This window comes from Crassostrea angulata, chromosome 6 (assembly GCF_025612915.1).
Source record: "Crassostrea angulata isolate pt1a10 chromosome 6, ASM2561291v2, whole genome shotgun sequence".
Taxonomy (NCBI): Eukaryota; Metazoa; Mollusca; class Bivalvia; order Ostreida; family Ostreidae; genus Magallana; species Magallana angulata.
The window spans coordinates 47,828,731-47,889,678 of NC_069116.1; the positions used below are offsets into that span (position 1 = coordinate 47,828,731).

Genomic DNA, 60,948 nt, shown 5'->3' on the forward strand with positions numbered 1-60,948 from the left:
TTTATACCCTTTAACTCTATCTAGTTTTCTAGCACGATGAAACGCTACCTATGCATTAGATGGGTGGAATTAACAAAAACATAAGGTTTCTAAGTTAAACACATCTAAGAAAATTATTGTTTCTATCAAAAAGGAGGTTCATTAAAATGACAGTTAATATTTGTTTGTGACTTCAAATCCAATATAAAACTCAATTGTCTTAAAAATATTAATTCTGTAATCATTTTGATATAGATTAATAATTTTTAATGTTACTTTTGAATAGGTAGAGAATCATTGTGATGCCTGGTATTAATTTTGTAAGAAAGGGATATTTTATAAATAAAAAAATATAATACTAACTGCATGTGAATGCTTCAGGTTGTTTTAAAATTTTCTAGGGATGATATCTCTTTTAAAAGTTATTTATCAACAACTAGATTATATATGCTAAAAAACTTGGTTTATAGCTTTTTCATATATTTTTTTATTATGTTCTCTGACACTTTTTCCCCTCTCACGAATTCGAACGTGAGTTTAAAATTTTTCCATTCATTGTAGATTTCTGCTCACAATTTTTTATCTATTACACAGTGACAACATACACATCATCTTTTCGTACAACGACGATGTGATGTGTTCCAATGAATTCCATAAAAGACAATGTCATCACAAAATGTATATCTGATTATAATTTTTGCGTTTTCCTTAATAGGTAAGTGCGTATCAAATAACCCTGAATGGTTAATGTTTATTTTGAAACAATTGGATATTTAAAGTCGATACTATGGAAATGTGTGCAACATTTGTTATTTTGTTTTTTTCCCTCAGCATATTTCATATTTTTTTTAATATTAAAAAATCCAAAATGTCCACCGAAATTTAAAATCAGCTGAGTTTCCCCCAGTAGGAAAAAGCGCCCTGGTATATATTACCCCTCCTGTTTTTAGCTTGTATCGAAATTTTAAATAGTTAAATTGTCAGTGATAATTTGAAAATAATTTTAAAAATCTGGGCTACAAAAAATTGCACCTGGCATCTATTTGCAGTGATTACGTGTCAAAGCATACATAAAATTATACGGCGTAGCATCTCTCAAAGAAGTAAGACCACATTGCAAACATAAAATGGTATAAAAGAACAATTTAAAGAATAAAACTTGAGAAAATCAAAGCAACTTACCATTAACGCCATGAATAACTCAATGATAAGTTAAAATGGTTGCATTTTTTAATGAGGTAAATGAAATTGACCAACGTTCATTGATTGTGATATTCAAAGAATAGAGGATTTTATCTCGGAGAAGTTGTGTTTATATGCCAGATTATTTCACTACATATTACTGATTGATACGAGTACCATTATAAGTCATTAATGGACGTTACTTGAATCATTATCACAGAGAAAATTCTTAACAAGACGTCTTACGAGAAATGAACAAAGTCTACACCATATATTTGAAAAATATTTAAACGCATCATTAATTTTTTTAGACGCTATCATTTAAAAAAGAATCGGAATATTGGATAATAATTCCGAGATCTAAGACACTTTTTTTTCAAATGGTTTTATAAATTCATTTGGCAAATAAAAAAAACACCTTTGTCTGATGTAATCTAACAATAATTATAAAAGTCAAATAACTATCCTTTCTTAAATTCAGAATACGATAATTTTGTTTATTTTAGCAATTTTGTTCAATCAAATTTTGATATTCGAGATCCTGCACATTTTAAAAAAAGAAAATTAAATCAAGGGCGAATATAAAAGAATTCTTATGCTAGAACCGGCCACGCATATTCTTATACATATAGTTAAAATGAGAACAGGTTAAAATATAATGTCATTCAGGAGGAAATTATATGCTAGTATATATTTTCTTAATGGGTCAAGGGTAATTCTCCAGGGGGAGAGTCTCAGCATAGTCATCTAATATGGGCTTGTAGAAAAATCACACATGATTTTTGTTTATTTTATTTTCAGAATGTTTGTGCTAATAGTTTCTCTTTCATTTCTCTTTTATCTATATGTATTGAGACTTTACAACATGGTCATGATTATTTTATTTTGTAACCGACATGATTCCACTCAGGAAAAGTTGTGGGGTGCAAGATTGGTTTTTATGGAGTAAATTGTACAGCAGTCTGTAAGTAAGATTTATTATACATTCACGTAACATTTCTAAACAAAAACAGTTTTAAATGTGCTTTTTTTTTTGACTGAATGAAATATAAAAATCCCTTAAAATATGCAGTAATAATTTATGTTTCTACTATAAAAAGCACCAATATAATTGTGTACTTTCGACGAATTTTTATGCATTTTTGTAAAATATGTATACTCTGTTCTGTATTCATGATAAATCTAAAAGTTTTGCAAAACCATTTCACTCATATACGTATTTTTATTAATATGAACACAAGTTTGAATTTAGATGTAGATTGTGACGTTGGATACTATGGTAAGACGTGCAATTTATCATGTCGATATCCTAACTATGGCAGTCTTTGTCAAAAGAGGTGCGACTGTAGCGAAATGAAATGTGACCACGTTTACGGGTGTGGAAACGGTATTAATTTTAAATAATATTTGTAAAACAAATCAAAGAAAAATAATAGATGCTTTTAAAACAGAAATTTAAAAAGAGACCGTTCCATGTCCTTGGTTCAAACAAAATATAGATAAAAATATAGATAAAAGTCAATGAACGAAACACTAGCAATTTGGTCAATCGTTATACTTGTATGAGTAGATTACGTGTATTTAGATTAATACATGTAGGAATTCTGTATGGGATTTGAAACAAAATAGGCTTATGTTAGTCAAATGACTAAATTTGTCTTTGCTTCTTAGTTCAGTTTAACCGCAATACAAGAGGTTCCTCTTAACACTTTTATCCTATCAGATGTGTGTGTAACATTTTTTGTGATGAAGTTGAGAATGCATACAAAAAGATATCGAAATATCAACGACCAGATGTTGAACACTCGTCTTCAACACTTTTCTTAAAGTAGATCCTGTGTTTTACGATGTCATACTTTATTGTAAAACTTTGAATTTTTTAAAATTTGTGCTATATTCGAGAAAAATACATAAAACCTTACTACTATAAGAAACCTTCCTTTTTCAAATTTATACAGTTGTTTAGTTATGATAACTTCAAATCCATTCAGAAACTTTGCCAATATTAATTGAAAGCTTCGAAGCTGAGAGAAAAATTAATATGTTAATTCCTTATGATGTTATCTGTCTTACGTATATTTACATATCTATTACATGTATATATTAACAAATTTGTACACCATTTGATATATATACCATGTAGAATCCCCCGCCATTCTCCCGTTAATTGTATGCATTATATGCCTATGAGCCACATGGCTCCTTTAGTCAATAAAGAATTTATTTAGTGATATATTTTATGTGAATAAAATCACATGGAAGTAACTAGAATTACTATTAAGTTCAAGATATTCTCGCGGCTTGATTTTATCCTTAATTTCCATTTTTTAAATACATTTTATCTATGCTAAGGGGAAATAACTCTTTTTCTGACTTAAATTTCACTTGTATGTCTAAATGCTATAATTTTTCTTATCCCAAAAATTAATTTCAAAATGTGTTTGTAGTTTCACTTTTCTGACACAATTGACGATAAAATAAAAAAAAAAATAATAAACAAGTTCCTGCCTACAAATATTTTACTTTTAACAAAAAAGTACGGTTTTCTGATGCTAAATTTAATTCTTTAGTTCATGTTTATCTGACAACTCAAAAAGTGTGATTGCATGTATATTTTTTCTTATAAAAGTCTATTAAATTAAAATAAGTTCTGTTTTTCAACTTTCATCAGAGAGTTTTACGGGAAAGGAGTTACCTTAAAATTTTTCAAAATTTTCCTGTTCAAAGCTCAACATAGCTTAACCGAAAACGAAAGCAATGAAATAGTTGAACATGTTTTTTTTTGCTGTTTTGTCCGATTTTATGTGCACTTTTTTTAAACGATGGTTATACGTAGTATTTGTTTAATAAAAGGCATTGCAGTAGTTTTCCCGGTCAATTACGCCATATTTCGATAAAAAAAAAAATCATGTACAAAATCTGTTAACAAAACAAACGACATACATAGGGTATCGCGTTATTTCGCCTCATGTTAATATTCACCCCTGAAGTCAAGAAGGATATGGTTGTATTACGACTTTGACATCGCTATAAATAAAGTTCGTAATGTTCAGACAAATTACTAATAAACCTGTGTATGTTTTGTTCGCTAATATTTCTGAAGTTTGCTTTGTTTACAATCGATGCGTAGCATGCGGGTTGAATAGCCCTAACCATTCGGGGGACGAAACTAAACAGTACCCTTTTCTAAACATCCCATGATGCATTTTGGTTTGTTTTTTTCGTTTGCCTCAAGAGGAATTATTTTTATTAACTTTAAATATTTCTAACTTTGAAAGAAGACCGATTCTGTTAGTGTAAATAGGAGAAAGTCCATAACTTTCTAAGATAAATGGTTTCTATGGAAAATTATTTGATACTATAATAACAAAAAAATCGAACTAAGCAGCTTTAATAATGTATGACAAGCATTTAAAAAGTACACATATATTATAATATAATAATCAATTGATAAATATAGAAGGAAATGGTGATAAATTGTGTATATATATATATATATATATATATATATATATATATATATATATATATTAAGTATGTTTATTAAATATAATATAAACAAACTATATATATATATATATATATATATATATATATATATATATATATATATATATATATATATATATATATATATATATATATATATAGTTTGTTTATATTATATTTAATAAACATGCTTAATGTGATGTAAAACAGTATAACTTTAAATGAACTAGCATGTATCACAGATACATACTACATTTTTTTATGCAAACAGTGTAAACAATTTACAACATTTCATCACCGCCCATACACATTTGTGTTTTAAGAGAGATAATATGAGATTGTTAATTCGCACAGTCTTAAATTCTTCCGCTGACAAAAGACATATATACCGTTCGGAATAATGACTTAAAACCCTAAGTTTACATTTTAACCTATAACTTAACATTTTGTTCAATTACAGGGAACGAGAAGCCTCTCAGCGCTGTTATCATAGGAAGTTGCACTTCATCTATGATTCTTACGATGATTGTTTGCCTATTAGTTAAGGCATATAGATATAAACACAAATCAAAGAGAAAGCGTACAGAAAAAGATAATCAACAATCTTCATATATAACAAGCCAAAGTGACCGTAATACTTTGAGAACTAGCTATACAGGTCTTGAAACGTATGAAAGCATTGATGCTGAGGAATACCAGAATGCGCCAAATACTTCAATGAGAGAGTGTACAGAAAAAGATAATCAACAATCTTCATATATAACAGGCCACAGTGACCGTAAAACTTTTAGAACTATTTATACAGGTCTTGAAACGTATGAAAACATTGATGCTGAGGAATACCAGAATGTGCCAAATATTTTAATGAGACAGCGTACAGAAAAAGATAATCAACAATCTTCATATAAAACAAGCCAAAGTGACCGTAATACTTCGAGAACTAGTTATACAGGTCTTGAAAGGTATGAAAACATTGGTGCTGAGGAATACCAGAATGCGCCAAATACTTCTTTATAAGATAATTTTTTTCATTGATACATGGATACTTTAGAAAACAGTGAAAACAATTCTTCTAAAGTATGAAAAGTTAAGTTCTATCTTTCACATGTACAAAATATTGTAATAGATGTATTCGTTTGTTTACTTTTTGTTTTTACTTTTTATAATGTTTGTCATGTATTATCTGATTAATAAAAACTCCTTTCTAATCATTTAAAAAAATTAGTGCAGTTTCTAAAGATATGTCCCATAATAAAGTGCCTCAGAAAAGTACGATAAAAAGTTGAAAAAAAATCGGATTATCTCTTTTGGTGTCTTAAGGATGGATTATTTCTATACTCCAAAAAAATGGTGACGCTACTGGCACTGTACCAGTTATCGGCTAAAATTTAACGTTTTCTTTTCGTAATTCCTTATTTCTTGATATTTGTGGATAAAACTTGACATACTTTAAAAAGTGAAATCCTTATTTATCAATCTGTTACTTTATATCATTATTTAGAACCGAAAAGATCTTGTTTTGTGCTTTTTAGCACGCCCCAAATTTGCCGAGTTAATTGTTACCATTTACTATACCAGTTATCGGCTTCGTGAAATTAAAATAGTAAAATCCGTGTTCATGTTGATTTTATATTCTGCTAAATATAGTTTGAATAATGCCCCTTGTGGGGTCAGACTAAAGTTGTCGGGGTCATGATACATTATAAACAAAACTCATAAAATTATTCGTTTATTATCATATTATGGTAATACACCAAATCGTTGACTATTCAATACATAATTGTGCAATCAGGCGTTTAATTGCGCTACGAATCTCTCGGAAATTTGTGAATTCCTTTTGTTTATACATGTTAAATGATTTGATATCATATGTCAAATAAGAGAAGGGATATAATAACGTATCACAAAGGGGTAATATTCTATTTTTAACTTATTACGTCACTTCCCCCACTGCTGAAAGTGCAAAGATGTAAAATCAACGGTAAACAATGATCATTTAAGCTCATGTATAAAACATATTCAAGAAAGTTATCAAGCAAACTTTTCTTTATTCGAAAAAGACGACTGAATTAAAAAAGCTTGGATTGTCGCGTGCTATAAACCCGGACTCTCAGTTTAGCCGATAACTGGTCTTAGCCGATAGCTGGTACAGTACCAGTATAATTTTCTAATTTAATTTATTTTACTTACTCGTACCAGATATATAACTTGGCACATGAGGTACAATACAACAAATATACACTATAAATAACACGTATTTACATTTATGAAACGTAACTAAAGACAAGAGCCTGTCTTATTATGTATAACTCTTGCAAACCGTCTTTGTGAGAGCAAGTAACAAAGAGAGCATTCTGCCATTTGAGATGACTTTTACTTAATTTGCTTTTTATGATTAGACAACAATACATCCAATTATATAAAACTGAAATTAAGTCAAGCCTTTCATGCAAAAAGGTGCAATATAGGCGACGTGCCTCTTTGTTAATGCAATAATTATTGTGTAACATTAACATGAATTTTGGGATGCATACTGTATTGCGAATTCTCGTGATTATGTAAAATATTCAACCAGCTCATTCATTAATGTAATGATATTATCATAATATTTTTTTTTATATCAGGCTTTAACAAAATCATATTTTGAAGTACTTAAGTATTGTATTTATATTGATATTACATTATGTTTTATGCAGTTGTTACCCATTGGCAATACAGTTGCTTTGGTTATGTTGAGATACATTATGCTATGGACGAGTGCATAATTCATGTGGGGGCACAGCCCCGAGTGTTTTATGCTCTCGTCAACAGTATATCTCAACATAACCAATGCCATTGTATTGGGTAAATCAATTGCACTATAATTAGCTTTCTGCTATTTTCTTATGGTATTTTCCCAAATGGTACTGTTTATAATTTTATTTTTAATTTGATGTACCTTAACCCTTTAATATTGGATTTGTCCATATGCTATGGTGTATTTCGGGATATACCACATAATTTTACAAAATCCGTTCAGCTATGGTACAAATAATTATCTTCTAATGAATGATTCAAAATTGATTTATGGTGGATGGCTACCAAATTCTGTAATAGTTATTGAATTTATTTAAAAAAAAAAACTGCAAGTACAATGTAGTGAGAGGAATTTTAAGTACATTTGAAGTAATATTCTCTTAATACCATAATCATATGGAATCCCTACACAATGATGCCTAGATTAAGCCTGCATGCCACTGATCGCAGAATTTTATAAACTACCTTTTCTACTAGCTCAGTATATAATATAACCTGTTGTTGTTTGCACAGCGTCCACCTTATTCGATCAAATGAATCATCGCATGAATCAACAAAGACGACATTTTATTCATAATATCTGTATTAACTCAGTACTTCTACTACTTTATTTTATTTTGTTGTCTGTCTCATATCTATGTAACACATTAAGAAATTTAAGGCATCTTCGCTAGCCAAGGGTTTCTAGAAGCGGTGCGGATCGGAAACCTTTGGCTAGCGACGATGTAAGAAATGAGTCTTCTCATACTTCTAAGATGAAATGAGATGAGATAGACTGATAGATAGAAACATGTAGATAGATATACATGTATAGTATATATGGAAAAGTTTTGTTTTAAAGGTTTGTGTGGTAGAGTTTTAGTGACTAACAATAATTAGATCTAACTATTTGAATCATTACGTTATTAGTCCCCTACCGGTTTTCACCGGAGGGGACTAAAGCTTTCTTCTGCGTCCGTCAGTCCGTCTGTCTGTCCGTCCGTCTGTCTGTCCCACTTCAGTTTTCCACTGTTTTTTTTTCTTTATGCGTTTGACGAATGATATGAAACTTGCTGAGCAGCTTCAAAATATCAAACTACAGATCAAGTTTACACTTTTGTAGCGTCTGGTTGACATATTTTTGAGAAAATTAATTTTTCATATTCCAATTTTATAATGTTCGGGTTCATTATCGGGCTCGGTGTGTATCAAATGAACGAGGAAAGTATGTTGTCAGTAATAATATCGTGCATTACTTGGACCATTCCTTTTATTGTTTCTAACAATCAAATAAGTTCTGTAAAATAGTGTCAAGCATTGTGTTGTAAATTTAATCGACAGGGTTTTTGTATTATTACAATCGGGTTCGATATGGGGTTGGTCTGTTGAGACGGTCAGAAATGATATTATGCATAACAGTGCATTGTTATCACAAATCTACAACCAAATACATTTGATTTGAATAACCACGCCTTAAGGAGATCGAATTTAGTTTTCATTGCGCATGTTTTTGTGCATCCTAGTACAATACAGTAGATTTATACTTCTTATGAATTTTTTTCGACATCATTTTTAAAATTGAACACAATAAATAAAAAGACAGCTAAAATTTTTGGATTTTTAAGGATTTAAAAAAAATTGTATACGATTTTTTCATCGTGCGGTAGGGGAGCGTTGTCTTTGCACTTTTATGACATTATGAAGCTTTGTAGGAGTACTTTATAAGAAATACCATAAAAAAATAAAAATTGTACGCCGTTAAAATGTTATACACAGAATGATGCTATCCTCGAGAACATTTCCCTTCTTTTTAAATAAATAATCCTTAATACCAGTCTTCATTAGTAATGCTCCAAATATATAGCAAAATTTGTTGCATTTAAATATTTTGAAATGGCCTCCACTAAAATCCACACCGTAGAATATAGTATTTTTTGCATATAAGATTACTAATCATGTATAACAAAAAGCTAAAGTAGAATTTTTTAAATCTGCGTCAAAGTGCGGAAAATGACAGTTTTCTATATATTCCTTGAGTAAACGTACCTCTATTTTAAAATTGTCCCCCAAGAGAACCAGATGGTCGATTTTCGTGAAACTTTGCAGATAAACTAGAGTTGGTTTAAATGACATATGGTTAAAAATAAAGAGTTTTGCTATTGTAGTTTTTCCGCAAAAAACCCAAATCGGCCGCCTGAAATGGATCACGTGACATACATATCTGTCTATCAACAGCAATGCCGACGACGATAGAGGGGTAGACAGTTGTGTTTGACAGATTTGGCAAGGAAAGAAAAAAGGGACAGACTTACAAGGATAGGAACAAAGGGAAGATCGTCATAGGAGACTATGTAAATTGATGGAATAGGAATTAAAGCCAAACTAAACTTTGAAAGTTTCCATCATAAAGTTGCAAGGGTTTTGCTAGTCATGTTCGTACGTGTTCTATGTGTTCCATGTCTTTATAAGTTATGAAACAAAAAGAGATTTTCGTTTAGAGGAATTTTTGAATAATGAATAAATAAACACTCTCAGTACATACATCCCTCAGGATAATTTACTCCGTTTACCATGTCGATAATGCTAAAATCGTGTTTTAACATAATGGTTAACAATTAATATCGTTCTACATTAAGCAATATCGGAATTATACTGCTTCGAGTATCATCTGATATATAATTATCTAATTTAAAACATGAAAAACGTAATTTTAATTTGTGAACAATTTGTTTTTTCATGGGCGCCTGTAAAGTGCAAAACGAAATCAAAACGAAACGATACGAAACTAATCGAAACGAAACGGAACGAAACCAAAAAATCGAAACGAAACGAAACAGAATTTAAACAAAACTAATATCAATTTTGACTTCATAAAAGTGAAAATAAATTCATTGAAATAAATTTTTGAACCATAAAATATAACTACATGTATGTTTCAGACTGCCACTGTAAATTTTTAAGCCGATTATCCGAAATTTGAAAAAATTATATAATTATGTAATTAAAAGATGTACATTCCTATACCTTTTAATGTTTCTAATTTGTTTCATTAAATGATATAAATGATATGCAGACGTTTAGAGAGAGAGAGAGAGAGAGAGAGAGAGAGAGAGATGTCTTAAAACTTATCAGCGACATCACATAGCAAAGTATATACTTTTGGGAGAGAGAGAAAGAAGAGAGAGAGATATAATTATATGATGATGATGATGATGATGATGATGATATATACTGAAGGGGACATTCTGTTAATTTTGTCAAATTACGACGTCCAAATTCATGCTATACGTACTAAAACAATTCTTATTATATGTTAGAAACTGGTAATCAACCAGTATGCTCTAAATCACATTGTATTCGATCGTTTCATTTTTACAATATTTCAATATTTCAAATCGATAGAAAGAAAATTGTTGTCCCCTTCAGTATCATCATCATCATCATCATCATCATATCACCATCTCTCTCTCTCTCCCAAACTTGCATATATACTTTGCTATGTGATGTCGCTGATAAGACTTAGTATTAAGGCATCTCTCTCTCTCTCTCTCTCTCTCTCTCTCTCTCTCTCTCTCTCTCTCTCTCTCTCTAAACATCTGAATATCAGTTAATGAAACAAATTAGAAACATTAAAAGGTATAGGAATATACATCACTTATTTACATAATTATATAATTTTTGCAAATTTCGGATAATCGGCTTAAAACTTTATTGCGGCAATCTGAAACATACATGTAGTTATATTTTGTGGTTCAAAAACTTATTTCAATGAATTTATTTTCACTTTTATGAAGTCAAAATTGATATTAGTTTTGTTTAAATTTCGTTTCGTTTCGTTTCGATTTTTGATTTCGTTTTGTTTGGTTTCGTTTCGATTGGTTTCGTTTCGTTTCGTTTCGATTTCGTTTCGCACTTTACAGGGGCCCTTTTTTCATAGTGTTATCAATGCTGGGTTTTCTTGCACTCATGGGAAGTGGCGTTATAAACAGACGTGTAGCAAAGTTTAGAGACAAATAACTAAAGACAGAACATGTTTCATGGACCTAGAGTTTGTGAGACTTCTGATTATAAGAAGCATAACGCATATTTTTACTCAAAATCATGTGAAAATTTTTTATTCCAAATACACCACGTACTAATACAATAATTTTCAGAAAACCGTTATCCTGCCTGTTTAGCAATTCTACAAGCGGGTAAACAAAGATAAACATTGTTTTTTTATGCTTTTGGTACGCTTTTACGAGTACATGAATGTGAATCTGTTTTGTATACAAACTTTATATATCGTGTCAAAGTACATTCTACATAAAAGAGTATGGTTTGTTTAATAATAATTGATGCTTTGACTAGGTCGGGCGCGGATCCGAAAGTTTTTTTTTTAGAGGAAACTTCAAAAATTTGTGTTTTAAACTCTCTCTACCTTTTTCTTACACCTTTGTTTGTGTTTGTTTGATTTGTTTTTCCTTTTTTGTCTTTCTCAAGGATTAACATTTAATCAAGTAAAATTTTAATATTTGATCACAAGTACCCCAAATTTAAGATATAGACTATAACCACGATGTACATTTTCCCGCGATTTTAACTGCAAATATGAAAACGTCAAATAGTTTATGTGATTTAAATTTAAATATCAAAACATTTGATGCGGGCACAAATAAGAATAATCAACGCGAAGTAACTCTTAAGAGTTTTGAAAATGTTGTAATCATTGCAATTACATGCTTATCAAAACATATAACAAAAAAATAATTTTAAGTTTGAAAAGTGTTGTTCAAGAAAACCAGAACTTTTTTTCAAAACAAGTACTAACAATGAAGTGCAAGACTACGGCATATTGACGTACATTGTAAATAAACCCCTAGATGAAATGAAGCAGCAGTACATGTAGTAAGACATCTTTTAGATTTTGCATTGACGCATCATGTCTTGCACATATTTTAATATTTACTTCTACCGGGCATGATTCTCTCTATTTCTTACGGAATTTTATAGTTTATTGCTAGCTATATAGAATCAGCCAGACTGAAACCTACACGACCCGTTTACGCCATTGCAAGTTTTTTCTTTGTTTAGCGTCCACACAAAACTCAAAAACCTATCTTTCTATCAGGAAAAAAACCACAAACCTTAGAAAAAAACACAACTTTAAAGGTTCAACAAAATAAAATTTGTTATATATTTTGAAGTATTTTCTTCACTTTGTAACAAAAATAACAAAAACCTACTGTATATGTTTTCCTTTTTGAATGTTGTTATATTTGATTTCTGATCCGGATTTAAAAATGAGATCCTGAGCCCGACAAATGAAAAAGAGATCTAATCTTATGAACAACCATTATGTCTTTTGTTTTTGTTTTAATTTTTACATCTCAAAACCATTCCGTCCGCGGACGCCAAACATAGAAAAAACTTGGAATGGCCTTACCGATTGGTCAAAACCGACAGCGACCTAAGAAAAAAGCGATCATTGCAAAAAAAATTACATTACCCGCTAATTTTTTCTTCAATGTCACTGACCTGATATCGAAACCAAAATTTGTCTGTCAAATTAACAATATCGTTTTAATTTTCAGTACATAGGTCACAATATGTTCACATGTTTAACTAAAATTATATTAAGACAACTGCTAAAGACAGCTCACTCTTATTCAAGGTTTTCTATGTCAAAAATGCCAAAAAAAATGGTTTATAGAAAAGACAAAATCGAGTTGGTTTAGTCAAGGTTTTCTGTCCCCTTGCCATCCCAGCATACGTATCCTCATACAACGCTGTCAAAACTGGAGTTAAAACATTTTTCAAACAGCAAGGTGTGCTTGTTCCAGATGAGGTCAAGTGTTGTGTTTCTCATTTGAAAAATAACCACTTGCGAGCGAGTCATAAAGTTGAAACGTCTAAACTCAGAAAAGTTTTTTCAGTAATCAACCAAAGTGAAATCACAGATTTACTCAGTAGTTGAAGGGAAAATATATTGCGAGGGTTATGTAAACAACTTGAATTTAGAGAGACATTAAACATATGTGACGAGGATTATTTTAATTTAACGGCTTTTTCGTACGCCCAGTTTGAAGATTTGGTTAGTTGTCATGTTCTAAACTGACTGAGATTCAGGGAAAATAATACCCGATTTTTACGTCAATGTGTGAGAATTTAATCATCGTAATTGTGATCCTATACGGGAATGAAGTAAAATAACACATTTCTTGTTTTTGAAAGGGTATTTTGTCAATGTTTTCAATTGAATAAAAGAAATTGATGCATAAAACAATAAGACATTTGATAGTTGCTAAAGGATGTCCCTGGTTGTTGATAAACGCATATAAAATACATGTATCGTATTATAGAATTTAAAGTAAACTAAAATGAAATTTTAAAAATGATAAGTAAAAAAGCGTCCATAACTAATAATGCTAGGACAATGACTGTAAAACTTTTTTTCAATCACTATACATTATGAGAACTAGAATCTAAGATTTTACTGTGTATGCCCTAAAATCACGAAGTGTTACGGAAATTGATACGCTTTTTGTAAAGACCGAAACGAATACCAGCCATATAGGTCAATTCTTTTGTTATTCGCAATAGATCATTTGGTTTGGTATACAAAATGTACAAGACACACTGGCACTATTAAAAAAAAATTCCAGGTATGAAAAAAAGAAATACAGGACAACTGGAATGAATAATTATTATTCAGGAATTTATGAAATCACGTCGGAGAATCTTCCTATCGATTAATGTACCAGTACGAAAGTTATGATTGATCCATTCTTAATTATGGGATAAAACACTTGTCAATTTCAAAACCATCCTTGATTTTCAATTAGGATTATCCATTCATTTATTTTAAGCAACAGCTAATTTTTCTTGAGTCATACTACATGTATATTTTGGTTTTACTTGCTACACACGTATAAAATATACAGTATTAAATTACATAATACATTCAGAAAAACTTTCTTTTGGTATTGTTAAAATCCATCCATTACTTTTTCTCGCAGCAACTAATTTAAATTTACGTATAAAAAATTGAATAATCATGGAGTTGGGCCCCCCGCTGTAAAAAATTGATATGAAAATAGGGAAATTAGGAATGAAAATGAAGTTATATACTACGCCCCCCCCCCCCCCCCCCCCCCACACACACACACACGGATTAGGATTTTGAAGATTTTGGAAACGTCTTATTTCCTTTTTTTTTGTTTTTTTATTTTTGTTTGTTTGTTTTTTTTTTTTGCTTGTCAAGATTTTTTGGATAAGTTTCACTTCCAAACACGATGCTACGTGCCTGCCTTTTCATGGTACCAGAGGAAGGAAATCGAAGTGAAATACAGCTTTTGCATCCGTGTTTGCATATCCATGCTTATATTTATTTAAACACACAGACCGAATTCAAGCTGAGGTGACCTGATTACAATGCTATTAACTAATCTCTTCTTATAAATTATATTTAAAGGATAGAACAACTTAATATCATCCGAAACAATAAATAAATTAGAAAATGCACATTGATAATCAGCGAAAGGAACTGATTGATGAAATACCGGTATTACGATGAACTATGTGTGGCTTGTACGAAAGCCGAGAAGGATAATTCGAGATTCGAGATTCAAAATACGAGATTCGAAATACGAGATTCGACATTCGAAATTCGAGATTCAATATCTAAATTAACCAATCAAATCATGGATCTGAAACCTACGAAAGCCGAGAAGGATCATTCGAGATTCGAGATTCAACATACGAGATTCGAAATACGAGATTCAAGATTCGAAATTCGAGATTCAATATCTAAATTAACCAATCAAATCAAGGATCTGAAAATATGTATCCTAGCGACATCAAACTGTTCTAAATAAAAATCATCCGTACATGCTCTTATATACAAATAAATGCTATGTTCACTTCTCCCTACCTAACTATATAATTATTTGTAATTACTTTTACACAGAATATCTAGTAAGTAGACTAATAATAATGCAGTGTGCTTCGCGGATCTAAGTGATTTTGTTTGCCCTGGTGCATTTCCACCTGATGCGTTTGAACCCTGGGGTATTTCACCACCAGTAATAGTTTAAAAACCGGGTTTATTCATCCCTTTTGTGTAAAAATGCGGTTATGGTAGAGAACTTCATTAGCGTAGCTAATTTTTTCTGTAGGGGGATCCTAGGCTAATTTCAAATAATTTTACTATGTTAATTTAATAAGCTCCAATTTTCCCGAGGAGGGGGTCCAGATCCCCTGACCCACTCCTTTCTAGATCCACGCATGAAGATTAGTACATGTATCTAAATAATCTAATTATAAATAATCAGTCCGGCTTCACCAATAAATATAAGCATTACTTATCGCGTTTTTATGTATGCATACAGTCATACACTTGTACTATGATGATAAACAAATCATTGAGATATTATCACATCATACGGAATTATTAATTAATACAATTTTTTTTCCTTTTCCTCAGTAAACAACTTATTATGAGTCTTACTTTTGGAATTGCTTTCAATATAAAAGGATACCTACTATCTACAATTAAAGGTAGTGATGAATTGGTGCCAATTTGTTCACATTGCCGATTTCTTCTGCAGAGAACAGTAAAACTTTTTAAAAATTTGATTGTGCATGAATATTTCAAAATTAATTGTTGAACATGTATTTTGTTATAATTCATTCATTGATATATCAACAAGAAAGAATAAAAGGTATAGACAAGCATATGTATCACAGCCAAGTTAAGTTTCTCTGTAGTTTACTACCCCCCCCCCCCCCCCGCACCAAAATTGACAATAATTACTTGTACATATAAATCATACAAATGTTTACTTTATATGTAAGTAAATCTCGAAAGATGTAAATAAGCACTGCAAACAAAGATTTGTGTATTTAATATACTACTACATTACACTTAGCCAGATAAAGCACTGCAAACAAAGATGTGTGTATCTAATATACTACTACATTACACTTAGCCAGATAATATGTAATCAGGGTGAAGCTACAGGGGCGAGTGGTGCAAATTTACCAATTTGTCGCCATTCACACAGAACACCAAATAAAGAAACTGTGAGTGGTGTGTGGAATGCATAACAGATGGCGGCAAATTATCTCAAATAATCAGTGCAAAAACCAACAAATAGGCTGTTATTTGTTACCTATCCTGCAAAAACATTGATAAAAAATGTTATCGTCACATAACATAGCCGATTAAGTTAATGTGTACATATGGTCAACGTACATGTAATTCTAATATACAAGAAGGCGGACGTATCAGGCGGGGATCCAGAAAATTAAATTTCAAAAATGATCGGTTGAATTACATTAAATGCTTTGAAAATTGTTTTAAACTATCGCACGGGTCAAAATGCATGATAGAAGCTATGTACAGTGTAAATGGAAACGTTTTATATCAATATGTAGCATTACCTATCATAACAAATGAGAGTATAGCACAACTGCCACAAGCAATACATGTCCTTTACCGGTGTAATGAAGAATAATGACCCCCGTAGAATAATGACCGGGGGTCATTTTTTGATGTAGAAAAATGACCCCCCGGTCATTATTCTACGTAGAAAAATGACCCCTTTGCCTGAAAAATAAGTGTCATTTTCATAAAAGTGAGCACATTCCACATGAAGAAAAGTGACCCCTGTAGAATAATGACCCCCTTGTAGATTAAAGTTTTTCAGTATATTTTTTTTTATTTTTTGTGAAATAGTCTTTACACTATTGTACTTTTTACTGCTGAAGTTTACAGAAAGTAACAGAAATCATAATTCATATTCAAATAAACTTAAATTGAAAGAAGGGGTATATCTTAGAAAATAAAAATCCTTCCGTTATAACAAGATATTGACGTACTGCATCGGGGTATGGTTGTCATCTTAACAATTACATTTACATATATCTATGGTGTTCCGATAGGGTCACTTCGACCTTAGGGCAAAGATGCGAAGTTGCAAAGGCGATAGTGCGAAGGCGAAAGAGCAAAAGTGCGAAGATGCGACGACGAAGTGCGAAGATGTGATGCCTAAAGTGCAAAGGCGAAGGAGCGATACTTCTATCACTCCTTCCTTCCCAACATTGCACTCTGGCCTTCGCATCTTCGCACTTTCGCCTTCGCCTTTTTTGATTGCATTCAGCAAGTCTCGGTCGATTACATAGAATTTAATACAGGCACCGTACTCTCCAAGGTTTAAATTTCCGATTAATCCATGCTATTATTGGTACGCATGCGCTAGGCCATCGCGCTTACTATGAATGCTTATAAATATTTTAATGTGTACATGTAACATATATGTTTACCAGTGCTGGCTATGCCTAATCATTATCTACTCCACACAAAATTTAATGTCCGCCATAATGTGTACATATGCACTTCCATACTCCTGTCACTTACCAGCCGTCTCTTTACCGTGGACCAAACACAATAACAATGTAATTTCATTATGCGACACTCCTTGCTCATGCATGGATCTAGAGGGGAATGGGGGGTCCACCCCCCCCCCCCCCCCGGAAAATTCAATATTTATAATTTCACGCAGTAAAAGGGGAGAGGGAGTCCGGACCCCATCCCCCTGGATAATTCTATTTTATTAATTTTATAAAGATTAACTTTCCAAAATATGCCTCGGAACCCTTTAAACGATGGAGAGCTCCGCAATTATAAAACATAGGTAATCACAGATTACAAAGCTCACCGAGACGAGGCATCACCTTTATGAGGCATCGCCTTTATGAGACCACCTTTATCATATTATATGAAAACCATCCTTCATGATCTTGGATATTCATGGATTCTGTTTTGAAACAATATCGTATATCATGATCATATGTTAAAAAATTGTGTGTTAATCATACGTTCATATGTTAATCAATACAATAATATAAAATTAAAATTGCATCCTATCATAATTACAATATATATCATATAATACCATAAACTAACGTAAAATATTGTGAGATATGATATTGTAACGTATGATATGACATTGTATTGTGTTATATATTATTTTGTTTTCCCTCGGACTGAAATGTCACACTTTCATTGGTTTAGACATAGCACGTGATTGCCTCATATATCTCTATATTTGTTCGGTGAGAAATAATACTAGGCAATATGGCCGTCACTGGCCGACGCTTCGCTTACTCATTTCGACATTTCATAGTATTTAATACATAAACCGAATGCCGTAAGTTCTTAAAGTATTTGGAGTAGTTGCCCTTTGAAATTCTTTAAAATTAGAGTAGTTGCCCTTAGAATATTGACGTCACATTGTTTTGTCTGGAGCAGAACAAAATGGCAGCGTCAAAATTTGCTCAAATCTCTGCAGAGAAAGGGAGAAAACATTCAAAATTGACTAGCAACAAAACATTGCAAGTAAACATGGGTGAAGCAAAGGTTTTTAAAGAGTATTTGAAAGGTGAGATTGAAAATTTTGAAGAGTTTAAATGAGTTAAATTGGACGAAATGTTAGGCATCTTAAACCTGGCTTTGTGTAGATCATTGATATTTGTGAACAAATCTGTCGCTTGATAGTCCTCGGGAAAAACAAAACACTTATTAGGTTAGTTACTGACTCACTACGGAAATATATTGGGTTGATCAATCTCATAGATGGCTCGGCTTCGCCTCGCCATCTGTGAGATTGATCAACCCAATATATTTCCGTAGTGAGTCAGTAATAGTATTTGATCAAACAATACAATATCATAAAACATAATACAATATAGTATTATATGAAACAATATCAAACTGCAATAATACATCATAACATTGAAACATATGATATTATATTGTATAATTAAGCATTGAATCATTATTGTTTGAAAGATGTGGTCTCATAACTGCAACGCTGTGTGCATACAAATTGTATAACGCAAGCTAGCGCGTTATGAAAATTTGTTTGCACTCATTGTTGCAGTTATGAGACCACATCTTTCAAAAAATAATGATTCAATGCTTATATTTACGTTTTTTAAACATGTATTTCCTTCCCGCAAATATGATTTTTTTTAAAAGGCTCTGTCTTATTCAACAAGTAATGCGAAATTAACAGAATGGTCACTAGAACAGACACAATATGCTGACAAAAATAGTACGCAGCGTTTTAAATTCTAATAACACAATTTTATTTTTCTTTCTGTAATTTAATGAATTTACTCTTGGTATACTAAGAAATCAATGAATTGAATTCATTTAACTGTCAAAATATATTTACATCAATGAGATATTTATCAGCGTAAGTATAATATCAGGTCGTTATCCGGTTTGAAGTCGCGAGAAGAGTCAGTTCTTGTTCTTCGAGAAATACTGAAGAAATACTGAATGTATTCATACGCCCCAGATTTGGTGATTAAGTCCTCTGTGTTGTGTGTAAATATCACTAAAAATAACCAATGCAATTTAATAGAGGGAAAGAAAGTGAGTGTAAACATTATAGTTTGATATTGTATTGTATGATACTGTATCATATTTGATACATAATATGATATTGTATTGTTAGATACAATATAATTTGATAAACATTGTATCATATCAAATTAAACAATATCATGGGATAAAGTAAAATATTATATAATACAGTCATACTATACACATTGTATCATATAATACAATAATATATATTAAAATCTTATAAAAAAAAAACAATTTCATGTGATATGATAATATATCATATACACCAATACCATATTATACAATATCGTATGATACGATAGTTTATAATATTACAATATCATAGGGACCATGTTACATCATTTTACAACAACTACATCTATCTATCAAGCAGGTTTGAGTGAGGTAGGAGATTTCTTTAGCATCCTAGATAATGGAGATCAGGCTCTGCATCTGAAGCAACCTCTGCGTTTCATTTATAATATGGTTAAATCAACTATGCAAGCTATCTATCTAGCTATAAAACATGTGACCTTTTCCAAAAAAACTAAACCGCATCAAGAATCATAAACCTATGGCTCTGATTCAGCATTTAAGCCTGTCGGGTGCATCAGTATCATAAGACTATATCAATGCAAGATTGGTGAAGTTAGGACCAGTAATAACTAAGATATCGTCATCAGAGGGCACCTGTGTCAAAAACTTTTACCAGCTCTTAAAATCTTAACCTCCTCCAGCATCCGAAACCTGTGACTCAGATTCAGCATTTAAGCCTGTCAGGTGCATCACTATAACGAGACGCACCATCCATACAAGTTTAATGAAGTTAAGACCAGTAGTAACTAAGATATTATCATTAGAGGGCACCTGCAACAAAAACCTTTACCTCCTCCTGCATCCGAAACCTATAGCTCAGATTCAGCACTCAAGCCTGTCTGGTGTATCATTATCATAAGACACGCCATCTTTGCAAGTTTGGTGAAGTACGGACCAGCAGTAACTTAGATATTGCTATTTAAGGCACCTGCAACAAAAACTTTAACCTGCTCCAAAAACCTTAACCTCCTCCAGCATCTGAAAGTTAGAAACCAGAATCAGTAGGTCCAGATGCATCCTCCATGTAAGTTTGGTGAAGAGAGGACAAGTAATAGCTTAGATACAGGAGCTACAACTAAAACTTTAACCAGCTCCGGACGCCGACGCCGGGGGTATAGCATATGCTCCCATTGACTTCATCTCAGTGAGCTAAAAGGCGAAAGCGCGAAGATTCGAAGGCGAGAGTGCGAAGTTGCAAAGGCGAAGAATCGGTAGTAGTATCACTTCTTCGCCTTCGCAACTTAGCACTTTCGTCTTCGCGCTTCGCTGTCGCAACTTCTATATTCTTCATATTGTTCATGAATTATACTTGCATTGATGATTTCCGCAATACAAACTGCTGGATATACAAGTGCATCACTCAGAATTAATGATGAAACCAAAATTATGAAAAGTTTACTCCACTGTTAGGCATTATAACCAAGCTGAAGTTAGAGCCATTACGCCAGTAGAGGTTAACGGCCAATAAGGAAAACCGTCAAAGTACCGAGAGTACTCGTATAGAAAATATATTTTACTTTATCCTCAGCATACTTTAGTAAGTTTAGTTAATATCACGATGATTTATGCATCAATAGTTTGTATGAGCATTGGTAACATTTGATACAATAAAGATCGGGTGATCAAAATCAAGCAGGATATAAACCCCTAACATGGGTCCTAACCTATTATCAACGCTTTTAGAAACAATCTTTTCTTATTATAATCGATCAGTGTTTATTATCTATTAAGATTTACTATAGTCAGGTACTCTTCACAAATTTGCTCTAAAAGAATAAAGTCTATCCATGAACACAAATACAACATTACAACAAATGATGTTCATGTATTACGTAGAAGAAAACAAAACTAACGCAGAATGCTTTCTTTTTAAAAAATCACTTTCCCCAAGAAATGTAAATAAGAAGTATTCATATTTCTACGTTACCTGCCCCCTTAGTCTTTTTCCATAAAGATATATATACCTGTATCATTTTTCGATTGACAATTCATTCACCAATGAATATTGCTTATATTATTACAATAATTATTCTTTCATGATTATTGTTCGTTAATTATCACACAATATCCACATTGTGTATGAATTATTTTTTATATGCATCATTTCCCGGCGTTTGTCGACGAGAGAAGTAACGTAACTGTTAACAATCAATTTGTAGCAATGTAAGAGTGTTTTGCGTGTGCTTGCTACTGATAGGAGAAACTATAAACAGCGATTTATTTACAAGATCGATGTTTATAACTTCAAAATCAGTTGAACAGAGTGAAAAATAAAGTAACTTCAAAGTCATATCTTGGATACGGGGTAACCAATTTCTATTCATGATTACGGGGGGGGGGGGGGTCATTTTTTTATGGGGGTCATTTTTCTTCATGTTTAACATGAAGTAAAATTACCCCTGGGTCTTTTTTCTTCAGAAAAATCCAATTATTCTTCAGCTAGGGGGGGTCATTATTCTACGTCGAAAAATGACCCCCGGTCATTATTCTACGGGGGTCATTATACTTCATTACACCGGCACCACCTCCCTCCCCATAAAAAAATGAAACAATTGTCGTTTTATTTGCTAAAATGTGTGTTGTTCAAGATTTTTCTAAAGGACATACCCGATTAGAAATGAAAAAAGAGTCGTACTTTTAAAACTAATTTTGTCAAAATTTTTAGATTCATTTGGTTATATGTTGGTCCATTTGGGTAAATAGATGCACCAGCGCAGCTCTAATTTATATATTTTCAAAAATTAATAGCTCTAAATCAAGTGGATCAAAAAAAGGAAAGCAAGTCAAACTCGATGAGTGCTAATACCTGTGTTGAATGAATGGTACAGTAGGATATGCGCAAAAAAGTCCCGTCTACTCTTTCCTATCCTATATTTATTGGAATATTAAATCCGATTATAAGAGTCAAATTAAAAATCAAGTACGGATATGTACCTGTTTATCGAAAGTAAAACTACTCATAATTTATCTACGGTGCATCGTTATGGAGCTACACAGAAAGTTTTATATTAATTTGCCGAGCCAAATTAAAAAAAACCTGGAAAACGAAGAGAAAAAAAAGTGGGGACAGAATAACTGACAAATTAATTCAGGACTATATAGCCCCCCCTTCCCCTCTTGAAATGTATATACTGAAAACAGATTATTGAGTACAACATCCGCACACAATTTAAAGAAAATTTCATGTTTTTTTTTAACCATTTTCCCTAGCTATAATGTAAGACATCACAAATACCCCAAACCCCCTCACATAAATACATACTAGCGTTTTATGACGTCACAATAAGAAATATGTATTCGTATGTATGTGTATTTGTGTAACTTAGCAACATGTTGTTAAACTCCTGATGATTTAAAATGAAACTAGTTGAGTTTATTTCGGTGTTGTGATTTTTTTCATATATATATATATATATATATATATATATATATATATATATATATATATATATATATATATATATATATATATATATATATATATAAAAACACAAAAAAAAGTCCAATGCTCAAACAAAGTAAACAAGAACATTATGATGTCGATCCCGTGACGTTAGGTAGGCAACGTTATACAAACAAACTGTTTAGATAAAAGTTGTTTGAGCATTGGACTTATTTTTTGTGTTTATTCATCCCCGGTACCAAAAAAGAGGATTTCAGGACTTTCCTGTCAACGAGGGACAAATATTCTGGTATTGTTCCCCGAGAAGACATGTAATATATGTTATATAACATTTTTAAACAAATCAAACTCGGGTTATGAACATATTTATTTAATTCACAAGAGTATTTAATGGCACATGCTCATATTTAGTCAATGTTCAATGTAAAACGTCAAGTAATACGCTGATCATTGATTCTTAATCAATAATAATGATAGTTCCTCTGAATTTAGATGAACAAACCGCAGACGTTGGCCTGACATGTTTAAAATGCAGAATTCTTGCACGCGATGGTGATCTTTCAGCCGTTCGGGAGGGCAATATAACTATTTTCTGTGAAATATAACTGTTTCCGGGAGGGCAATATAACTGTTTTCGGTGTGATTCAGCAATTTTCAGGGATTAGTAATAAAATTATCTCATTTGTAACATAACGAGAAAACTTATTCAAAAATGTTATCTAGACAAATGTTTTCAGTAGACGATAACACAATAAACATTTCTCTCAAATTTAATCCAGAGCGCTTTCGCCTGTTCGGCTCTTCAGTGGATTTCAAATTGTAACAGAAATAACAAACGTTGACGTCGTTATTATTACGTCATAAAGTAGACAACGTCACGAACAGTGTAAACATGTGTTTAATTTGTAAAAAAATATTTGCCGCCATATCCAGATATTGTTTTCACTAGTCATGACGTTGTCTACTGTCTACGTTTGTTATTTCTGTTACAATTTGAAATCCAGGGAAGAGCCGATCAGGCAGAGCGCTCTGGATTAAATTTGAGAGAAATGGATTATTGTGTTATCGTCTACTGAAAGCATATATATATATATATATATATATATATATATATATATATATATATATATATATATATTATATTATACATATATATTACATTAATGTTTTTGCAGTTATGGAAAACGGCGTTATTTTTGTGTAGTTTATTCATAAAATATTCTAGGAAAATGCAACTATATAATATATTATGTTTATATTTAATAGGCATGCTTGATGTGATGTAAAACAGTATAACGTTAACTGAACAAGCATGTTTTACAGATACATACTACATTTTTTGATGCATAACAATTTACAACATTTCATCAGCGCCCATACACAGTTGTGTTTTAAGAGAGATAATATGTGACAGTTTAATTCACACAGTCTTAAATTCTTTCGCTGACAAAAGACCCAAAAAGACCTCCATACCGTTTGAAATAATGACTTAAAACCCGAAGTTTACATTTAAATCTATAACTTAACATTTTGTTCAGTTACAGGGAACGAGACATCTCTCATGGACAAGTCTATAAAGGCTGTTATCATAGGAAGTTGCACTTCATCTTTGATTCTAACAGTGATTGTTTGTCTGGTATTTAAGGCATACAGATATAAACACAAATCAAAGAGAGAGCGTACAGAGAAGAATAATCAACAATCTTCATATATAACAAGCCAAAGTGACCGTAATGCTTCGAGAACTAGTTATACAGGTCTTGAAACGTATGAAAACATTGATGCTGAGGAATACCAGAATGTGCCAAATATTTTAATGAGACAGCGTACAGAAAAAGATAATCAACAATCTTCATATAAAACAAGCCAAAGTGACCGTAATACTTCGAGAACTAGTTATACAGGTCTTGAAAGGTATGAAAACATTGGTGCTGAGGAATACCAGAATGCGCCAAATACTTCTTTATAAGATAATTTTTTTCATTGATACATGGATACTTTAGAAAACAGTGAAAACAATTCTTCTAAAGTATGAAAAGTTAAGTTCTATCTTTCACATGTACAAAATATTGTAATAGATGTATTCGTTTGTTTACTTTTTGTTTTTACTTTTTATAATGTTTGTCATGTATTATCTGATTAATAAAAACTCCTTTCTAATCATTCCCAAAAAGGAGTACAGTTTCTCAGTTTATGTCCTTTCATAAAGTGCCTCAGAAAAGTGCGGTAAAAAGTTGAAAACAAATCGGATTATCTCTTTTGAATTATTTGGTGTCTTTAGAGTGGATTATTTCTATACTCACAAAATAATAATCGGGACGCTATTTCTAATTTAATTCATTTTACTCACTGGTACCAGATATATACCATGATACAATACGTTGTACATGATACAATATAACAAATATACACTAGTATTTACATTCGTCAAACGTATATTACTAACTAAAGACAAGAGCCTGTCTTATAATGTATAACTCTTGCAAACCATCTTTGTGAGAACAAGTAACAAAGAGAGAATCCTGCAAATGTATGAAACAAGAATGTAACAAGAATATAACAAGAATGTAACAAGAATTTTACTTAATTTGCTTTTTATAAATAGCCAAATTGAACGCGGTGAAATTGTAGACTAATTTGACAACAATACATCAAATTATATAAAACTGAAATTAAGTCAAGGCCCTTTCATGGAAAAAAGTGCAATAAAGGCGACTTGCTTTTGTTGTTAACACAATTTTGTAACATCTGCCAGGAGAAATTATTAACCGGTCTATCACAATAACCGAACATGGTTTTTTCTAAAATTATCTAATACCAGCTGGAAAAATTGCACGATCAACCAATAAACTTCCGATTAGCTTACATGTTTTCAATTTTTCTTCTTCTTCTTCTTCTTCTTCTTCTTCTTCTTCTTTTTCTTCTTCTTCTTCTTCTTCTTCTTCTTCTTCTTCTTCTTCTTCTTCTTCTTCTTCTTCTTCTTCCGGTTTTGTCTAAATCAAACAAGACATACATAAGACAATTTATTATTTAGTAACTTCTGTAGATAAAATAATTAAATAACCAAATAAAAATGTACAAAACCTTTCTTTTTAAAGCACGTTCTTCCTATTAGATAAAGAACTACAGTAGACAACCATGACAACGATGTCACTTGACAGGCCGGTACCCAAGCCACGTTCGGTGGGGTATGAATAATTTTGTCTGACTAGTGCTATCGGTAAATTTCAAAGTGTCTTTAAGGCTCAGAGTGTTTATACAAGCTACTCATGAGTGTTTTGCAGTTAAAAAGGTGTGAAACTCAATTGACGGAAGCAATCTCTCCATTATAAAAGCAGAGTGCACTTTAAAATTGTAATATAAACCAAACAATGATGAACGGGTAAAACATAAACGGTGTTTATTTCATAAAACATCAATATAAGCACTGTGCCTGATAATTATCCAATGCCAAGGCCGCATTTTTTATATTTTTGAAAATGATATTTCCCAAAGGATAAATAATGATTCCACAGGAATTATTGAAAATCCTATAGGATATCCTATAAGAATTATAATTCCTAAAGGAGATTGCATTTCCCATAATATGAGTGTTTATATATATATGTAGCCTATTTCCTCATCACTCTCTTTTTATTTGCAAACAAAATCCAAATAGAGGACACATTTCAAGCACTCAATCAGCAGCATTCCTAATCCGAAAAAAAATCGACAAAAAGATCAGATCCGTGAAATACAATGACATTGAAATATACGTGGTTTACAGTTACTCTGATCTGTATTGCGTATAGTAAGTACATGTATCTAAATGCTTTTTTCGAGTCTTATATGCGTAAATGTATCGTTTTGCTCTATAGCGCCTGAATGCGAGGATGCTTTTTTTATCATAAAAATGTTTCGTTAAATTACGTAAAATATTAGAATAAGGCAGAAAAAAGATTTAAATGCGAATCAAATATCATTACAAAAATATAACTATTAATATATCAAAGTAGACATTTACGCTTTATCTATAATTTTTTATGGAGTTGTAATACTTTTACATGTATCAAAACTTTATAAACTTTTATGAATCCGTAGAATGTGAGATAGGATATGTTGGTTACAATTGTACAAAACCATGCATGTATCCTAACTATGGTGAAAGATGTCAAAAGGAGTGCCATTGTACTGAGGACCTTTGTGACCACAGACTTGGATGCATTCTACCTCAAAGTATGATTATTATTATTTTTGTATTTTTACAAACATTCGTTATTCGAGGTCATCTGTGATATGTTATGACCTATTGCTATTGATTTAGCTCGTTTTTTTTTTGGCAAGTGACGGATATACAGAATATCAAATTTGATATATGCAGAATTAAAAGAATAGTCGTTTTTTTTTCCATTGAACTTGTGAAGAATGCCAAAACTAATAAATAATTACCTTTTTATCGGAAAACCCAATCATCGTACTACTTATATCTTGGAATTACGTTTTAGATTGTCGAGATGGTTACTATGGTCCGGGCTGTATCTCTCCATGTCGATATCCAAGCTTTGGTAAAAAGTGTCAATACATGTGTTTATGTCAACTCTATGATTGCAATCACATTATTGGATGCCATAATATCTCAGGTACATTTACATAATGTATTAGAAAGTTAAATAATTTTGCAGTTGTCTTATAATATTGGTTCAAATGGTGAAAACTTTTATGCATGTTGTCGTTTTAATATTTCCACAGAAAGTGCAAAACCCAACGAGGACTGGCTGGAGGGGAAACAACTCATTAATATATTAATCGTAACAGGAAATTTTGTTTTATTTGGAACTATAGGAATATCAATAATCATATATGTCAAAATATATAGATCAAAGAGGAATGAGAGAAGGAAACAGGCACATAACATCTGATGGAACTTACATAAGATTCAGAATAAAATTCAGTATACATTATTTAATTTTGCCTGATATTGTTTAATTATCTAGAAAAATATAAATTTGAAAATTACAAAGGGTATATCGATGTTCAACTGTTTGAAGATCAGCTGCTTTTCGAGGTTTTAAAAAGCAAGAACTAGGAATAAATCGGGGTCAACAATTCAACCTGGATTTAAGATTGTTGAAACCAACTTTAGGCTAGCAGACTCTTAATCAATATTTTAAAATTATTGTTTATGTATTATTTGTAATTCAAATCATCTTGAAAACTGATTTAGATTGACAATCCACTTAATTCGTTCGTTGATTTCAATTCAATCGTCGATCAAACAGCTATCAGGTCACGATTTTGTAACCGTCTTTTTTATTCCATCAGTGTGAACTTGTTAAAGTTGTACATGTACAACTACACGAAGCTGTAGGGCAAATGCTGGTATTTATAACTATAACTTATTTTCCTGTTATCTGAACTTAAAATCGTACAGAGTAACATTGAGAGGGTAAGTGGTCTGTGGCAACGCACTTTGAAAAAACCGATTTTAAAGTCTATTTTTTAAATTTGGAACTAAGTCAAATATCTTTGAAAAACCCACCTCAAACTACATTGTACATATTGTTGATGTTAATGCACTTTGAAAAAAAATGAATAGGATTAGGTTGAAATACTCGATATTTTTAAATACAATAAAACTATTTTAACCTTATTTAGCTCAATGGGATATATTAAATAGAGAACCCAAGAGGTTCTCAACTAACTTTATAACCAGTTCCTTTATTTAAAAAAAATTCTTATAATGTCACTTAGGTTAAAAATTACCAACTATGAACAACTCGTGAGATTTGTATAATCCAAGTCGGATATAAACGGCATCGTTAAGCAACTGTCTTTCCTTTAAAAAGGAATTTTACACATCTCTTACAAAACATTGGACTATATCCGAAACAAAAAATGATTTATATTACGGAGATCAACTATAACTTACATTTTAAATAGCTTAAATTTTATGGACTTATAAAAAAAAGTTTATGAGAAAAAACAATATACAGCAAAACTCGAATATAACGAACACGGATATAGCGAATTTACGGCTATAACGAATTATTATTCATGTCCCGGCAAATTTCTTATATAAACCAATAGAAAATTGATGTATATAACGAACACGGCTATAACGAATTTACGGTTATAACGAAGTAATTTTAAGACCCCCGCTGGCAAAATTTTAACGTATTTTATCATTTTTATAACGAATTTGTTCCATTTCAAATTTCTTTGAAGAAACATGCGATTTTAAGATGCATATGTAAAATACTCAAATTCAAATATTATACGGATTTTTTTAAAAATTGAAATGAAATGGTAATATTGACATTTTTGTAAACGACGGTAATATTAATTTTATAACTTACGATAGTTTAGAAAACTGTTAGCCGGAAAAACCCTTAATTATTTTATAACGAATTCGCTATAATAGTTTTTACGAATTCGTTATAAACGTATAGCGAATTACGGCTATAACGAAGTTTTTTCTATGGTCCCTTGAAATTCGTTATAAACGAGTTTTGCTGTAGTTTAGTTAGATATATGAGACACATAATGATATCTAAAAATACAAGTTGACAAAACATTTTTTAGTTAATAATATCTTAATTTGTACAATTTAACTCAAATATTTACAAAGAAAATCAATGTTTCCCCACTAACAGATTTATTAACATAATATTGGAGAAACAATTGTTTGCTCGGCTCGTTTTAAATATCACTACATGTATATTTAGAGCAAAGCTTATTCCTAATATTTTTAGTTAATTATCGCAAAAGAGATAAAAGAGATCAAATAACCAGATTCCTATTGGGTTTCATTTGAAAGCCAAACTTGTTGCAATTGACACAAGAAGGTACTCCAAGTTATTTGAAGTTAGATACCTTGTGTTATTATAAGGTGAATTATCCTCAAAACCAGAGCCTGTCTTATAATGTAAAACTCTTGCAAACCGTTTTTGTGAGAACAAGTAACAAAGGGAGCATCCCGCAATGTAAGATGACTTTTACTTAATATACTTTTCATGAACAGCCAAATTGAACGCAGCAAAACTGCAGACTAATTTGACAAAAATACATTAAATTATATTAAACTGAAATTAAGTCAAGCATTTCAAGCAAAAGATGCTATATAGGCGAAGTGCATCTTTGTTATCTCAATAATTATTGTGTAGTATTATCATGATTGTTGGGATGCATACTGCAATGCGAATTCTCGTGTTATTGTAAAATTTTCCACCAGCTCATTTATTAGTGTAATGAAATAATTTTAAATATATTTTTTGGTATTTCAGGCTTTATCAAAATCATATTCCGAAGTACAAATGTATTGTATTTGGATATCATATATGAAATAACATTTATATTGATATAACACAGTGTTTTATATATCTTCATTTGAATGATTCAAAATTTGTTTGTGGTCGATGGCTACCAAACTCTGGTATAGTTAATGGATTTATTCGAAAACAAAAACTGCAAGTACAATATAGTGAGACGAATTTTAAGTGCACTTGTAGTACCTAATATTCTTGTAATGCCATAATCCGATGTCATCCATACACAATGATACCTAGACTAACCTTGCATGCCATTGATCACAGATTTTTATTAACTAATGAAAAAATGACAATTACAAACTTGACAATCTCAAAAATCGCAACTTACCATTGCAACTAGCTATAATATAACCTGTTGTTGTTTGCACAGCGTATACCATATTTGATCAAATAAATCATCCCAAGAATCAACAGACGACATTTTATTCATAATACATGTTTTTACTCAGTACTTCTTTTTTATTACTTTTTTAAAGCGCTCAGCATAGCTCAGCGCTTTATTGTCGTTAGACTTCTATTTCCGGTGCAAGGAATAACTGCCCTCTATGAGCAGAAATATACATCATTTAAACTGGTAAGAGGTATAGGGAACCAGTTATCTGGGTGACGGAAATGGCCGAGTAGATACGATTGGTTTGCGGGGCTTACGTACATCAGCACGGGATGCTACGCAGTGATGAAAAAATATAGTGCGTATTCAGAAGCTAAAATATAGAAAAATAAAATCGATTCTTTGCAAGAAAATGTCAAAAACTGTGATAAATTACTGTTCAAAAGGTATAATTTGTGATTTTAACATATCTTTTTTCAGGCAAGTATCCATATACAAGTCGTGTTCAGCTTTAATTCACATCATCTTAAGAAAGTAACATATATTTAAAGAAATCTGGCCTTCGATACTTTTAATTGATATATTCATTAAACATAAACCAAAATTTCAATAAGGCTCATTTCCGCCTACGCTTGCACACAGTAAATTTTCTTAGAACCAAGCTAGGTTAGCGCTTTTCAGTACTTTCAGTACTTTGATTTGTTCTCATATCTATGTAACACATTAAACACATTAAAAAAGAAGTCTTCTCATACGTCTAAGATGAGACGAGATAGATGGATATATAGTATTTATTGGTAAGTTTTGTTTTTAAGGTATATGTGGTGTATTTTTAGTGAATAACAATTTAAAGATAGGAGTTTTACCTAAATTACGCTGTACTTATGCCTGCTTGCTCTCATCCATACTATTACATGGACAACACAACTCAACTCTTTTATAAAGAATAAAACAGGTCATTTATTGATGATTACATTATATAGCAAAAACGTGGCACGAAAAATAATGCCATAGTCAAAGTCACAACATCATAAAATACAATTAAAGAATATTTGATGTGATGTAGCAAGTAGAAAATATATTCCTTCCATAAATGACAATAACTCAAAGACCAATATGCATACAAAACATCGTTGTTGAAAATATCACAACAGTATCCTGAGATTGTGACTAGTAAATTATTATGCAGCAAAGATTAAGACCCTTGGCAGAAATTATAGATAATAAAGTACCTGCTATATAAGCAAAGGTATGGGGTTTCCATCTGCTTTACAAATGATGTACCATAAAATGAAGGCCAAGGGGAGGGTGGTGGCAAACAGTAAACAATCATGAATGTTTACAAAATGAACACTGACTACGCATGCGCAGACTAGCTAATATAATTAATTACAATAAATACATTACTTGCCAGTGCGCATGCTTAAACTCAAAATAACTAATGGGGAAATTATCACGTACAGATGGTAAACAAAAACATTAAAATAAAATGATCAACATGCAGAAACTATTTATGGGTATAAATGTGTGAAGTCAATTGCATAACAAAGATACAAGAAAGAAAACAAAGATATACTCTTTAACGTCCCGGTAAAAAAATACAGAAGATTTGAAAACCCCGCCTTAAAAAGGTCACATGACAACCATCTCGGTCTATCAACAACAATTGCGATGAAGAGAGAGACCCTTACCAAAGTAGAATTATTGCTGCAACAATGCGGCAATATTGCAGCAACACATTTTTGTTACAAGAAACCAGATTTTGAGACTAGTGAAATGTTGCCGCTAGCTGCAACAACTTCTGGTAACATTGTGGCAATACTGCTGGAGTGTTGCCGCTAGTGGCAATAACTTCTGGCAACATTCTGGCAATACTATAGGAGTTATTTTTGTAAAAAATTATATTAACATGCACCTAGAATATTGCCACTAGCTGCAACAACTTCTGGTAATATTCTGGCTATACTCAGTATCATACTGCCACAAATAATTTTCTGGTAACATCTACATGTATTTGATCATTTAAATCATGAACTAATTAATTTATACATAATATATAATTCTGGCAATACTGCTAGGCATCATATTTGATTTCTGCATTAATCATACCAAGCAGCATTCCAGCTCGAAATAATTCGAGTCAAATCTTCTCTGATCAGAATGCAAACATGCATCAATTAAACCACGTACTTAACTGAAAACAAAATAAATGTTTTATTTATTCTAACATTTATAAACATTTTAATTTAAGGATACTGGAGGGGGTTAACAAATTGTCAATTATTTAGATATGATTTAAATTACAACACCTCAAAATTTGCCAGAAGTTTACCACAAACATTTCTTTTTTCTCTGATTGATTATACTTACTGAGCTTGCCAAAGCTTTACCAAAATTTTGACATAAAATTTTACACATTCAGCACAAGTCTAAAACTGTCAATTATAATTGAATTGCTTTTGTATACCCCCCCCCCCCAAAAAAATAATAAGTCGAAAAAATTAAATCAAATAAATTTTTTATGATTAATGTCTTATTCTACGAAAGTCTCAATTAAAAAATCCAATGCTATTCCCTTCAATCGCATATAACTCTTATGCATGGTTACGATGTTTCACTATAAAATAATGTAGCTGGTCAGTGCCGTATAGGTTTTTATCAGTACTTCGCGTTGTGTTCATTGAAACAACACCCCTCCCCACTCATGTTTTACGTGAATACCGACCTGTCTGTTCTTTTGTAAGGGAATATTCTTTTTTATTAAGTTCAAATATAAGCCTACTTAGATTTGAGTATCTAAACTACTCGATGCATGTTGAATTAATAATTTTCATGTGCTGTTTGTTTCCACTTTTACTTTTGTTTCAATGTTAAGTTACGCGCGCGCTGATTGGTTGATCAAATCGCTAGCCGCCAATTTTCACATTCGATGCTGCCATGTTCTCTGCCATCGAGCCTCCTGCCATCACTGGGGATGGTGAAATGAATGAAATACGGGAATTATCTGTAAACAAGGTTAAAAAATACACTGTCAATGGAGTGTTTATCTGTAAAAAAATCAACGGCTGAACTGAATTGTCAATATATCTCATAGAGCTGTATGTTTAAATTGAAGATATATGCCAGTCTTGCTAATATCATCATTCTTTCAACTCATCCACATAATATTACGACACAATTACTCAGATATCTCTCTTTATGTAGTCAACTGCTAGTGCATTTTGTTACAAAAATCTTTATTTTTTGGCGGTTTTGTCAATATATCTCAAGTAGCTGTATATATAGATTGAAGATATGTATATGCCAGCCATGCTTATATCAACATTCGTTCAAGTCATCCACATAATATTACGACACAATTACTCAGATATCTCTCTTTATGTAGTCAGCTAGTGCATTTTGTTACAAATATCTTAATATTTTGGCGGTTTTGTCAATGCATCTCAAGTAGCTGTATATATAGATTGAAGATATCTACAAATGTGGTCAATTTGAACATTCTATAAGATCACCTTCATGATATTACGACACAATTACTCAGACATCTCTTAAATCTCGCCAGCCACTAGTACATTTTGTTACAAATATCTTTATTTTTTAGGGTTTTGTCAACATATCTCAAGTAACTGTATATATAGATTGATGATATGTACTAGGTTTGCTTATTTGAACATTCGATGAGATGAATTTACGGCACAACTAATCAGATATCTCTCTTAATCATGTCAGCTACTTGTGCATTTCGTAACCAATGCCTCCATTTTTAACAGTTTAGTTCATATACCTCAAGTAGCTGTCTTAAAAGATTGAAGATATTTACAAGTGTTGTTAATTACAACATTTTATGAGGTAATCCACATGATATTACGATACAATTTCTCAGATATATCTCTTACGAGGAGTCAGAAAATCCTGCTCCTAGTAACTGGCTACAAGATAAAATAAGAATTTGCTACTAGTAACTGGCTAATAGTAACTGGCTTTAAATTAGATTTAAAGAGATATCTGAGTAAATGTGTCGTAATATCATGTAGATGACCTGATAGAATTTTGAAATTAACAACGTTTGTAGCCATTTCAATCTATTTGTGCAGCTACTTGAGGTATATGGAAATTGTTTTAAAAAATGTAGGTATTTCTAACGAAATCCACAAGTAGCTGACAAGATTTATAAAGACATCTGAGTAATTGTGTCATAATATCATGTAGGTGACCTTTTAGAATGTTCACATTAACCACACCTGTAGGTATCTTCAATCGATATATACAGCTACAGTACCGATCAGACCCATCTTAATACCAGCGAAAACCCCGACTTAACCCCGGATTCACTTTTGGGGTTTACTCAGGGTTTACTCTGGGTTTACTTTTTGAAAATTTGGGTCCTTTCAGGGTTTACTTGGAAATTGCTTTTTTAGGTCAACTGTACGCACTGAAGTGTAAAGCAGACCCGTCTTTACTCCTATTATCCTACTGCCTGTAATTTCTGCCCTTTGTGTATTCCGAATACAGAGTTAGCGCCTGCTTTTAGGGGTATACTTCTTACCAGGTTTACTCTCTGTGTCCACTCAGTGTTAACTTTGGGTTTACTCTGGGTCCGCTATAGTAAACCCGGAGTTAACCCAGAGTTAACCCAAAAAGTAAACCCGAGGTTTAGTTGGTGTTTACTTTTTGTTAGGTTGGGTCTGATCGGTACTGTACTTGGGATATCTTGACAAAACTCTAAAAAAATAAAGATATTTGAAACAAAAGGCACTGGTACATTGTAGCTGACGACATAAAGGGAGATATCTGAGTAATTGTGTCATAAAATCACGTGAATGACCAGACAGAATGTTTAAATAAGCAAGATTGGTACATATCGTCAATTTATATGTACAACTTCTTGAGATAGGTTGACAAAAGGCTAAAAAAAAAAGATATTTGTAAAAATAATCATACTAGTAGCTCACGACATTTAAAGAAATATCTGAGTAATTGCGTCATAATGTCATGTAGGTGACCCTAAAGAATGTCAAAATTACCCATACCTGTATGTATTTTCAATCTATACATACAGATACTTGAGGTATATGAACTAAACTGTTAAAAATGGAGGTATTTCTAACGAAATGCGCACGTAGCCGACAAGATAAACAAATATATCTGATTAGTTTTGTCGTTATATTTTGTGTGTGACCTAACAAAATGGTAAAATAAGCAAGACTGGTACATTTCATCAATTTTTATACACGGCTTATTGAGATTTGTTGACAAAACCCTAAAAAAGAAAGATACTGGTAACAAAACGTAACAGTAGCTGACAGAGATTTATAGAGCTATCTGAATAATTTTGTCATAATATCATGTAGGTGACCTAATAGATGTTCACATTAACCACACTTTTAAATATCTTCAATTTATATATTTGATACAGCTTCTTGAGGTATATGAACTAAACTGTTAAAAATTGGAGGTATTTGTAACGAAATGCACAATTAGCTGACGAGATTAATAGAGATATCTGAGTATTTTTGTCGTAAAATCATGAAGGTGACCTAACAGAATAATAATATAAGCAAGATTTGTACATATCATCAATTTCTATAAACAACAACTCCAAATTTGTCGAAGAAACCAGAAAAAATAAAGATATTTGTAAAAAAAAAATTGATATTAGCTAACGACATAAAGAGAGATATCTGAGTAATTGTGTCGTAATATTATGTGGATGACTTAAAGGAATGTTGATATTAGCAAAACTGGCATATATCTTCAATTTATATATACAGCTACTTGAGATATATTGCTAAACCGCCAAAAAATAAAGATATTTGTAACTAAATGCACTTATAGCTGACTACTACATAAAGAGAGATATGAGTAATTGTGTCGTAATATGATGTGGATGAGTTGACAGAATGTTGATATTAGCAAGACTGGCATATATCTTCAATTTATATATACAGCTACTTGAGTAATATAGACAAAACTGCCAAAAATTAAGATATTTGTAGCAAAATGCACTTATAGCTGACTATTTAAAGAGAGATATCTGAGTAATTGTGTCGTAATACTATGTGGATGACTTGAAAAATTGTTGATATTAGCAAGACTGGCATATATCTTCAATCTATATGTACAGCTACTTGAGAAATATTGACAAAACCGCCAAAAAATAAAAATATTTGTAACAAAAATGCACTAGTAGCTGACTACATAAAGAGGGATATCTGAGTAATTGTGTCGTAATATTATGTGGATGACTTGAAGGATTGTTGATATAAGCAAGACTAGGATATTTCTTCAATTTAAATATACAGCTACTTGAGATATATTGCCTAACCACCAAAAGATAAAGATATTTGTCACAAAATGCACCAGAAGCTGACTACATAATGAGATACATCTGAGTAATTGTGTCGTAATATGATGTGGATGAGTTGACAGAATGTTGATATTAGCAAGACTGGCAGATATCTTCAATTTATATATACAGCTACTTGAGATATTTTGACAAAACGACAAAAAATAAAGATATTTGTAACAAAATGCACTTATAGCTAACTATTTAAAGAGAGATAACTGAGTTATTGTGTCGAAATACTATGTGGATGACTTGAAGGATTGTTGATATTAGCAAGACTGGCTTATATCTTCAATCTATATAGACAGCTACTTGAGATATTTTGACAAAAGCGCCAAAAAAAAAGATATTTGTCACAAAATGCACTAGTAGCTGACCATTTAAAGAGAGATATCAGAGTAATTGTGTCGTAATATTAAGTGGACGAGATGACAGAAAGTTGATATTAGCAAGACTGGCATATATATGTTATGTAAATATACAGCTACTTGAGATATATTGACAAAACCGCCAACAAAAATAAAGATATTTGTAACAAAATGTACTAGTAGCTGACTGCATAAAGAGAGATATCTGAGTAATTGTGTCGTAATATTATGTGGATGACTTGAGGGAATGTTGATATAAGGAAGACTAGCATATATCTTCAATTTAAAAATACAGCTACTTGCAATATATTGACAAAACCGCCAAAAAATAAAGATATTTGTAACAAAATGCACTAGTAGCTGACTACATAAATATAAATATCTGAGTAATTGTGTCGTAATAATAAGTAGATGAGTTGACAGAATGTTGATATTAGCAAGACTGACATATATCTTTAATTTATATATACAGCTACTTGAGTTGCATGTAAAAATTGTCTTTAAAATAGATATAGTAAAACGAATGCACTGGTAGCTGACAAGATAAAGAGAGATATCTGAGTAATTTTGTTTGTAATATGAAGAGGATGACATGATAGATTGTTATAATTAATAACACTTTTTTGATATTTTCAATCTATAAGTACAGCTACTTGAGTCAACTAGACAATATTGTCTAAAATAGATATATTTTAAACGAAATGCACCAATTATCGATTAAAGTATGAGAGGAATATGAGTAAATGATAATATAGTGCAATGTACATATTAAGAACACAAATAGAAATCCTAGGTATGTTTTCTCACTTGGACAGTAACTAGTAACTAGAAGCCAAGTTTCTTTCATCTCGTAGCCAGTTACTAGTAGCTAGTTTTTCTTACTTCTCGTAGCCAGTTACTAGTATCCAGTTACTAGTAGCTAACTTTGCCTATCTCTTAACCATGCATGAATAGTATTTGTATGTGTTTGCATGTATATAGGACCAAGGTTTGTAAGGCATATGTATATCCTGGCAAATATTGGTCCATTTTTAAAGGTATATGAATGCATTTTGCCACTTAAAATTTTGTCCCTCTTTCCTTGGGGTCTGAACTTTGATTTGATTAAGATTAATCAAGTACCTGGCGCTTTCAGACCACAAGGATTATGTTTTGCATAAATTACTAATCAATCACATCATTGATTACATCAGTAATGGGAGTTATGGATCATTTAGTTGTAAAATATTATGGCATAAAGAATGAAATATTCATAATTTTATAAACTTATTAATTATTGTTATATAATCAGGATTATTTGTTTTTATATCAAATAATCTGTATTAATTTTGAGAAACACTGTATATTCAGAAAAAACTCGGTACGAGCTAACCATTGGCTTATCCCCTGCAAAAACCCCATAGTTTTCATCGAATTTTAGCATCCACCCACCCAGCCCCCAATTTTATTAACTATTCCAAACTTAAATATTGATATCTATATTTGTGCATTTGGTTTCTTTCTCGTTTTTCTCTTCTTTATTTTGACAGGTCATTGAGTAACAAATCGAGAGCAGACTGGAAATCCGCTAGCAGACCAGAAAAAACAGCTAGACAGGATGACAAGCAGCTCGGTGTCATCTGGACTCGTGTTCAACAGTTTATCTTTTTTCAATAGACTGTCATCTTTTATACTTGTACATGGACCTTTTTCTTGTCGCATCAAATTTTATGGGGGGGGTGGGGGGGGGGTGGGGACTGGGGAGTCCGCAGTGGTATTTGTTGACACTTTCTGCTCCAAAACCTGGGTGTCTCCCCCCCACTCGCTTTCAAAGCTAGGGGATAGTATATGAATTAAATCCTTCAATGTGGTTTATAAAAGGCAAAGTTATTACAGTTAACTGCGCCATGTGGTTACAATGTAAAATTGGGTTTTTTGTATAGTGGGGCCTACACTGGGTATAGGTGGGGCCACATCCACCTCACTCCAGTGAGGGGATGCTACAGGCTGATGCAAGTAATAATTGGTTGATAAAGTAGCCTTTGTCATGCAAAGTTCTAAACCAGATAGCACTGCAGGAGACAGGGTGAGAAGGACAAGTCTCACTACCCTCCTTAGAACGCTGGGGATCGTTCAGGTTCGGGCACTGATGTTTCATACTCGGGCCCACAGTGTGTCCCTACATGGATAGTTAAACTGGCACACTGGTCGGCTCCCCAGTTACCCCACAAAGAATCATTATTCGGCCAACATCCACCAATTGTTTGTAAGAGCGGAGTAATAAATATTTCTCATACTATTTATTGTTAAGTTCTATTTCATAATTCCTGAATGTTGCCAGGCTCTGTGTCTTTCAAGCGAATATAATGTATAGTGCTGGGTTAGCTTGGTGAATTTAATAATTAATCATATATTGTCATTTTCCTGATTATTTCAAACCAAATTTGGTTAAACAATAAAGTCACAAAAGTGGCAGAGTGCAGCATACCTAATTGTTATGTGATGTTTTACCGTACAAAGATGAAGGGCTCAGGTGGTTCAATTTCGAGCAGAAAGAGGTTAATTAATTATTTCATGAATATGCGAGGAATAATGCTATATGAAGTAATGGTCTATTTTTAAAATTATCAATTATGGATAAATGATTTTTAAGATTTCTTACAATATTTTATGCATATTGATAATTTCTGTTAAGTTTGCGAGAGTTACCTTTCCTGCGGTATTGTCAAAGTTATACAGCATCTTAATATACACAAAATCAACGTCGCTGGATGTAACCAATGAATTTATTCCGCGTTAAAATCTTGGGAGCGTCATTTTAAGAGCGTGGGCTCTCACTATCTTTCAGGACGCCGATAGCTAAGCATTGAAAATTTTCAAAGCGATATGTAAACCACTTCCACCCCTCCAACTTCCTTTTTCATGAACATGTATATAAAAAAAGAAAAATCGTTGTATATTTTCTTATTTTCTTTATTAAGCATGGCGCTTTCAGACCACACGGATTGTTTTACATAAATTATCTAATCAATCACATCATTGATTACATCAGTAATTAGAGATATGGATTGTTTTAGTTGTAAAATATTATGGCATAGAGAATGAAATATTCATAATTTTATGATTAATTTTATAAACTTATTAATTATTGTTATATAATCATCTATTGTCATTTTCCTGATTATTTCAAACCAAGTTTGGTTAAACAATAAAGTCACAAAAGTGGCATAGTGCAACATACCTAATTGTTTTGTGAAGTTTTACTGTACAAAGACGAAGGGCTCAGGTGGTTCAATTTCGATCAGATAGAGGTTAATTATTTCATGAATATGCATGGAATAATGCTATATGAAGTAATTGTCTATTTTTAAGATTATCAATTATGGATAAATATTTTTACCGAAAACTGAGAAATCTTTAACATTAATATAAATTAAAGGTTGTCTACATATGCGTCCATATAAAGTGCGGAAAAATAAGTGTCCAAGTAGCTTAGTGGACAATGCACTCGCTTTTCACCGCTGCGACTCGAGTTCGATCCCCGTGATCGACTGTGGTTGTATGTGATAGGGTATAGCGGTCGCCCGCTTAGGCACGTGTGTTATCTCCGGGTACTCCGGCTTCTTCCCTCACCAATGACCACCTCGCGCTAACATCCGTGCCAACGAGAGATATTAATATAAATTTTTGAACTTGTTTATCAATCGTTGTAAAATAAATAAAGTTCAGTTTAAAAGAAGGAAACATAAGTTTACTATTTTCGCTGAGGATCAAAACTATGTCCGTGTATAAAACATGTTTTTTTTAATAAATGAAACACAATATGAAGTAAATGTTCCGGTTACTGTGTTGTCTACATCCACATAAATAAAGAAGGCAATCACCAAATGCAATTTTTCGGTTCTTTCCGATAGAAAAAAATATCCGAGCTCTGCCTGAAAAGTACGAGAAAGAGCCATGGCATCAGCCGTGTGGTTTGTGAAGACAAAGATAGTGGGGCATTTTTGCCAAATGCAAAAACAAAACTTTTGTTCCATTATCAATTTTTCACGCGATATGACACGGGGTGACAAAATAAGCGCAAGATGAGATGCATCCAAATTTGCTAGAGCACGTATGTATTTATCCCAGGTTCCTACTTATGATTCTAAGCATGCGATATACAGCAATTAAGTTAATTAACATTTTGAGTTAATTTAATAACTTACAAATCTATTATTATTTCAACTGTTAAAACTTATTATCTAGAATATATAGAGTAAAAGAGTATGTATAAAGATAATTATGTATAATATAGTATCACGTATTAGTGAAAAGAAATTACTTCTGTAATGAAATAGTGAGAAAAAGGATATGATATGAATGATTTTTGTTTTTAATTGCCTATTTAACGTTAATCTTGAATCTAAACTCCAATGTAAATTGCATAGAATAGTTCGCACAAACAATGCCACTTAATCATGATTGCTTTATCTTATTTCATAATTTTCAAATCGAACACTTATTCAGAGTGGGCTCAACGAATACCTTGTTATAGCTTGACTAGGTCAGGCGCGGATCTGGGATTTTTTTCTATTGGGAAACTTCCAAAATGGATGTTTAACTCTCTTATTTCTCTCTCTTTCGTTTGTGGTTGTTTTGTTTTTCTTTTCTTTATCTATTCCAAAAGGATTTAATATTTTAATGTTCAATTACAAGTGCCTTATGTGTATTCTTTTTTTTAGTAAATTGTTTTATTGTAAAACTTTTTTCTTCTGAAATACTTACCTCTAAACAAAGTAATTAAAAAAGGACGATGTGTAAATGTGCATTTTCATATTGTTAATTTATACATCATTCTGAAAACGACCCTCTATAAGTTTAGGATATTTTTTCTATCCATCCAAAGGACTGTCGAAAGATATAATTTATCAAATTTTAAATATTTCTGCTTGATTCTGATTTTCCTTTCCCATATTGCTCACTTATTCATTTATGTTACGGTGATTTATGTCATGAACGATTCCAGGAAAGAATATCGATTTAACAATTTTGAACGCTGTTTGCTAAGTAAATTTGATAAAAAAAAAGTTACAATTTTCTTGCAGGATAACAAGAAATATTTGAAAAGTATTTGATTAATCTTATTCTCAACCATGTGTTTCACAAGTTGTTAAATAAAAAATTCATGTTTTAAGGTGTTTGCAACTACATGTGTACTTTGTAATATTACTAATGGCTTTATTATTGGTTTCAACAAATAATTGGGATAATCCAAACAGCAACAAGCACCTTTTAAAGCTATCAAAAGCAAAAGTCTCTGGTTATTAACCTATTATTCATTACAATGGCAAGGTTTTGTATAACTGTTATTCTGTTAAGTTTATACACACTATAAAGAGCACAGTTAAAGAACTAATCAATCCAATTCCATACAGAAATGAAATAAATAACCACTGAAATAATCATTAAGATATATATTTAATTTTGATTTTAATTTTAATTACAATTATCCATTCATTTATTCATCTAAAGCAACACAATATTTTTAAAGATATAATATATAATGGTTTTACAAGCTACATGCGTAGAAAATATACATTATATAATACATTCATAAAATACTTCCTTTTGATAATGTTAAAACGAATCCATTACCCTTTATATGGTTCTAGAGGAAGGAAGTGAAATACAGCTTTAGTATCCGTGCTTACATATCCAAGCTTATGTAGTTGACTTGATTACAATGTTATTAATCAATCTTTTCTTACTAAAAATATGAAAAGATATATTAGAAGAATAGAACGACTTACTCCATGTGTTATCCGGAAAATAATTCGAAAAACCACGTAATCATTGATGATCAGCGACAATAAGGAAACTGGTATATGAAATATCACGATGAAATATTTGTGGTTTTACATTGCATTAAGGTGTTCTGTGCAGGGTAAGTTAAATTTGTATTCTTCTATATAAATAAGCTAATGGGAGGTTTTGTTCACGACCGGCTGTCAATTTTAATACCTTCAAATTTAACTCCGAGGTATATATATATATATATATATATATATATATATATATATATATATATATATATATATATATATATATATACACGCCCACGTATTTGTGATATATTGCTGTTTGATTACTGAATGGTTAAAGTAATGTTAGAAATTTACATAAATGTTGGATCCTAGTCTGACCTAAAAGTACTTTAAAATGATTTTAGGCACCTTTATATAACTTAAGCATTGAAAAATATTGCATATATGTCTCTTTCGAGAAATGAATGGTAATTTTTAATCCATAAGTAATGTTACATATTTGAAGGCACTGTAAGACTATTTGCAATAATTTTTTTTAAATGTATTCTTTTCCTTAAACAATGAATCGATATTTGTACAGTAGTAAACCAATTCTACATAGTAAGAGGATGTCAGGTTGGATTCTTTGGACCAAACTGTTCAAAACCCTGCGTGTATCCTAGCTTTGGCGAGCGATGCCAGGGAGTGTGCAATTGTACTCAGGATATATGCAACATAATAACAGGATGTGCAGGTTACATCTGATTAAAAATCTACTTTTTATCAATTACATGTACTTATCTGATAATCAAATGTATAAAACGTGATAGATTGATCTCTTTACAGTTTAATAAAAGTATGTAACTAAAAAATCTACCAATTATAAAATATATAATGTAGGTTTTTAATTACACTTTGATTTTATGACGGTGTACATATAAACTATTTGTTTTTCAAATTATTTATAATATCTAGTTTATGCATATATTATGAAAATAATTGACTTAAAAGTCCCTTCTCCTAGACTGCCCAATGGGGTTTTATGGTTCACTTTGTACGAACGCCTGCAGATATCCTGGCTTTGGTGTTCAATGTCAGAAACATTGTAACTGCTCTCAGGAAATTTGTAACCACATTACTGGATGCCTGAATATTTCAGGTAAGATTAAATTTTAAAAAAGAATACAGCATTATAAAGAAGATAGATTGAAAAATACTCATGATTATAAGATTTGTAACAGCACTTTATAATGATCTTTAATAGAGTCGTCATTACATATTTTATATAAAAAAAAAAATGAATGTTTATTCAAATAATAAGTCATTTGTTCCGTCGACTATTTTACAAGGCTCTAATACTATGAAGACGACTTCAAGTTCAGCTCCAGTGTGTGCAGACGGCTATTTCGGACTGGACTGCATTTCACCCTGTAGATATCCAAGCTTTGGAAAAAAGTGTCAATACGAGTGTAAATGTACCCTCTCCAAATTTAATCACATCAAAGGATGTGGAAACATGACAGGTATCTAAATTGGTTAGAATGTAAATAGTATCCATTTAAAAAAGCATTAGACGAATACCATTTCCTTGAATTCAATTTCACCATGCCATCCATTTTACAAAGTCAACCTTGTACAACAGGATATGATTTTAGTTCATTTTCTGCAAAGATCAAACCTATTTCCCGTTAGCGATTAAAAGGTTTGAAAATAACATCCACAGTAACTTTTTTCTATCTGATCCATTGCCATGTTCTTTTGCATCATAATTTTCATGATATTCCTAAGTAGAAAAATGATTAATGTTTGCCTTCGAATTTACATCAAAGAAAATTTGACAGAAATTTAGTTAGAAAGCATAATTTCAAAAATGAATATGACAATTAATAACGTGTATTCATAGAGTTGGACTTTATAATAGACAATTTTATACACCAACATAATTACACTATCCACTAAGAATCTATCAGTTTTTGAAACCACATTAAATTTGTTCGAGTGATAACAAAGCTGGCGATTATTTTAATCTATTATACAATGCAGAAAATCAGTAAACACTTATCATGTGCGACAAAAAGTATATCCTACATGTACAACTGTATCTTTGTAGTATATGGCAGTGGTTAATCATTTTAAATAATTAAATGTTAAAATTATTATTTAAAAGCATATATGGTGAAATCCGAGTGCACCTAACACACGTTTATTGTCATTATCAGTACACCACTCTGTTGGCCCTCTATAGTTACCAGTCTATCCATTCCTCCATCTTTAAGTCCGCCTGTCCTTCTGTCCGTCTCTACGTCCAAGATTACTAAGATTACTTGTCCGGAGCATATCTTCTCTCCCCTTGGCCCTTTCGGGCTCATACTTTACCCCAGAGTGGTTTTTGGTGAAGGGTGTTCAGTAAACTAAAATCATGTGTCTAGGCTAAGGTTAAGGACACAGCAGAGTTACAAATCCTTGTCCGAAGAATATTTCCTCTTTTCTTTGTCCAATCGTACATCGCTCACAGATTGGCTATGGTCAATGGATGTGCAGTGACCTTAAATAAGTTATTAGATCAAGTTTCAAGGTCTTATTGGACCCCGCAATTTTTTTCGGAGCATATATACTCTCCATTTAAACCGGTTTGGCTCATACTTTACATAGACATAACTTTTGAATAACGATTGTACAGTGATCTTAAACAAAGTTTCCAGGTCAAATTGGAGGATTTTGCAGAATTATACGAAAAACCCTTGTCTAGAGCATATCTTCTCTTTCTTTGGTCCAATCTGACTCATGCTTCAACAACTGGGTGCCTTTGATCAAAGGGCCTGAAGTAATATTGAATAGTGTTTGTAGGTCAAGTGACAAGGTCATATCGGATCACACAAACATTTTTAAGAGCATACATGTACATGTACATGTACATGCGTATTCCAAGCGGCAGATATACCGCAATTTTGAATATTTGGGATGTTATTGTTGTGTATTCATATTCTCCATTTTTAAAAAATAAGTTTGTACGCCCATTTTTTAGTTCATTCTTAATGTACCCTTATTAAATTGCAGCCTTGTTTCAATGTACAGTGATTTAGAAATCGATTTAGCGTTTTCTTAAATTTTATATAAAGTTATTTAAATTTGCACTTGTCATTAGTGTCTTGCGCGGTTTATGCTTTTCATTGATTGATATGCTGCAGATTAAGAGAAATGTAAAAAATTATCTTATAATAGGTGTAAATTTGTTGAAAAATGAACGAGACTAATTCAAATGCATCAATTATTTTGAAAAAGTCATTCATGACTGTTGTAAGAGGACATTTAATTACTTTTTGTTTATGTTTTTTTTCAAATCAAAATATTCATCTAAATTAAAAAGATATATATTTTAGATTGTAAAAAACAACAACGTTTTTTCTTATATTCACTCGTCCTAGAACTAAACCAACAAAATACCCCCCAAAAATTTAATACCATAACCAACAAAATACCCTTAATTATTTAATACCATGTATGTCATAAAGTGTCTAGGGAAAAAATTATGTTTAGTAGGCTTGATACATGTATATAACTAATTCACGTTGACGATCAAGCTTTATGACAGTCCAATGAGTTAAAGCTATACACGCTATAATTTGCGTCAATTTTGAATGACAGTGAAAACGCATGTGTTTGTCTACTTATAAAAGTTATCCTTAATCTGTAAATTACAAGGGTGAATTCCATCTCGTTACAAAGATATAGATTTTTAATTGTTTATTTTCCTGCCAGAAAAATATACCTTTTCATGAATATTGATGAAGGAAGAGCAAACCGACCTCATTGCGCATGTCCGCGGAGAACTAGGTGGTCGTTCAATCTCTCACCGGAGAGCGTATTACGCTGCGCTACAACACCTCTGTCAACGTCTAAATGCCAAGAATCTTGGCAAAACCCATTCTCAATCATGATATTATTAATTATAGTTGTATATGTATTCAGTCTACATTTCGATGTTAAAGCCTCGCTAAAATATTGAAATAAAAAGAATGTATTGGTAAATCACGGTAACAAACAAAGAACTATTTCTCGGAGTATTATTCCATTACCAATGTTTTCGTGGCACTACTTTTTAGACGTTAACAGAGGTATAAGTGGAGCGAAGCAGGAACGATAACTCTGTGTAGAGATTGGGTGGTCGTTATTGTTTGCCTAATTAAATATCCAACTTGATTTTTAATATGCTTAACAGTTGTTAATTTGAAATACATACATGTATAATGAGTAAAATACGCTTGCCATTCACGATACCCTTACTTCTGCATTAACACTTATAGGATCTATAAATAGCACATTGGGGAAAAACACAGGTCTACGTCATATTTTTAAAGGAAGTATTCATATCTACTCACAGGCTTGTATTTTTTTCTTTTGTTTGTACTTGTATATCGGACAAATTTATGCTTTACTGAAAATATCCTTTCCTTTGTGAAACTATCACAATTATGAAGATGTTGACCCTTCACCAGTTTTGGTATGATAGGCTAAATTTAGCTGTCGGTATCACGTGATAGATTGATATTCACGAGAATGCATTACTTTCCTGGCGAAAAAATAAATATTTTTTATTGTTTAATATTTGATATATTTGTTATGTGATCGAATTGAGCATTATAATTAACAGAATAAAGGTAACTTTTATTAGTAATCAAACACATACATTTTCCCCTTTATTCAAAATTGACGCAAATTATAGCGTGTATAGCTTTAAAATAGTCACACAATGATTTTGGTCATTCAATGTATCATTCAAAGATTTTGGCTTGTGATGATGCAATTTTGGTACTCAAAGATATAAGAATATCTCCGATATTCATCTTTGTGCTTAGAACATAGTTTGATAGAACATCTAGATGAAGTTATGATTTTGTTTTTTTAATGACAGAACACCAGATGTATACTACCAAAATGGACGGTGAAATCAAACCTAATGAACAAAACTGGCTTAAAGAAAAACAACTGACTATCATCATCGCTGGGAGTTCCGTTCTATTTGTTTTACGCTGGTCGCAATAACCATGGTTGCTAGATATCGTAGCTGTCACAGGACACGTAGTTCAGAACATGAAATGGACTCTGAATTTAGTTCATTTCAATCCAACGAGGACGTAGCAGAAAGCGCGGATAACATCACTACCGTACAGTACTGTAGACACGACGCATTTAGAGAGAACTATGGAGATGAAATATACGCAAATAGTTGTATATAAGGAAAAAGATAAAAAATAATTTAAAATTACAGGAATGCATAGACCCTTCTTGCTTTCGATTTAAAATTTTAAAATTTATTGATGATAACAAAAAGTCGAAGGTATTTTTATACATAGCTATCATTATGGTTTTGTGTGCAACAACAGGTATGCTATAATAAAAGAATGAATTTAAAGTACAATTGGTTGTTACGTTTTTTAAGGCAAGAATATGAAATCACGTAGCATATGCAATATATTTCAATACGGCGCAACGAACACCTTTTTTCGGTTATGTCACCACTGACAAAAACAGTTGAAAATGAAAATATAAGTGATTATTTACGCGTGGGGGAAGTTAATATTGATTTTGCTGTATGCTTTTAATCGCGTAAAATATCCCCGCGCGTATGGTTAAAGATAAATTTTTAAAAAATCGTAAATCACGCATCTGCGTATTTAATTCCAACTCTCATTGTTTGTCTATTGAAAACGCGTACTTAACCACCAGTATTTGCAGTATTTGCTTTAAAATTAAAATAAAATATGGTTATTAAATTTAATTGATTATCGTCAAATAATTTTCATTACCAGGAAAGTGGAGGTAGCTTGAAACCACTTCTTCGAATATCCCAATTATAGTCAAGCATTAAAAGTAAGCGTTTTAGACATAAAAAAATAGGATAATAATTTTAGAATAAACAAAATTAAAGCAATTTAAGTGAAAATCATTTTCACAATCTAACATTAAAAAGGACAAATCACGGGGTGTCGAGGACCTTTGAATATCATTTGATATCAATCCGGTCTCGTATCCTAGACTTTTGGTAGACAAAGACGAATTTTTTTTTATTTGGGAGAAGGGAGTTAATAATTACTTTTTTTGTAGGTCATTGTACGTACATACCTATATAAAATAAATTTATCTGCATATATACATTAATATGTATGTTAAACCAATTTAAAAAAAACTGAATTGACAAAAAAAAAACCCCCATAAACATGAAATTTTGTAAAGTTGAATTATTCTTTCAATATACGCATATGTTATTAAATAATCAATATTTCTGGTATAATTCAGATAAGCTTTAATTTTATTCTTAACTTTTCCTAACATTGACAAAATTATAATCACCAACACATTATGCTTGGTGTTTTAATCTAATTATGGTAAAAACCTTGTTTCATTAATCTATAGAAACGTAATTTATAACAAAACCTCGAGCTGAAAATAATGGGAATATAAAATTTAAGAAAATATTCCTTATCTGTCTTCTGAAAAAGATGCATAAACATTTGATATTAGTTTGTTTCTTTAAATTCAATATGAAACTCAATTGTCTAATAAATATAAGCGATCGCAGCAAGCGGCGCGTATTATTTTAATCGGACCATCAGGTTTGTTAAACTTTATTAGGCTAGGGTGGGACAATTGGAATAAATGTTTGATAACTTCGGGTTCTTTGCAGTGATAAAAGTTTTTGAGACAAAGCCAGTTTTTAGGTTGGGGCACGTCCACGGGTTGCATTTAACAATGATGAGATGAGAGACGTGTAGTTCCTTCTGCACTCGCCCCAACGGTCACACCGTAAAACATATTAGGTTAATAGCAAGCGCAGCTACCTAGTGCAAATCGCCGGTGCGAAGCGAGCTCTATCATGATCAGCAAGGCTCGTGCGAAAAGAAAATTCGGACCAGCTGTTCACACAATCTGTGGCACTTTTGGAGTCAGTTACTCGGACCATTAGTTTCCTATTTTGATCGGGCCGTCAGTTCCCTGTGAATATGGTTTTCAATTTCAAGCTCTCACGAGAACCAGCAAGATAAAAATAACAATGTATATTTTAAGTAAACTGCTGATACAACATACACACATACATCTAACCTCTGTACTTTTTCAAATACAATTGAGTGACGTCTGTGGCAACGGACTTTAAAATATTACGCTCTTTGAAAATAATTGGCAAACATAGTTAGATTTTGGATAGAATCAACGTACTTTAAAAAAAATTTCAAAGTGCGTTAAATTTTGACCAAGTTTACCCACTTTGGAATTTTCAAAGTGCGTTAAATTTTCCAAAGTGCGTTATGAAGATACACCAACAATTTTTTGTATCGAGACACTTAAAGCACTTAAAAAAATATGAATAAATCACAAATTCTGAAATTAAGTTTCTAATTTGTCGGTGGCATGATGAATTCTGAACACTAATGAATCTAATTTACCATTTTTAAAAACGGGATTAGGGATGGGCGGGGGTTAACCAAAGATTCAGGTCAATTACCAGTACTTCTTATTGATTACAGGAAGAAGGTCCCTTCCCCTTTTTTACCTTCAAAACATATATGATATTCAGCAACTTAGAGTAAATGTATACAATGGGAAAAAGAAATACGCTTTGTTGTACATTAAGTACAGTGATATTGAATAAAAAAACGAGCTGGTCAAACAATAATATCTCCAAAGGTATGCTAAATAATCTATTAATAAGTGTTTCAACATAGACCCTCTTTTCAAATTCTAATCAAATAAATCACCTCATTTAAAGAAAATTACATGTACATTGACAAACATTAAATTTTTTTTTATCAATTTATCTTTATTTAAGTATTATTTTAAACTGAAAAGTTGCGCCCATTCCAACGGTCGCACCGCAAAACAGTACATGTATTCGTTTTTGATGTAGTTAATTCATCTCGTGGGAATATGGTTGAGGAAGTTCTGTAATCACAAAAATATAATACAAAATTTGCAAAGATCTACCGCAATTTCATTTAGACGCTTATGATCTGAATTGAGTATATCATTGAGCTGTTTTGGTGAGATTACGCCTTTATTATAGTCTTTAAGGTTACTTTTAAATAGTGAAACCCCTATTGTCATTTTTGGCGTTAATATTTAAACAACGGAGATCTTATAAGATAGAAAAATAATACTGATTTACATGTGAGTGCTTAGGGTTATTTTCAATATTTTTAAATAGATGATGATTGCCGTAGTAAAGTCTTTTTGACAAAAGGAATGAATACATATTTTTAAAAATTAAATTATGTATTCTAGATTGGATATTAAATAAATGTAAATTGGTGTAGCTTTTTCTTATCTGATTTATTTTAGTTTCTCATTTGATAATATTTAAAGTGAGCTGGATTTTTGTATTATTAAAGATTTCTGTACACAATCTTATTTTTTCGCCTATTATTCAGTCAAAACGACACCTATTCTTCTTTGATACAACGACGATGTGACTTGTTCCAATGAATTTCATAAAGAAAAATGACATCGTAAAGATGCATCTAATTGTAATTCTTGCGTTCCTCTTAATAGGTAAGCATATTTCAAATTACTTTCTATAATTATATATGTTTATTTTGAAACAAATGGACAATTAAATTCTTGACCAAGTAAACACGATCAAAATTTGTTACTATGATTTTCCGGATCCTTTATTCTCAGCATGATATTTCATATTTATATACCCCTATGATTATAGTTAAGAATAAAGTAGAAAAAGGTCCTTCTAGATATTAAAATTAAAATTCATTTGACCGTGGTAAAATGTCTGGTAGGATAATACACATCCATAAAGTGAAAATATTTCGAGAGAAGAAACCCAATGAAACCAACAATAACTTTTAACTTTGTTAGTTTATTCTTTGTTTTATGTACATCGAGGTGCAACTGATTAAAAACATAGTTTATTTTTATCTCCTAAATGTGTACGATGCCAGATTATGTACATTATTTTTATAAATACAAATTTAAATAATATAAAAAAGCAGGATTGGTTCACAGAAATATTGTACAATATTTTCACATACATGAAAACGAACCACATGAAGTATTTTACTAAATCATAAACATATATATATTATATGGGTGTCTGTAATTAAAGATGATAGTTTTACCCTTTTGAAAATCTTTGTATTGCATGTTATGCTTAAATGTAGCAGTGTAAAATTTGATCGTATTTTTTGAATTAAAAACGATATGCATTCTACCCACAATGATATCTAGAAGTGTTCCATATGTTTGATTTGTGATCAAACCGCAAAAATCAGTATGTCTGTACTAATAATATCTTTTCCTATCATCTTTCTTATTACTTATGTTTTAATAAGACTTACTTACATGGCCATTGTCTTTAAGTTATTGACTGATATAATTCTACATAGGAAAAGTTGTTGGGTGCCAGATTGGTTATAATGGAACACATTGTACTGAAACCTGTAGGTATCCAAACTTTGGTGAGCAATGTCAGGAGGTGTGTAATTGTACCGGCCATTTTTGTAACCATATAACAGGATGTGAAAGTAAGATTTAATATGTGTTATCTTATGACATGTATGTCTAAAAAAAAGAGATTTTTATATGGTAATTGTAATGAATAAATACTATATAGATCACCTAAAAATGTTGCAGGGATTAACATTCTTATATTCTCCTAATATACACTCAACAAAATTTTTAAGTGTTCACCCTGAAAAACAGAATACTTTAAAAATAACCAAATAAATTGTGCGAAATTTTGCAACATTTCGTAATTACTATGTCTCTTCCGAAATAGCACAGATAAATTAAGAAAACTACAATTGAAATCAATCACCCGTGACGAAACGTCAAAAGGTTAATTTGGTATATTTCTGCGCAGGCTTAAAAAGAGTGACAATTTTGTTGATTGATATTTATTTAGTCTATGGCGATAGTTTTTAAGAAAAACAATATGCATGGCCAATATGATAATTCAGAAAAACAGCAAGAGCCGTTGAAATATCTGCATTGTTTCTACAACGGATTGTACTACCTTTGAATTTGCTGGGGTTTTTCCCCTCGACATCGTTTTGAATATTAAGCTATCCTAAGAAAACACGCTTTCTATATAGTTTTTCTCTACCATAAATGTAACGTCATTTCCATCGACAACTCTAAACAATCCGAAAGCTTTGAGCGAGATGCTATACACGAGAAGTGTTTGTGATAATAAGGAAAGCCCAAGGTATCGCGTCGCAACCATAGGTCAAGATTAATGCATCTATCTTAACAATTTGAAATTAAATGGAACCAGTCACCCCTAAGGCAAGACAAATAAATGTGCTTATTTCATATAGTAAATACCTTATACTGGGTGTATACTTGGAACCTAGATCAATGTACAATATACTTTAAATATTGATCTTTGTGCATTTTTGTAAATTATGTATGCTTTGTTGTTTAATAATTGTAATACATAACATATTGTAGTTAATAGTTTTATTTCAGATGTAGAATGTGACGTTGGATACTATGGTGAGAACTGCTTTTCCCCATGTCGATATCCTAATTATGGAAAACTTTGTCAAAACAAGTGTGACTGTAGGAAAATGAAATGTAATCACATTTACGGATGTAGAAACATTACAGGTATCTGACATTGTTATAGACAATTTAAAAAATAATATTAGGCCGGTTTTAAATGTTTTTTATTTTGTTAAACACAATTAAATGCTTTAAGATAATATTATTTTCTTCACCGAAGAGGAAAATAAAAAGATGGCCTTAACTTAAATTATTTCATGTAACAAATGTTGATTTGTGTTTAGATGTACCGTGGCCTAATTTTCAGGAATAAAACGCGGTGAAAAAAATTGTTTTAAACTGTGATTGTCATCGAAAAAGGAAGGAAACAAGCTACAAATCTTGGAGTGGTTTTTTTTTTCGTTTTTGACGAATGAAATACATCCATGCTTCGTACTGTCGCTCAAAAAACCGCATATAAACTGTTCTTGATGTTATCTCTAAAATGATATTGAATATTGAACATAGTCATGGGATTACTTTGTATAGGACTTCAAATAACCTAAAAACCGTATTTAACATTTTCGAAGAATCTTACTGATAAAGTAAATTTTGAAAATCTTTTTTTTTTAAAACATTAAATGTGGCTACTCTTGATTGAAAATCATTATACTACGTTTTAGAAAACGGTATTCACTTTAAAAATCCCAATACTTTAGTATAAAAGACGTTTAATAATCATCCTTATTTAAGAAATGTGTTATCCTTTATAAAATGACATGGTACTGTCTTCTCAGTTAATTTGTATATTTATATTAAAAATTTGATATGAATTAGCAATAAAGAAATCTTAACTCTGTAATGAGGCCAAAGCCGAATGGTTTATAGAATACAAACCGGGGTAAATCCCCATACACCTTTGATTTTACCTGGATAACGAATTTATTTCCTACAGGTATGTAAACCAAATACAATAAATATGTTTCCCATGTCCAATCATGGGTGTATTTCACCATTATTTAAAGAATGAATTCAATATTTATTTGTTTTATACGATATAAAATGGTTTAGGGCAATTTACGCTTTATAAACCGCGAAGCGGTTTATGAAAAGCGTGAACTGTTTCAAACCATTTTATATCGTATAAAACTAATAAATATTGAATTCATTGTTTATAATTTAATACTCTTCATTGTAGATAAAAACGGTCATTTGACCTTTAAAATGACGTAAATTTGTACAAAATTCAAACGTAACGTCAGGCGTATTGATATGTTTTTGACGTTAGTCTTACTATGACGTAGGCAACATTCTTTATACGATATAAAATAAATTTTTAGCCAATCAGAAAGCGCGTTACAACCAGAATTAAATAATTCAAGATAATACCATTTACCAATGTCACGCATTGTGACGTCACGATAAATGTATTGTGTCGTCACGCTATTTACCTCCGGCTCAGGTTGGGTGTACTGAAATTTACGCCCGGCTTATTAGCCAATCAAATACTGTGTAACAAGCTACAATGTACGTAGGAAAATATTTGAATTACATGTATCACGTCGATCACATGATGTACCAAGTCTTTTTCTTGTTATACAACCTCAAGAAAATTATACCAAGTAATATCAACTCCTTTTTTAAAACCACTAGAACGTTCAAGCTATATATGCATTTCATAAGATATAAAAGCCTATAAATATAATTATACAATCATGCAATTTTCAAATCGTATTTCTGGTTTGGTAATCATGAATATTTCAAAAAGATATACAGATGAAAGAAAATCAATGTAAATGTAACCTTTTCATGTAAGCATTTATTTTTTGTTATTACAATTTTGTATATTCTTTTATATAAAATCACAAACCATAAAACAGGAAGAATATATATGAATGATCATATTCTAAGTTTAACCTAGTCCACTGAGAATGCAAAAAATTGTATCCCCCTAAAAATGAACTTAATGAATGATAAGTGAAGTCAATCAAAAGCAAATTGTGTTTCACAGACATCTATTTAATGAGTATCGTTAACAACGCACTTCCTGATGTTTTAAAAATGGCAACTAAAGAATGATTGGAAATTATATAATAAATCGCACGTTTTAGTTTGTTTTTGTTGTTGTTTTTTTTGTGTGTGTTTTTTTTTTGTAAAATGCAGTCCGGTGGATTTAGCCTCCTTAAAACAGCCAACATTTTTTAACATGGATCAAGATTCAATAAGAAGAATACAAATAAATTTTAATTTGCAATTATTATTTTTTGTAATCGAAACAAGCAGACTGTTTTTTATACAGGAGTGCAAGTGTGGACTACAATATGGAACGAGGGCTCCCAAAATATCCAGAATGAGACTTTCTTGGAAAAATATGGCAATCCGGTCATTATTGGGAGTTGTACTTTCTTTGTAACCATAGCGATAGCTGCGTGTATCAAAATGAAGACCTGTGTGCATACAAGAAACAAACAGCTTGAAGACAAAGTAACCCAATCGTCCGAATATAATCAAAGCATTCCAAACGACGGAAATGCGCGCATAACTTTATATAAGAGTCTCAATCTCAATGAAAGTTTTGATCCCGAACTTTACGAAAACACACGATATAGTCTTTCATCCACATACTAATGAGATTTGTCGCAAGTCTTTAAATGACACGCTTCCTTGCCTATGAATACTTTTTTGCATTTCATAGACGGACTTTATATTGAGCTGGAAAGGAAACTGAAGAATTTAATTATTGTTTGGTGTGTTATGTATATTCTATGCTAGGTCGAAAAGAAATTTTTTCTGACACTAGAAAGACTTTAATTAACCAACAGAAATAATTTCTTGAAAATACTAATTTCTAGGAAATACCAATGTGTATAATCATAATGTTACCTGTGTCAAATCGTTATATATATATATATATATATATATATATATATATATATATATATATATATATATATATATATATATATATATATATATATATATTCATTTTAAAAATATTTAAAAATATTATTACAATTGTTTTTTACATGTACATTCATGTAAAATGTAAAATGCATTCATCGATGTGGGAGATAATTTCAACAATCAGTGGTATTTTCTCAATTTCTATAATGAAATTTTTTAAATTCTTTTCATGTTTCTGGGTATGTTTTGAATGTTACATATTTACCTTAAATTGTATACTTTTTTGTGTTTTGTTTTTGTTTATTCAGGGGTTTTTTTATTTGGGGTGGGGGTGGGGGTTGCTCAAGCATATCTATGCCAACGAATAAAAAACATGTACTGTGTCGGTAAGTATATTTTTTAAATTGGTGTTTATTTACTTGTCTTTGTCAGTAATTATCATTTGGATATAGGATGGATTGTAAATGTGAAACACACATCTCTAAACGATATTTTTCTTTAAGAAATTGAGTATAAATGACATAATACAAAATATTTATGTACACGCATTGGTGTTTAGGGGGTGTCAGGGGACCAGCGTCACTTTTTCTGTCATATTTTGAATTACAAAATTCACATAGAAAAGTAACTAGAAATGGCAATAAATCCTTTCTAGGAAAACACTTAAAAACCTGTTTAATGTATTGTGGGGTCCCTGGTACATGTATCATTACAGGAGTTACCTTAAGGATTACGTTTACTCAGGGCGAAAAAAATTCCACTAATAGGAACGAAAAACTACTTATTGTTCATTGTAGCCCCACTATTGTGGTGCTAATTTTCACTTTCAAATAACTAGGTCAATAACCTACTTTTTCTGCTATTGTCAAAATTTGTCAAAATTTTCCACCATTTTCAAGGTTTTCTTTATTTTTTAATTATTAAAAATAATAGAACAATTTGCAGGTTTGGAAATGATAAAATACGAATAGCTTTACTAATTTTATATTTGAATAAATCGTTTAAAGCTCATATTTTAAATTTAATTTCGTCCGAATTTCCTCTATCAATTTCCAAAATAGTGCCCCTTTTTGATCGAGTTTTACAAAAAATTTACTAATAGGAGCTCCAAACCATTGATTGCCTAAAACTGTTTTTATTGTCTGTATTATTTTGACATTAACGTTATATAAGGTCAATGATCAAAATTTTGAGATATTTTATCTTGAATCAATTTTATGTATTTAAAAGATTTTTCCAATCGCGTGCCAGCCAGTGATATAAATTTATAGACGAGTAAATACAACAATAAAATATGTAAAATAATATGAAAAAACACACAGAAACTTAACTTTTGCAATTACACTGCAACAGAGAGTTTTTAAGAGAAAATAAGAAAATGAAAAAATTAGTCCGAATTTCCTCTGTTTCAGTTTGAATCTACCTTTGTCGGAGCATATGTTCCTCAACTAAACAAATCATGGACATCAATATCGATATTTGTTAAAAACATTGTTATTTTGTGTTTTTAAGCAAACTTTGGACTTCAGATATTGAACTTTGTAATAATATTTATTAAATTCTCAAACCCTGAGTAAACGTAATCCTTAATTAAATTTATCTATCGAAGTTCCCCTATCTCAGGATTTATCATTATAATAAACCTCTGAAAAATGTTTATACAATGTAGAAATGCAATATCTAAGAAAAAATTGTATTGATATAAATGTAAGATCATCGGCCAATAATTCATATATCCTTGATTTTGTGATTTTCACTAAACCCACATTAAAAGCATGTACTATTCGCATTAAAAAAGGGTGTCCTGTTGATGTTTCTTACCATTGTTTACCTCTAATGTCAGTAATATAGAAGCCCGGTTTATATACATCATGCGACTTTTTTTATTTTTAGTTAAATAGATGGTATCTCCTGTATCAAATAGAAATATAACGCTCTATTTGTCGAAATGGTAATTTTAAAAAAAAACCTGAATAATAATTGAGATTAATATCTGACTCTTTTTCTAAAAGGCATAAGATAGAATTTGAATTCCATCAGAATTATAGGGTTGAACTTTCATTACACATATATTAACGGGACCACCAATATTTAGGCTGATTTCAAGGTTTTGTTTTACTCTTTAACGGCTCAAAGTTAAGAAGCTTCCGAAGGAGTCTCCCACATTTCCTCTAGACCCCTACCAGTACTTTGCCCTGAACATTTATACGCGGTTCCCAATGTTCATGCCTCTGGAAACACTCCTGCTTGCACACAAGTCCTTCTTTCTGATAATTGATAAATCCCTGTGAAATTTACATTTGATTTTAGTTTACCAATCGATATATATTGCTAAAAATATCCAGATTAAGTTAAGAACTGCGAACGTTAACATTCGTTACCGCCTAATTTTACATGCAAATATTTCGTCATTTCTGTCCGATATTCAAAAACAAAATCATATGCTAAAAAGTATGATCAATTGCAGTTAACCTTCAAAATGAGCCTTTAACCCCTTATCAATGCTTTTAGAAATAATAATTTATTATATTCGATCAGTGTTTATCTTTTTAAGATTTACTATAGTCTGATACTCTTCACACATTTGCTTTAAAAAAAGTATATTCATGATCACAACTACAACATCACAACAAATGTTTAGAATATCGATGTATATTTATTACATGTACATGTTCGTAGAACAAAACAAAACTAACGTAAAATGTGTGTTTTTTTTTTGTTTTTTTTTTTTGTTTTTTTTTTTCAAATTCTTTTATTGATTTTATATAAAACAATTTACAAAGATAGCTTATACATAGATATGAATTTCAATTGAAATCATTATTCATTATTATGCCCACAGTGATAAATATAATAGAACATACATACTAACATACAATGTATCGTCCGAAAACATAATCATACATGCATATATTGAAATGTTACATTCATTGGTATACGTAGTAAAAATAAGTTGAACCCCTGGCTTACCCGGTGGACATAACACATACATATGCATACAGTCCTTCACTACGTCCCCGGGTAAAGCGCTAATACACATAGACAGTCCCTATGTGTATCGGGTATATTATTGTTTTGAAAAGAATAACAAATATCAAAGTTTAGATATCAACAGTTGAAAAAGCTCATTTTCTTTTGTATTTTTTAGCATTTTCAGAACTGCACAGTGTGTCGTAATATACTCTTTGAATGAGTTTTTTATCAATAAAATTGATTCGGGTAAATTTTCAAGTCTACAATACATTTTACATTTGTATATTCTATATGCAATAAATGACAAAAAATAATTATATAATTTGGTGACTTGTGTTTCTTCCAGGTAGAACCCCAAAACAATATGCTTCCAATTAATATCAAAATTTAAGCACTCGCTGGCCACTTTCCAAATTTTTACTACATTAACACAATCAAAAATAAGATGTTTTGAATTTTCAATTTCGTTACATTGTTTGCATTTAGCAGTGATATTTTTATTCCATTTGCTCACTAAAAGATTGTTACATAACAGATTGTTCAGTAGTTTGTAATTAAACTCAGCTAAGGCTTTGTCTTTGGTATTTTTAATTTTCTGTGTATATATTGATTTCCATACATTTTTGCTTTCCAACTTAAATTCTTTTTCTAATTTAGATTGTGTACAAGGTGCTTGAAATTTACGTTTTATTAATCTTGAATAAAAAGTTTTGGTGTTGTGTTGATCGGAAATTATTTGTAGTTGTTTTGTTTGTAAGTATGGAATTTTTGAAAAATCGTATTTGAGTTCAAATTTGGTAAAAATTTGTTTTATTATTTTGTATTCACATAACCAGTTTGTTCTTTTGCGTAATGTATCGAATATATCCGACGAACTTTTTAAAGTTCCATTCTCTTCAAAAATATCTTTTACATATAGAATTCCGCTTTTAATCCAATTTTCAAAGCAGATTGTCTTACCTTTAAAATTGAATATTTTATTTGACCAAATAGGTTGTAATAAAAAAAAGAAAAGGCAGGTATTTTGGTTTGGGTATCATCTTTACATAAATTATAGCATACAAAAGCTTGCTTGTAGAACTCTGGGAAGTTGTTTATTATACCATAGTCTTTGGCAACCGTCTCATTTGTTTTCATCAGAT

At 31.3% G+C, this 60,948-nt stretch overlaps 2 protein-coding genes and 1 pseudogene across 4 annotated transcripts in view; all 3 read left to right on the forward strand.

Moving 5' to 3' along the window:
* LOC128190512 (uncharacterized) overlaps positions 1–5,732 on the forward strand; it is a 5,894-nt gene extending 162 nt beyond the window's left edge. Inside the window, exons 2-5 of one of the 2 annotated variants that reach the window (XM_052862588.1) lie at positions 574–694; positions 2,072–2,125; positions 2,414–2,548; positions 5,111–5,732. In XM_052862588.1, coding sequence (XP_052718548.1) covers positions 643–694; positions 2,072–2,125; positions 2,414–2,548; positions 5,111–5,667 — 798 coding nt within the window. In that variant the 5' untranslated portion in view covers positions 574–642 and the 3' untranslated portion in view covers positions 5,668–5,732. Of the gene's footprint in view, positions 1–573; positions 695–2,071; positions 2,549–5,110 lie in introns of those variants that run through there. The other variant, XM_052862587.1, reaches the window with a different exon arrangement.
* A 21,122-nt stretch (positions 5,733–26,854) lies between these two features.
* LOC128190514 (cell death abnormality protein 1-like) lies at positions 26,855–39,359 on the forward strand. 2 transcript variants are annotated; one of them, XM_052862593.1, is made up of 4 exons: positions 26,855–27,111; positions 27,402–27,536; positions 27,806–27,940; positions 28,050–28,244. In XM_052862593.1, exons 1-4 carry the CDS (start codon positions 27,060–27,062, stop codon positions 28,217–28,219), a joined length of 492 nt encoding a protein of 163 aa, XP_052718553.1. In that variant the 5' UTR covers positions 26,855–27,059; the 3' UTR covers positions 28,220–28,244. The 2 variants fall into 2 exon arrangements, with proteins under 2 accessions (XP_052718553.1, XP_052718552.1); XM_052862592.1 differs by lacking the exons at positions 26,855–27,111; positions 28,050–28,244 and adding an exon at positions 39,203–39,359 and having other exon boundaries at positions 27,403–27,536.
* A 3,962-nt stretch (positions 39,360–43,321) lies between these two features.
* On the forward strand, positions 43,322–48,809 carry LOC128190431 (multiple epidermal growth factor-like domains protein 10; annotated as a pseudogene).
* The last annotated feature ends 12,139 nt before the right edge of the window (positions 48,810–60,948 follow it).

Excerpts from the sequence above, each read along its gene's own strand:
- LOC128190514 (XM_052862593.1), top strand. The coding sequence starts at position 27,060 with ATGACATTGAAATATACGTGGTTTACAGTTACTCTGATCTGTATTGCG. Across the intron at positions 27,112-27,401 it reads TCTGATCTGTATTGCGTATA|AATGTGAGATAGGATATGTT; the intron begins GTAAGTACATGT and ends ATGAATCCGTAG. Across the intron at positions 27,941-28,049 it reads TGGATGCCATAATATCTCAG|AAAGTGCAAAACCCAACGAG; the intron begins GTACATTTACAT and ends ATATTTCCACAG.